The following is a 69,809-nucleotide window of genomic DNA, read 5'->3' as shown; positions in this document are numbered from 1 at the left end:
GTGCTCGGCTGCCCAGCATCCCAGGCAGTACAGCACGAACGGTTGGCCTCTGCTCCCACAGCCGAAGAGCCAGGGCAAAACACTTGAGCTGTGCCTCTTCTGCAGAAAGTCAGCTTTGCAACGGTGCCATCCGCATTGCTGTCGCTCCTCCATTTCGCAACTCAAAGTCCATTACAATGGAACCTCTTTGGCACCCGTGCTCGGCTGCCCAGCATCCCGGGGAGTAGAGCACGAACGGTTGGCCTCTGCTCCCACAGCCAAAGAGCCAGGGCAAAAAACTTGAGCTGTGCCTCTTCTGTGGAAAGTCAGCTTTGCAACGGTGCCATCCGCATTGCTGTCGCTCCTCGATTTCCCAACTCAAAGTCCATTACAATGGAACCTCTTTGGCACCCGTGCTCGGCTACCCAGCATCCCAGGCAGTACAGCACGAACGGTTGGTCTCTGCTCCCACAGCCAAAGAGCCAGGGCAAAAAACTTGAGCTGTGCCTCTTCTGCAGAAAGTCAGCTTTGCAACGGTGCCATCCGCATTGCTGTCGCTCCTCCATTTCGCAGCTCAAAGTCCATTACAATGGAACCTCTTTGGCAACCGTGCTCGGCTGCCCAGCATCCCGGGGAGTAGAGCACGAACGGTTGGCCTCTGCTCCCACAGCCGAAGAGCCAGGGCAAAAAACTTGAGCTGTGCCTCTTCTGCAGAAAGTCAGCTTTGCAACGGTGCCATCCGCATTGCTGTCGCTCCTCCATTTCCCAACTCAAAGTCCATTACAATGGAACCTCTTTGGCACCCGTGCTCGGCTGCCCACCATCCCAGGCAGTACAGCACGAACGGTTGGCCTCTGCTCCCACAGCCGAAGAGCCAGGGCAAAAAACTTGAGCTGTGCCTCTTCTGCAGAAAGTCAGCTTTGCAACGGTGCCATCCGCATTGCAGTCGCTCCTCGATTTCCCAACTCAAAGTCCATTAAAATGGAACCTCTTTGGCACCCGTGCTCGGCTGCCCAGCATCCCAGGCAGTACAGCACGAACGGTTGGTCTCTGCTCCCACAGCCAAAGAGCCAGGGCAAAAAACTTGAGCTGTGCCTCTTCTGCAGAAAGTCAGCTCTGCAACGGTGCCATCCGCATTGCTGTCGCTCCTCCATTTCCCAACTCAAAGTCCATTACAATGGAACCTCTTTGGCACCCGTGCTCGGCTGCCCAGCATCCCAGGCAGTACAGCACGAACGGTTGGCCTCTGCTCCCACAGCAGAAGAGCCAGGGCAAAAAACTTGAGCTGTGCCTCTTCTGCAGAAAGTCAGCTTTGCAACGGTGCCATCCGCATTGCTGTCGATCCTCCATTTCCCAACTCAAAGTCCATTACAATGGAACCTCTTTGGCACCCGTGCTCGGCTGCCCATCATCCCGGGGAGTAGAGCACGAACGGTTGGCCTCTGCTCCCACAGCTGAAGAGTCAGGGCAAAAATCTTTAGCTGTGCCTCTTCTGCAGAAAGTCAGCTTTGCAACGGTGCCATCCGCATTGCTGTCGCTCCTCCATTTCCCAACTCAAAGTCCATTACAATGGATCTTCTTTGGCACCCGTGCTCGGCTGCCCAGCATCCCAGGGAGTAGAGCACGAACGGTTGGCATCTGATCCCACAGCCAAAGAGCCAGGGCAAAAAGCTTGAGCTGTGCCTCTTCTGCAGAAAGTCAGCTTTGCAACGGTGCCATCCGCATTGCTGTCACTCCTCCATTTCCCAACTCAAAGTCCATTACAATGGAACCTCTTTGGCACCCGTGCTCGGCTGCCCAGCATCCCGGGGAGTAGAGCACGAACGCTTGGCCTCTGCTCCCACAGCCGAAGAGCCAGGGCAAAAAACTTGAGCTGTGCCTCTTCTGCAGAAAGTCAGCTTTGCAACGGTGACATCCGCATTGCTGTCGCTCCTCCATTTCCCAACTCAAAGTCCATTACAATGGAACCTCTTTGGCACCCGTGCTCGGCTGCCCAGCATCCCAGGCAGTACAGCACGAACGGTTGGCCTCTGCTCCCACAGCTGAAGAGCCAGGGCAAAACACTTGAGCTGTGCCTTTTCTGCAGAAAGTCAGCTTTGCAACGGTGCCATCCGCATTGCAGTCGCTCCTCGATTTCGCAGCTCAAAGTCCACTACAATGGAACCTCTTTGGCACCCGTGCTCGGCTGCCCAGCATCCCGGGGAGTAGAGCACGAACGGTTGGCCTCTGCTCCCACAGCCAAAGAGCCAGGGCAAAAAACTGGAGCTGTGCCTCTTCTGCAGAAAGTCAGCTCTGCAACGGTGCCATCCGCATTGCTGTCACTCCTCCATTTCCCAACTCAAAGTCCATTACAATGGAACCTCTTTGGCACCCGTGCTCGGCTGCCCACCATCCCAGGGAGTAGAGCACGAACGGTTGGCCTCTGCTCCCACAGCCAAAGAGCCAGGGCAAAAAACTGGAGCTGTGCCTCTTCTGCAGAAAGTCAGCTTTGCAACGGTGCCATCCGCATTGCTGTCACTCCTCCATTTCCCAACTCAAAGTCCATTACAATGGAACCTCTTTGGCACCCGTGCTCGGCTGCCCACCATCCCAGGGAGTAGAGCACGAACGGTTGGCCTCTGCTCCCACAGCCAAAGAGCCAGGGCAAAAAACTTGAGCTGTGCCTCTTCTGCAGAAAGTCAGCTTTGCAACGGTGCCATCCGCATTGCAGTCGCTCCTCGATTTCCCAACTCAAAGTCCATTACAATGGAACCTCTTTGGCACCCGTGCTCGGCTGCCCAGCATCCCAGGCAGTACAGCACGAACGGTTGGCCTCTGCTCCCACAGCAGAAGAGCCAGGGGAAAAAACTTGAGCTGTGCCTCTTCTGCAGAAAGTCAGCTTTGCAACGGTGCCATCCGCATTGCTGTCGATCCTCCATTTCCCAACTCAAAGTCCATTACAATGGAACCTCTTTGGCACCCGTGCTCGGCTGCCCATCATCCCGGGGAGTAGAGCACGAACGGTTGGCCTCTGCTCCCACAGCCAAAGAGTCAGGGCAAAAATCTTGAGCTGTGCCTCTTCTGCAGAAAGTCAGCTTTGCAACGGTGCCATCCGCATTGCTGTCGCTCCTCCATTTCCCAACTCAAAGTCCATTACAATGGATCTTCTTTGGCACCCGTGCTCGGCTGCCCAGCATCCCAGGGAGTAGAGCACGAACGGTTGGCATCTGATCCCACAGCCAAAGAGCCAGGGCAAAAAGCTTGAGCTGTGCCTCTTCTGCAGAAAGTCAGCTTTGCAACGGTGCCATCCGCATTGCTGTCGCTCCTCCATTTCCCAACTCAAAGTCCATTACAATGGAACCTCTTTGGCACCCGTGCTCGGCTGCCCAGCATCCCGGGGAGTAGAGCACGAACGGTTGGCCTCTGCTCCCACAGCCGAAGAGCCAGGGCAAAAAAATTGAGCTGTGCCTTTTCTGCAGAAAGTCAGCTTTGCAACGGTGCCATCCGCATTGCTGTCGCTCCTCGATTTCGCAGCTCAAAGTCCACTACAATGGAACCTCTTTGGCACCCGTGCTCGGCTGCCCAGCATCCCGGGGAGTAGAGCACGAACGGTTGGCCTCTGCTCCCACAGCCAAAGAGCCAGGGCAAAAAACTGGAGCTGTGCCTCTTCTGCAGAAAGTCAGCTTTGCAACGGTGCCATCCGCATTGCTGTCGCTCCTCCATTTCCCAACTCAAAGTCGATTACAATGGAATCTCTTTGGCAACCGTACTCGGCTGCCCAGCATCCCAGGGAGTAGAGCACGAATGTCTGCCCTCTGCTCTCACAGCCGAAGAGCCAGGGCAAAAAACTTGAGCTGTGCCTCTTCTGCAGAAAGTCAGCTTTGCAACGGTGCCATCCGCATTGCTGTCACTCCTCCATTTCCCAACTCAAAGTCCATTACAATGGAACCTCTTTGGCACCCGTACTCCGCTGCCCAGCATCCCAGGCAGTACAGCACGAACGGTTGGCCTCTGCTCCCACAGCCAAAGAGCCAGGGCAAAAAACTGGAGCTGTGCCTCTTCTGCAGAAAGTCAGCTTTGCAACAGTGCCATCCGCATTGCTGTCGCTCCTCCATTTCCCAACTCAAAGTCCATTACAATGGAACCTCTTTGGCACCCGTGCTCGGCTGCCCAGCATCCCAGGCAGTACAGCACGAACGGTTGGCCTCTGCTCAAACAGCCAAAGAGCCAGGGCAAAAAACTTGAGCTGTGCCTCTTCTGCAGAAAGTCAGCTTTGCAACGGTGCCATCCGCATTGCTGTCGCTCCTCCATTTCCCAACTCAAAGTCCATTACAATGGAACCTCTTTGGCACCCGTGCTCGGCTGCCCAGCATCCCAGGCCGTACAGCACGAACGGTTAGCCTCTGCTCCCACAGCCAAAGAGCCAGGGCAAAACACTTGAGCTGTGCCTCTTCTGCAGAAAGTCAGCTTTGCAACGGTGCCATCCGCATTGCTGTCGCTCCTCCATTTCCCAACTCAAAGTCCATTACAATGGAACCTCTTTGGCACCCGTGCTCGGCTGCCCAGCATCCCAGGCATACAGCACGAACGGTTGGCCTCTGCTCCCACAGCCGAAGAACCAGGGCAAAAAACTGGAGCTGTGCCTCTTCTGCAGAAAGTCAGCCTTGCAACGGTGCCATCCGCATTGCTGTCGCTCCTCCATTTCCCAACTCAAAGTCCATTATAATGGAACCTCTTTGGCACCTGTGCTCGGCTGCCCATCATCCCAGGGAGTAGAGCACGAACGGTTGGCCTCTGCTCCCACAGCCGAAGAGTCAGGGCAAAAATCTTGAGCTGTGCCTCTTCTGCAGAAAGTCAGCTTTGCAACGGTTCCATCCGCATTGCTGTCGCTCCTCCATTTCCCAACTCAAAGTCCATTACAATGGATCTTCTTTGGCACCCGTGCTCGGCTGCCCAGCATCCCAGGGAGTAGAGCACGAACGGTTGGCATCTGATCCCACAGCCAAAGAGCCAGGGCAAAAAGCTTGAGCTGTGCCTCTTCTGCAGAAAGTCAGCTTTGCAACGGTGACATCCGCATTGCTGTCACTCCTCCATTTCCCAACTCAAAGTCCATTACAATGGAACCTCTTTGGCACCCGTGCTCGGCTGCCCAGCATCCCGGGGAGTAGAGCACGAACGGTTGGCCTCTGCTCCCACAGCCAAAGAGCCAGGGCAAAAAACTGGAGCTGTGCCTCTTCTGCAGAAAGTCAGCTTTGCAACGGTGCCATCCGCATTGCTGTCGCTCCTCCATTTCCCAACTCAAAGTCCATTACAATGGAACCTCTTTGGCACCCGTGCTCGGCTGCCCAGCATCCCAGGCAGTACAGCACGAACGGTTGGCCTCTGCTCCCACAGCCGAAGAGCCAGGGCAAAACACTTGAGCTGTGCCTCTTCTGCAGAAAGTCAGCTTTGCAACGGTGCCATCCGCATTGCAGTCACTCCTCGATTTCGCAGCTCAAAGTCCACTACAATGGAACCTCTTTGGCACCCGTGCTCGGCTGCCCAGCATCCTGGGGAGTAGAGCACGAACGGTTGGCCTCTGCTCCCACAGCCAAAGAGCCAGGGCAAAAAACTGGAGCTGTGCCTCTTCTGCAGAAAGTCAGCTTTGCAACGGTGCCATCCGCATTGCTGTCGCTCCTCCATTTCCCAACTCAAAGTCCATTACAATGGAACCTCTTTGGCACCCGTGCTCGGCTGCCCAGCATCCCAGGCAGTACAGCACGAACGGTTGGTCTCTGCTCCCACAGCCGAAGAGCCAGGGCAAAAAACTTGAGCTGTGCCTCTTCTGCAAAAAGTCAGCTTTGCAACGGTGCCATCCGCATTGCTGTCGCTCCTCCATTTCCCAACTCAAAGTCCATTACAATGGAATCTCTTTGGCACCTGTGCTCGGCTGCCCAGCATCCCAGGGAGTAGAGCACGAATGTCTGCCCTCTGCTCCCACAGCCGAAGAGCCAGGGCAAAAAACTTGAGCTGTGCCTCTTCTGCAGAAAGTCAGCTTTGCAACGGTGCCATCCGCATTGCTGTCACTCCTCCATTTCCCAACTCAAAGTCCATTACAATGGAACCTCTTTGGCACCCGTACTCGGCTGCCCAGCATCCCAGGGAGTAGAGCACGAACGGTTGGTCTCTGCTCCCACAGCCAAAGAGCCAGGGCAAAAAACTGGAGCTGTGCCTCTTCTGCAGAAAGTCAGCTTTGCAACGGTGCCATCCGCATTGCAGTCGCTCCTCCATTTCCCAACTCAAAGTCCATTACAATGGAACCTCTTTGGCACCCGTGCTCGGCTGCCCAGCATCCCGGGGAGTAGAGCACGAACGGTTGGCCTCTGCTCCCACAGCCGAAGAGTCAGGGCAAAAAGCTTGAGCTGTGCCTCTTCTGCAGAAAGTCAGCTTTGCAACGGTGCCATCCGCATTGCTGTCGCTCCTCCATTTCCCAACTCAAAGTCCATTACAATGGATCTTCTTTGGCACCCGTGCTCGGCTGCCCACCATCCCAGGGAGTAGAGCACGAACGGTTGGCATCTGATCCCACAGCCAAAGAGCCAGGGCAAAAAGCTTGAGCTGTGCCTCTTCTGCAGAAAGTCAGCTTTGCAACGGTGACATCCGCATTGCTGTCGCTCCTCCATTTCCCAACTCAAAGTCCATTAAAATGGAACCTCTTTGGCACCCGTGCTCGGCTGCCCAGCATCCCGGGGAGTAGAGCACGAACGGTTGGCCTCTGCTCCCACAGCTGAAGAGCCAGGGCAAAAAACTTGAGCTGTGCCTCTTCTGCAGAAAGTCAGCTTTGCAACGGTGCCATCCGCATTGCTGTCGCTCCTCCATTTCCCAACTCAAAGTCCATTACAATGGAACCTCTTTGGCACCCGTGCTCGGCTGCCCATCATCCCGGGGAGTAGAGCACGAACGGTTGGCCTCTGCTCCCACAGCCAAAGAGTCAGGGCAAAAATCTTGAGCTGTGCCTCTTCTGCAGAAAGTCAGCTTTGCAACGGTGCCATCCGCATTGCTGTCGCTCCTCCATTTCCCAACTCAAAGTCCATTACAATGGATCTTCTTTGGCACCCGTGCTCGGCTGCCCAGCATCCCAGGGAGTAGAGCACGAACGGTTGGCATCTGATCCCACAGCCAAAGAGCCAGGGCAAAAAGCTTGAGCTGTGCCTCTTCTGCAGAAAGTCAGCTTTGCAACGGTGCCATCCGCATTGCTGTCGCTCCTCCATTTCCCAACTCAAAGTCCATTACAATGGAACCTCTTTGGCACCCGTGCTCGGCTGCCCAGCATCCCGGGGAGTAGAGCACGAACGGTTGGCCTCTGCTCCCACAGCCGAAGAGCCAGGGCAAAAAAATTGAGCTGTGCCTTTTCTGCAGAAAGTCAGCTTTGCAACGGTGCCATCCGCATTGCTGTCGCTCCTCGATTTCGCAGCTCAAAGTCCACTACAATGGAACCTCTTTGGCACCCGTGCTCGGCTGCCCAGCATCCCGGGGAGTAGAGCACGAACGGTTGGCCTCTGCTCCCACAGCCAAAGAGCCAGGGCAAAAAACTGGAGCTGTGCCTCTTCTGCAGAAAGTCAGCTTTGCAACGGTGCCATCCGCATTGCTGTCGCTCCTCCATTTCCCAACTCAAAGTCCATTACAATGGAATCTCTTTGGCAACCGTACTCGGCTGCCCAGCATCCCAGGGAGTAGAGCACGAATGTCTGCCCTCTGCTCTCACAGCCGAAGAGCCAGGGCAAAAAACTTGAGCTGTGCCTCTTCTGCAGAAAGTCAGCTTTGCAACGGTGCCATCCGCATTGCTGTCACTCCTCCATTTCCCAACTCAAAGTCCATTACAATGGAACCTCTTTGGCACCCGTACTCCGCTGCCCAGCATCCCAGGCAGTACAGCACGAACGGTTGGCCTCTGCTCCCACAGCCAAAGAGCCAGGGCAAAAAACTGGAGCTGTGCCTCTTCTGCAGAAAGTCAGCTTTGCAACAGTGCCATCCGCATTGCTGTCGCTCCTCCATTTCCCAACTCAAAGTCCATTACAATGGAACCTCTTTGGCACCCGTGCTCGGCTGCCCAGCATCCCAGGCAGTACAGCACGAACGGTTGGCCTCTGCTCAAACAGCCGAAGAGCCAGGGCAAAAAACTTGAGCTGTGCCTCTTCTGCAGAAAGTCAGCTTTGCAACGGTGCCATCCGCATTGCTGTCGCTCCTCCATTTCCCAACTCAAAGTCCATTACAATGGAACCTCTTTGGCACCCGTGCTCGGCTGCCCAGCATCCCAGGCCGTACAGCACGAACGGTTAGCCTCTGCTCCCACAGCCAAAGAGCCAGGGCAAAACACTTGAGCTGTGCCTCTTCTGCAGAAAGTCAGCTTTGCAACAGTGCCATCCGCATTGCTGTCGCTCCTCCATTTCCCAACTCAAAGTCCATTACAATGGAACCTCTTTGGCACCCGTGCTCGGCTGCCCAGCATCCCAGGCAGTACAGCACGAACGGTTGGCCTCTGCTCCCACAGCCGAAGAACCAGGGCAAAAAACTGGAGCTGTGCCTCTTCTGCAGAAAGTCAGCCTTGCAACGGTGCCATCCGCATTGCTGTCGCTCCTCCATTTCCCAACTCAAAGTCCATTATAATGGAACCTCTTTGGCACCTGTGCTCGGCTGCCCATCATCCCAGGGAGTAGAGCACGAACGGTTGGCCTCTGCTCCCACAGCCGAAGAGTCAGGGCAAAAATCTTGAGCTGTGCCTCTTCTGCAGAAAGTCAGCTTTGCAACGGTTCCATCCGCATTGCTGTCGCTCCTCCATTTCCCAACTCAAAGTCCATTACAATGGATCTTCTTTGGCACCCGTGCTCGGCTGCCCAGCATCCCAGGGAGTAGAGCACGAACGGTTGGCATCTGATCCCACAGCCAAAGAGCCAGGGCAAAAAGCTTGAGCTGTGCCTCTTCTGCAGAAAGTCAGCTTTGCAACGGTGCCATCCGCATTGCTGTCGCTCCTCCATTTCCCAACTCAAAGTCCATTACAATGGAACCTCTTTGGCACCCGTGCTCGGCTGCCCAGCATCCCGGGGAGTAGAGCACGAACGGTTGGCCTCTGCTCCCACAGCCAAAGAGCCAGGGCAAAAAACTGGAGCTGTGCCTCTTCTGCAGAAAGTCAGCTTTGCAACGGTGCCATCCGCATTGCTGTCGCTCCTCCATTTCCCAACTCAAAGTCCATTACAATGGAACCTCTTTGGCACCCGTGCTCGCCTGCCCAGCATCCCAGGCAGTACAGCACGAACGGTTGGCCTCTGCTCCCACAGCCGAAGAGCCAGGGCAAAACACTTGAGCTGTGCCTCTTCTGCAGAAAGTCAGCTTTGCAACGGTGCCATCCGCATTGCAGTCACTCCTCGATTTCGCAGCTCAAAGTCCACTACAATGGAACCTCTTTGGCACCCGTGCTCGGCTGCCCAGCATCCTGGGGAGTAGAGCACGAACGGTTGGCCTCTGCTCCCACAGCCAAAGAGCCAGGGCAAAAAACTGGAGCTGTGCCTCTTCTGCAGAAAGTCAGCTTTGCAACGGTGCCATCCGCATTGCTGTCGCTCCTCCATTTCCCAACTCAAAGTCCATTACAATGGAACCTCTTTGGCACCCGTGCTCGGCTGCCCAGCATCCCAGGCAGTACAGCACGAACGGTTGGTCTCTGCTCCCACAGCCGAAGAGCCAGGGCAAAAAACTTGAGCTGTGCCTCTTCTGCAAAAAGTCAGCTTTGCAACGGTGCCATCCGCATTGCTGTCGCTCCTCCATTTCCCAACTCAAAGTCCATTACAATGGAATCTCTTTGGCACCTGTGCTCGGCTGCCCAGCATCCCAGGGAGTAGAGCACGAATGTCTGCCCTCTGCTCCCACAGCCGAAGAGCCAGGGCAAAAAACTTGAGCTGTGCCTCTTCTGCAGAAAGTCAGCTTTGCAACGGTGCCATCCGCATTGCTGTCACTCCTCCATTTCCCAACTCAAAGTCCATTACAATGGAACCTCTTTGGCACCCGTACTCGGCTGCCCAGCATCCCAGGGAGTAGAGCACGAACGGTTGGTCTCTGCTCCCACAGCCAAAGAGCCAGGGCAAAAAACTGGAGCTGTGCCTCTTCTGCAGAAAGTCAGCTTTGCAACGGTGCCATCCGCATTGCAGTCGCTCCTCCATTTCCCAACTCAAAGTCCATTACAATGGAACCTCTTTGGCACCCGTGCTCGGCTGCCCAGCATCCCGGGGAGTAGAGCACGAACGGTTGGCCTCTGCTCCCACAGCCGAAGAGTCAGGGCAAAAAGCTTGAGCTGTGCCTCTTCTGCAGAAAGTCAGCTTTGCAACGGTGCCATCCGCATTGCTGTCGCTCCTCCATTTCCCAACTCAAAGTCCATTACAATGGATCTTCTTTGGCACCCGTGCTCGGCTGCCCACCATCCCAGGGAGTAGAGCACGAACGGTTGGCATCTGATCCCACAGCCAAAGAGCCAGGGCAAAAAGCTTGAGCTGTGCCTCTTCTGCAGAAAGTCAGCTTTGCAACGGTGACATCCGCATTGCTGTCGCTCCTCCATTTCCCAACTCAAAGTCCATTAAAATGGAACCTCTTTGGCACCCGTGCTCGGCTGCCCAGCATCCCGGGGAGTAGAGCACGAACGGTTGGCCTCTGCTCCCACAGCTGAAGAGCCAGGGCAAAAAACTTGAGCTGTGCCTCTTCTGCAGAAAGTCAGCTTTGCAACGGTGCCATCCGCATTGCTGTCGCTCCTCCATTTCCCAACTCAAAGTCCATTACAATGGAACCTCTTTGGCACCCGTGCTCGGCTGCCCAGCATCCCAGGCAGTACAGCACGAACGGTTGGCCTCTGCTCCCACAGCTGAAGAGCCAGGGCAAAACACTTGAGCTGTGCCTTTTCTGCAGAAAGTCAGCTTTGCAACGGTGCCATCCGCATTGCAGTCGCTCCTCGATTTCGCAGCTCAAAGTCCATTACAATGGAACCTCTTTGGCACCCGTGCTCGGCTGCCCAGCATCCCGGGGAGTAGAGCACGAACGGTTGGCCTCTGCTCCCACAGCCAAAGAGCCAGGGCAAAAAACTGGAGCTGTGCCTCTTCTGCAGAAAGTCAGCTTTGCAACGGTGCCATCCGCATTGCTGTCGCTCCTCCATTTCCCAACTCAAAGTCCATTACAATGGAACCTCTTTGGCACCCGTGCTCGGCTGCCCAGCATCCCAGGCAGTACAGCACGAACGGTTGGTCTCTGCTCCCACAGCCGAAGAGTCAGGGCAAAAAACTTGAGCTGTGCCTCTTCTGCAGAAAGTCAGCTTTGCAACGGTGCCATCCGCATTGCTGTCGCTCCTCCATTTCCCAACTCAAAGTCCATTACAATGGAACTTCTTTGGCACCCGTGCTGGGCTGCCCAGCATCCCAGGGAGTACAGCACGAACGGATGACTTCTGCTGCCACAGCCGAAGAGCCAGGGCAAAAAACTTGAGCTGTGCCTCTTCTGCAGAAAGTCAGCTTTGCAACGGTGCCATCCGCATTGCTGTCGCTCCTCCATTTCCCAACTCAAAGTCCATTACAATGGAACCTCTTTGGCACCCGTGCTCGGCTGTCCAGCATCCCAGGCAGTACAGCACGAACGGTTGGCCTCTGCTCCCACAGCCAAAGAGCCAGGGCAAAAAACTTGAGCTGTGCCTCTTCTGCAGAAAGTCAGCTTTGCAACGGTGACATCCGCATTGCTGTCGCTCCTCCATTTCCCAACTCAAAGTCCATTACAATGGAACCTCTTTGGCACCCGTGCTCGGCTGCCCAGCATCCCAGGCAGTACAGCACGAACGGTTGGTCTCTGCTCCCACAGCCGAAGAGTCAGGGCAAAACACTTGAGCTGTGCCTCTTCTGCAGAAAGTCAGCTTTGCAACGGTGCCATCCGCATTGCTGTCGCTCCTCCATTTCCCAACTCAAAGTCCATTACAATGGAACCTCTTTGGCACCCGTGCTCGGCTGTCCAGCATCCCGGGGAGTAGAGCACGAACGGTTGGCCTCTGCTCCCACAGCCAAAGAGCCAGGGCAAAAAACTTGAGCTGTGCCTCTTCTGCAGAAAGTCAGCTTTGCAACGGTGCCATCCGCATTGCAGTCGCTCCTCGATTTCGCAGCTCAAAGTCCATTACAATGGAACCTCTTTGGCACCCGTGCTCGGCTGCCCAGCATCCCGGGGAGTAGAGCACGAACGGTTGGCCTCTGCTCCCACAGCCAAAGAGCCAGGGCAAAAAACTGGAGCTGTGCCTCTTCTGCAGAAAGTCAGCTTTGCAACGGTGCCATCCGCATTGCTGTCGCTCCTCCATTTCCCAACTCAAAGTCCATTACAATGGAACCTCTTTGGCACCCGTGCTCGGCTGCCCAGCATCCCAGGCAGTACAGCACGAACGGTTGGTCTCTGCTCCCACAGCCGAAGAGCCAGGGCAAAACACTTGAGCTGTGCCTCTTCTGCAGAAAGTCAGCTTTGCAACGGTGCCATCCGCATTGCTGTCGCTCCTCCATTTCCCAACTCAAAGTCCATTACAATGGAACTTCTTTGGCACCCGTGCTGGGCTGCCCAGCATCCCAGGGAGTACAGCACGAACGGATGACTTCTGCTGCCACAGCCGAAGAGCCAGGGCAAAAAACTTGAGCTGTGCCTCTTCTGCAGAAAGTCAGCTTTGCAACGGTGCCATCCGCATTGCTGTCGCTCCTCCATTTCCCAACTCAAAGTCCATTACAATGGAACCTCTTTGGCACCCGTGCTCGGCTGCCCAGCATCCCGGGGAGTAGAGCACGAACGGTTGGCCTCTGCTCCCACAGCCAAAGAGCCAGGGCAAAAAACTTGAGCTGTGCCTCTTCTGCAGAAAGTCAGCTTTGCAACGGTGACATCCGCATTGCTGTCGCTCCTCCATTTCCCAACTCAAAGTCCATTACAATGGAACCTCTTTGGCACCCGTGCTCGGCTGCCCACCATCCCAGGCAGTACAGCACGAACGGTTGGTCTCTGCTCCCACAGCCGAAGAGTCAGGGCAAAACACTTGAGCTGTGCCTCTTCTGCAGAAAGTCAGCTTTGCAACGGTGCCATCCGCATTGCTGTCGCTCCTCCATTTCCCAACTCAAAGTCCATTACAATGGAACCTCTTTGGCACCCGTGCTCGGCTGCCCAGCATCCCAGGCAGTACAGCACGAACGGTTGGCCTCTGCTCCCACAGCCGAAGAGCCAGGGCAAAAAACTTGAGCTGTGCCTCTTCTGCAGAAAGTCAGCTTTGCAACGGTGCCATCCGCATTGCTGTCGCTCCTCCATTTCCCAACTCAAAGTCCATTACAATGGAACCTCTTTGGCACCCGTGCTCGGCTGCCCAGCATCCCAGGGAGTAGAGCACAAACGGTTGGCCTCTGCTCCCACAGCCAAAGAGCCAGGGCAAAAAACTGGAGCTGTGCCTCTTCTGCAGAAAGTCAGCTTTGCAACGGTGCCATCCGCATTGCTGTCGCTCCTCCATTTCCCAACTCAAAGTCCATTACAATGGAACCTCTTTGGCACCTGTGCTCGGCTGCCCAGCATCCCAGGCAGTACAGCACGAACGGTTGGCCTCTGCTCCCACAGCCAAAGAGCCAGGGCAAAAAACTTGAGCTGTGCCTCTTCTGCAGAAAGTCAGCTTTGCAACGGTGCCATCCGCATTGCTGTCGCTCCTCCATTTCCCAACTCAAAGTCCATTACAATGGAACCTCTTTGGCACCCGTGCTGGGCTGCCCAGAATCCCAGGGAGTAGAGCACGAATGTCTGCCCTCTGCTCCCACAGCCAAGGAGCCAGGGCAAAAAACTTGAGCTGTGCCTCTTCTGCAGAAAGTCATCTTTGCAACGGTGCCATCCGCATTGCTGTCGCTCCTCCATTTCCCAACTCAAAGTCCATTACAATGGAACCTCTTTGGCACCCGTGCTCGGCTGCCCAGCATCCCAGGCAGTACAGCACGAACGGTTGGCCTCTGCTCCCACAGCCGAAGAGCCAGGGCAAAAAACTGGAGCTGTGCCTCTTCTGCAGAAAGTCAGCTTTGCAACGATGCCATCCGCATTGCTGTCGCTCCTCGATTTCCCAACTCAAAGTCCATTACAATGGAATCTCTTTGGCACCCGTGCTCGGCTGCCCAGCATCCCAGGCAGTACAGCACGAACGGTTGGCCTCTGCTCCCAGAGCCGAAGAGCCAGGGCAAAAAACTTGAGCTGTGCCTCTTCTGCAGAAAGTCAGCTTTGCAACGGTGCCATCCGCATTGCTGTCGCTCCTCCATTTCCCAACTCAAAGTCCATTACAATGGAACCTCTTTGGCACCCGTGCTCGGCTGCCCACCATCCCAGGGAGTAGAGCACGAACGGTTGGCCTCTGCTCCCACAGCCGAAGAGCCGGGGCAAAAAACTTGAGCTGTGCCTCTTCTGCAGAAAGTCAGCTTTGCAACGGTGCCATCCGCATTGCTGTCGCTCCTCCATTTCCCAACTCAAAGTCCATTACAATGGAACCTCTTTGGCACCCGTGCTCGGCTGCCCAGCATCCCAGGCAGTACAGCACGAACGGTTGGCCTCTGCTCCCACAGCCGAAGAGACAGGGCAAAAAACTTGAGCTGTGCCTCTTCTGCAGAAAGTCACCTTTGCAACGGTGCCATCCACATTGCTGTCGCTCCTCGATTTCCCAACTCAAAGTCCATTACAATGGAACCTCTTTGGCACCCGTGCTCGGCTGCCCAGCATCCCAGGCAGTACAGCACGAACGGTTGGCCTCTGCTCCCACAGCCAAAGAGCCAGGGCAAAAAACTGGAGCTGTGCCTCTTCTGCAGAAAGTCAGCTTTGCAACGGTACCATCCGCATTGCTGTCGCTCCTCCATTTCCCAACTCAAAGTCCATTACAATGGAACCTCTTTGGCACCCGTGCTCGGCTGCCCAGCATCCCAGGCAGTACAGCACGAACGGTTGGCCTCTGCTCCCACAGCCGAAGAGGCAGGGCAAAAAACTGGAGCTGTGCCTCTTCTGCAGAAAGTCAGCTTTGCAACGGTGCCATCCGCATTGCTTTCGCTCCTCGATTTCCCAACTCAAAGTCCATTACAATGGAATCTCTTTGGCACCCGTGCTCTGCTGCCCAGCATCCCAGGCAGTAGAGCACGAACGGTTGGCCTCTGCTCCCACAGCCGAAGAGCCAGGGCAAAAAACTTGAGCTGTGCCTCTTCTGCAGAAAGTCAGCTTTGCAATGGTGCCATCCGCATTGCTGTCGCTCCTCCATTTCCCAACTCAAAGTCCATTACAATGGAACCTCTTTGGCACCCGTGCTCGGCTGCCCAGTGTGGAGACATGGTTAGCAAGCAAAGGTCATTTTCCCATGTCTGAGCTTAATTAAGCACAGATTCTGTGAAAGTGAGAAAAAACACCAGTTGTGTACAGTTGCCGACAGTGGAAAAACCCTGGAAGTTAACCAATAGAGATAGAAGACCAGCTGGCCTACCTTGTAGCTAAAAATTGTCTGTGAACTAGGAGCAGAGACCTTGAGAGGAGGATGTGTATATGAGCAGGGGAAATCACCGAAATGCACCTGGAATGTACTCAATGCTGTATATGCCAACCAATCACTACGGGAAGCTGTGTGTACGTGGCAGTTTGACACTATATATACCCATTATTTGAGCACAATAAACGGATCACTTTTATCAATCATATTGATTGTGCTGGTGTTCCCTCCGTGCGCGACGACATATTGGCGCCCGAACAGGGACCAACAGAGGAACCCAGGTACCCGTAGTGGCTGGGAGAATTGCGCACGGAGCGGGAAAGCACCGGAGAAGCAGCATCCGGAGGGCTGAAAGAAGAAAAAATGCTCGGTTTTGCTGGTCGAAGATGCCGGGCAGAGAACGGGCAGTGAAAGAAGAAAAAAGAGGCTAATCCTGAAAGAGAAGAGGAGCCTAAAAAAAAAAAAAGGCCAATCCTGAAAGAGAAGACGAGCCTATGATAAAAAAAAAAAAAAAAAAAAAAAAAAAAAGAAGAATCGGACTACTAAGTAGTCCTAAGGTAAAGCCCGGAGAAGAGACAGAGGTCAATCCTGAAAGAGAATAGGAGCCTCTGAGCCTGGAGGACGAAGAGGAGCCTCCGCCGCCCGCTAAGTTAGCCTGCTTGCTGGTGAGCTGCATTGGTACCAAAACTTAAAAAAAAAAAAAAAAAGAGAGAGAGTAGTGAAAAATGAAAAGACAAGCGGCCTTTGATTTATTTAAGTGCTTCTTAGAGAAGCGGGATGTAGGAAAAGGGCTTACTGCCCTCTTTGATTATGGAAGGAGACGTGGGGTGCTATCGAGAAAGTTGTCTCCAGGAGAGGAGTGGCTGCGGGACACCGAGGCGCTGCGAGTGGAGGAGCCGCGGGTGCAGACCTTTGCATGGGAGCTGTGGAGGAAGGTGCCCCGGGAGGCGCGACCGGAGTCCCCGGGCCGCGCGGCCGAGAGGGCAGCCCTGGAGCTGCAGCGAGACTGTCAGAAACTGCGGCAACGGCAACAGCAACGGCAACAGCAACAACGGCAGCTGCAGGAAAACGCGAAGTGGAGTCCTGGTAACACTCCCCTTTGTGCGACAGGGCGAGGGACAGGGGGGTTCCCCACAACGAGTGACAGCAACCCTCAAAGCCTACCCTGGGGGAATCCTCCCTGCTGACGACAAATTGGCCCCTACAGAAAAAAAAAAAAAAAAAAAAAAAAAAAAAAAAAGTACCCTTATAGCCTTTTGAATATGTTATATGAGTAATGTGGCAGGCTGGGGACTTGAAACCCCATATACAACTCATTTGATAGTCTCTTTGTTATCCACATGTATTAGAAGTTGGGAAATATATATCCATGTATATTTGTGTTTCTATTAGCCCTTGGAGACTTTTTAAGGATATTGCTGACCACTTCTTCCCATGTAGGCTGGCCACCTGCATCGGAATGAGTGTGCATTTTGGTCAGTGTAAAAGCCCAAGGCTCATGCGATGTGGGGAGGCAGAGCCTCTGCGGGGACACCCGCTAAAGTTGAGCCTGCAACCTCACACTGCGATGATGCTGCTTGGAGCTGATTTTTGATTATCTTCACAGGGTCCTTACGCCACGTTCCGTATGAGGGACTGTGTAGTGGAAATAATGATTGGGCTTTGTGTTTTGAATATTGTATGGAGTGTGCTTGTGGGATCCCATGTGTCTGTGTGTGCGTGTGTGTGTGCTGAAGGTGGACAGTGCTCTATGTATTTTTTGTTGTTGGGTTTGTGTAAAAGTTTTAATGGGTAGCAGATTAACATTTTGGACAAGAAAGGGTTAATGCAAAAGTGTGGTTGCTAGCAGGTATTTATGGCTGCTGCTAAACAGGCAGGCAGCTGTAGCTTCACATTCCTTTCCCATCAGAGTGTCTTTGAATCACTCTAACCCAGCTCCTTCTCGGGAGCTGAGAGGGGGTATGTTTGTATCCTCCTACCTACAGATCCATGGTGGCTACCTGCAAAGTTTGTTAACCCTTACCATAAGCTGGACAGACAAGTGGAGAAACCTGATACCTCAGCTATAGGAGCTGACAGTGAATACCCCGAGCAGAATGAGATAGAGGAAGAGAAAAATAAATGATTGCAGGAAATCACTTGGGGTAACTGAAAAGTAACAACTTGAATATGTGTGCTTGTAACGTAGCTATTATTAGAGGCTGTGATTTTGTGTGTAAAACCACCTGTATTTACTAGCCAGTTACTAACGAGAAACTATACCTTGTGTTGTGTGGATTTGTTACTTGTAAGAGATGTTAGAGCATGCAAATTTGCAGCAGCTACTAGAAAATGCTAAGACAAAAACTAGAAAGATTGTAATACAATGGTAGTGTTATAAAGCAGGTAATGGAACAAATTAAGAGGGTGAAAAAAAAAAAAAAAAAAAAAAAAAAAAAGCCGTCTTCAACATGCAGCACAAGAAGCTGCACCAGTAGACCTGGACGAGAGCCTGAACATTTGGACTCTTATCAACCACAAACCTTGAAAGAAGTGAAAGGGACAAGTTGGGAAGAACCGGAGAAAGAACATCGGGTGGAACCGAAGAGAGAACAGCAAGATAATTTCTGAGGACTGTAAATTTAAACACAGGAGGATGCTTAAGACATGATAAAGAATGTGTAATCGAGGGGAAGTGAAAGTTTCGATATAATGAGTAGTGATGGCAAAGAACTATGTTTAGAAATAATTGGTCAAGCAAAAGTGCGTGGACAGTAATGTGATTAGCTGAGAAAGTGCGTGATCAATAAGATTGTTTTGTGACCAAAGGAGCTAATCTACTACTAACCGCTAGGCAGAATACTATAAAAGCCTGTAAGCTCACTCAATAAGGGATTTTGTTTGTAGCTAGAAACGGAGTCAGTGCCTTAGTTGCCACAGGATCGGGCCTGGCAGGGGGTGCCGTCCCATATAAAGTCCCATATAATTGCCCATGTACAGTAGATATCTTAGGCATGTTTATCCCTAATAGCACTATGGTAATATACAAAAGAGGATTGCGTTCTTGAAGGTCAAAGCATGTTTTTTATTTGAGCTGTGATGACAAAGTAAATTTTTGGAACCTGGGTGAAATAATAGCTGCCTCATTTTTAGCTCCCAAAGTAGCTAGAGCTCAAGCTTTAGCAACATTAAATAAACTAGGTTGTTGGCTTGCAAGACAGACAAATGCTACTTCACTTGCTATGAGCGGACCTTTAACTGATGTCGATAGTATTCGTCATGCCACCTTACAGAATAGAGCAGCAATAGATTTTTTGTTGTTGGCACAAGGACATGGTTGCGCAGAGTTTGAAGGAATGTGCTGTATGAATTTGTTAGATCATTCGGAATCAATCTATAAAAGTATAAAACAATTGAAAGAAGGGGTCAAGCGACTAATGAAAGATGACGGTTTGGATTGGTTGACAAAACTCTTTAAAGGATGGGGAATTTCTGGATGACTTAAAGATTTGCTTATACAAGGTGTAACGATATTATGTGCAGTAGTCTTATTTGTGTTAATAGCAAGTTGTATACTGCGATGTGTGATATCAATGCTTAAGAAAAGTGTAGCGTCCATCTAACTTGCTCAAAAAGAAAAAGGGGGAATTGTGGAGACATGGTTAGCAAGCAAAGGTCATGTTCCCATGTCTGAGCTTAATTAAGCACAGATTCTGTGAAAGTGAGAAAAAACACCAGTTGTGTACAGTTGCCGACAGTGGAAAAACCCTGGAAGTTAACCAATAGAGATAGAAGACCAGCTGGCCTACCTTGTAGCTAAAAATTGTCTGTGAACTAGGAGCAGAGACCTTGAGAGGAGGATGTGTATATGAGCAGGGGAAATCACCGAAATGCACCTGGAATGTACTCAATGCTGTATATGCCAACCAATCACTACGGGAAGCTGTGTGTACGTGGCAGTTTGACACTATATATACCCATTATTTGAGCACAATAAACGGATCACTTTTATCAATCATATTGATTGTGCTGGTGTTCCCTCCGTGCGCGACGACAGCCCAGCATCCCGGGGAGTAGAGCACAAACGGTTGGCCTCTGCTCCCACAGCCAAAGAGCCAGGGCAAAAAACTGGAGCTGTGCCTCTTCTGCAGAAAGTCAGCTTTGCAACAGTGCCATCCGCATTGCTGTCGATCCTCCATTTCCCAACTCAAAGTCCATTACAATGGAACCTCTTTGGCACCCGTGCTCGGCTGCCCAGCATCCCAGGGAGTAGAGCACGAACGGTTGGCCTCTGCTCCCACAGCCGAAGAGCCACGGCAAAAAACTGGAGCTGTGCCTCTTCTGCAGAAAGTCAGCTTTGCAACGGTGCCATTCGCATTGCTGTCGCTCCTCCACTTCCCAACTCAAAGTCCATTACAATGGAACCTCTTTGGCACCCGTGCTCGGCTGCCCAGCATCCCTGGGAGTAGAGCACGAACGGTTGGCCTCTGCTCCCACAGCTGAAGAGTCAGGGCAAAAAACTTGAGCTGTGCCTCTTCTGCAGAAAGTCACCTTTGCAACGGTGCCATCCACATTGCTGTCGCTCCTCCATTTCCCAACTCAAAGTCCATTACAATGGAACCTCTTTGGCACCCGTGCTCGGCTGCCCAGCATCCCAGGGAGTAGAGCATGAACGGTTGGCCTCTGCTCCCACAGCTGAAGAGCCAGGGCAAAAAACTTGACCTGTGCCTCTTCTGCAGAAAGTCAGCTTTGCAACGGTGCCATCCGCATTGCTGTCGCTCCTCCATTTCCCAACTCAAAGTCCATTACAATGGAACCTCTTTGGCACCCGTGCTCGGCTGCCCAGCATCCCAGGCAGTACAGCACGAACGGTTGGCCTCTGCTCCCACAGCCGAAGAGCCAGGGCAAAAAACTGGAGCTGTGCCTCTTCTGCAGAAAGTCAGCTTTGCAACGGTGCCATCCGCATTGCTGTCGCTCCTCCATTTCCCAACTCAATGTCCATTACAATGGAACCTCTTTGGCACCCGTGCTCGGCTGCCCAGCATCCCAGGCAGTACAGCACGAACGGTTGGCCTCTGCTCAAACAGCCGAAGAGCCAGGGCAAAAAGCTTGAGCTGTGCCTCTTCTGCAGAAAGTCACCTTTGCAACGGTGCCATCCGCATTGCTGTCGCTCCTCCATTTCCCAACTCAAAGTCCATTACAATGGAACCTCTTTGGCACCCGTGCTCGGCTGCCCAGCATCCCAGGCAGTACAGCACGAATGTTTGGCCTCTGCCCCCACAGCCGAAGAGCCAGGGCAAAAAGCTTGAGCTGTGCCTCTTCTGCAGAAAGTCAGCTTTGCAACGGTGCCATCCGCATTGCAGTCGCTCCTCCATTTCCCAACTCAAAGTCCATTACAATGGAACCTCTGTGGCACCCGTTCTCAGCTGCCCAGCATCCCAGGCAGTAGAGCACGAACGGTTGGCCTCTGCTCCCACAGCTGAAGAGCCAGGGCAAAAAACTTGAGCTGTGCCTCTTCTGCAGAAAGTCAGCTTTGCAACGGTGCCATCTGCATTGCTGTCGCTCCTCCATTTCCCAACTCAAAGTCCATTACAATGGAACCTCTTTGGCACCCGTGCTCGGCTGCCCAGCATCCCAGGGAATAGAGCACGAACGTTTGGCCTCTGCTCTCGCAGCTGAAGAGCCAGTACAAAAAAATTGAGCTGTGCCTCTTCTGCACAAAGTCAGCTTTGCAACGGTGCCATCCGCATTGCTGTCGCTCCTCAATTTCCCAACTCAAAGTCCTCTAGAATGGAACATGTCTGGGGCCTGCTCTCGGCTGACCAGCATCCCAGGGAGTAGAGCACAAATGTTTGGCCTCTGCTCCCACAGCCGAAAAGCCACGACAAAAAACTTGTGCTGTGCCTCTTCTGCCTCATTTTTCCCACTTCTAGTCCATTTTAAGCCATTTTTGCCCACTTCTAGCCCAATTTAATCCGTTTTGCTCCATTTCTAACCCATTTTTGAAATTTTAACACATTTTAAGCCATCTTAGTACATTTCTAACCCAATTTTGCACACTTCTAACCCATTTTAAGCCATTTTGGCCATTTCTAACCCATTTTGCACATTTCTGTCACATTTTCAACCATCTTAGGACATATCTAACTCAATTTGACCCACTTCTAACCCATTTTTTCCGATTTTGGCCATTTCAAAGACATTTTATGCCTTCCTTTCCCATTTCAAACCGGGTTTAAGCCCTTTTTGTCCATTTCTAACCCTGTTTTGGCCCTTTCTAACCTGTTTTAACCCAATTTGGCCTTTTCTAAACCATTTTTGGCCATTTCTACCCCATTTTCCTATTTCTAACACATTTTAAGCCACCTTAGGACATTTCTAACCCAATTTTGCCCACTTCTAGGCCCTTTTAACCCAATTTTGCCCATTTCTAGCCCATTCTAAGCCATTTTGGCTATTTCTAACCCATTTAAGACATTTTGGCCCATTTCTAAACTGTTTATGGCCATTTCTAACCCATTTTCCCCAATTCTAACACATTTTAAGCCATCTTAAGACATTTCTAATCCAGTTTTGCCTACTTCTAGCCCATTTTAACCCAATTTTTCTGACTTCTAACACATTTTAAGCCATCTTAGGACATTTCTATCCTGATCTTCCCCACTTCTAACTCATTTTAAGACATTTTTTGCTTATTTCTAACAGATTTTATGCCTTCTTTTCCCAATCCTAACCCATTTTAAGTCATTTTTGTCCATTTCTCACCCTTTTTTGGCCTTTTCTAACCTGTTTTAACCCATTTTGCCGTTTCTAAACCATTTTTGACTATTTCTAACCTAGTTTTTCCACTTCTAACACATTTTAAGCCATTTTTGCCCACTTCTAACTCGTTTTTAGCCATTTTGGCCCATTCCTAACCATTTTTCCCATTTCTAACCCGTATTTCCCATTTCTAAAACATTTTCAGCCATCTTAGGACTTTTTAACCCAATTTTGCCCACTTCTGACCTATTTTAAACTATTTTTCCCATTTCTAGCCAAATTTAATCCATTTTGCTCCATTTCTAACCCATTTTTTCCATTTTAACATATTTTAAGCCATCTTTGGACATTTCTAACTCAATTTTGCACACTTCTAACCCATTTTACGCCACTTTGACCATTTCTAACTCAGTTTTCACATTTCTAACACATTTTCAACCATCTTAGGATATTTTTAACCCAATTTTGCCCACTTTTGACCTATTTTAAACCATTTTTGCACATTTCTAGCCAAATTTAATCCATTTTGCTCCATTTTTAACCCATTTTTCCCATTTCTAACACATTTTAATCCGTCTTAGGACATTTCTGACTCAATTTTGCCCACTTCTGTCCCATTTTAAGCCATTTTGGCTTATTTCTAATGCATTTTGTGCCTTGTTTTCCCATTTCTAACTCATTTTAAGCCTTTTTTGGCCATTCCTAACCCATTTTTTCCATTTCTAAATCCTTTTTGCCAATTTCTAACCTTTCTAAGCCATTTTTCGGCTGTTTCTAACCTTTTGTTACCCATTTCTAACCCATTTTAAGGCATTTATGGCCATTTCTAACCCAGTTTCGCCCATTTCTGTTGGATTTGAAGCTGTTTTGGTCTATCAGGCAAGATTCATCATTAGTCAGTAGTAAAGTCACTTCTGAGTGATTGACACAAAACCGCACAGCTGTATTTGGCTGCAGAGACTGCCTAGAAGGGTTGAATGATTTTAACTGCACGAGACCTTTTCTAAATAAAGTTTTCCTTACAGATGTGCTAGAAGGACATGAGGTGTGAACTGTGACAGCGGCGACTGCACCGCCTCACTCCCCACACGGCTGCTGACTGGAGCAGAGGAGGACCTGGCCAATGGGTTTTTTCCTGCTCTTAAATAAAAAGTGTTGGTGTTTTTTTTCCCCAGCAGACTGGAAGCTCTGCAGATTCACCGAGCAATGCTGAAGGCAATTCCATACCATTTCTTACACACATCTTAGCAGATTTAAAGCCTTAGCAGACTGGCAGAATAGGGCTATCAGGTCTACCGTGGCTGGCTTATCAGGTCTACTTCATCTAGGTTACCCCCCATTGCCCCCCATTACTGCCTATTAACCCCCATTCCCCCACCATTGCCCCCCATTACCCTCTAGTAACTCCCTATTAACCCCCCATTGCCTCCCATTACCCCCGGTCCCCCCAAGGCCACCCCATCGCCCCCAGTGCCCTCCCAGGGCAGAAGCCGCTGTGGGGCAGTGGCTCCGAGCACTCCCAATGGCGACGGCAGGGAAAGTAGTGGCAGTGACAGCAGCCACCCATGGGTGAATGTCCCATAGACGCCCATAGGGACCCATAGGTACTTCATAGCGACCCCTAGACACCCCATAGAGACCTCAGAAGGACCCGTAGAGACCCATAGGGACCCACAGGGATCTGTAGAGACCCATACGGACCCACAGAGACCCACACAGCCCCATAGGAACCCACAGAGCACCACGGGGAACCCACAAGGAACCGTATGAACCCATACAGACCTATAGACACTCGTAGCGCCCCATAGCCCCCATAAGCCCACCATCGAGACACACAGAGCCCCCATTTCCATCCCTATAATACTCCTATTGTTACAGGAGGGTGAAAATTTCTGAAACCATTCTAGCAGTGATTATATTTGAAAAGCTTGCAGTTTGCAAAGAAAGCCTTTGTACATATGTTAAAATTTTGTAACTTTGCTGTTCTGTATTTTAGATACTGTTCCAGTAGGTGATTGTGTTTAGAAATCATAAATCAATAGAGAAGCTTCATACACTGAATGCTGCAATTGTGTTGGTTTGTATCTTAGCTACTTTATAGCTAAATGCTACAATGGTGACTTTAGGAATAGAAACAAATATAACCTTGTATAATAAAAGGAGTGTAGAAAAGAATATACTGTGAAACTCCAACTTAGCAGAACCAAAGATTAAGTAAGCCTGAACCACATACCAAGGGAAGATAAAAGAATGCTGTATCCACATAATGGTTGGGATTTGTCCAAAGAACAGAAAGGTAAAAAGAGGACAGAGTGAGGAAGACTCCTTACTTCATCAGGACGACCACCAGAGGGGGCTGCGCAAGCGCAGAAGAGGCTGATGGCGTAAAGGACTGATGAAGTAATCCCTGATACCTATTGCAAAACTTCTAAAGTATAAATTGCGAACGCGATGTAACGGGGTTAGAACCAGATTTGGGAGCGTACCCCTGGTTCTCGGCGCCTTAATAAAGCTCCTCATATAACCATTCCAATGGTTATGTGTTTGTCCTGACGCTAACATTATCACCCCATAACCTCCATAGATGCCATATAGCCACCCATAACTTTCCCATAGACACCCCATATACCCCCATGACACCCCATAGCCTCCAATAGCCCCCCATAGAGCGCCATATCTTCCATTGACACCCTATAGACACACCAATTCCATGCCTATAACCCCATAGCCCCCCATAGATACCTCATTGAGCCCCCCATAGACCAGAGGGGAGGTGCAGTTGGCTGACCCTGCGGCACTATACTGCCTCCTGCTGGACACACAGCAACCCACTGCCACTACCCCCAATTTTGCTCATTTCTAACCCCTTTCAAGCCATTTTTGGCCTGTTTTAACACATTTTCCCTATTTCTAACACATTTAAACCATTTTTTTTTTTTAATTTTTAACCCAGTTTTGCCCACTTCTAACCAATTTTAAGACATTTTTGCCGGTTCCTAGCCATTTTTGCCTATTTCTATCATCTTTGCAGCCATTTTGGACTTTTCTAAACAATTTTTCCCCATTTCTAAAATAACACTAATCCCTAAACCTAACCCTAATAGATGTAGAGGAGCAACAGGGGTTACTAGATGTAATAGATGTCATGGAGCCCTAACCTTAACCCTAACCATAATAGTTGGATTGGAGCAACAGAAGTTAATAGATGTCATAGATGTAATGGAGCCCTAACCCTAACCCTAATAGTTGTAAAGGGGCAACAGGTGTTAATACACATCAGAGATGTAATGGAGCCCTAACGCTAATCCCTAACCCTAACAGATGTAATGGAGCCCTAACCTTAACCCTATCCTCCCTAACACTAACCCTAACCACAAGCATACCCGGCGGGACTCTAACCAGTGGCCTTACCTTTACTGGCATAGTGCTCTATCTATGTGAACTATACGGCCAGCACTGCTCCATGGAAGTCTTTCGGTAATCTTGAATCTAACCTCTGCCTTTCCGAATTTGGGTGGGATTTGCAGCTAAACCATGCCCCCGAGCACGGACCCCGCCCCCTCATGGTAACACCACCCCCCAGCCCTAACTCCACCCCCTAGTCCTGGCCCCGCCCCCAACTCTAACCCCACCCAGTAGCCTAACTCCCAGCCTTAACCCTAGCCATGGCCCCAACCCTGACCACGCCCACACCAGGGTTACTCACGCCCCCTAGCTTGACTCCACCCCATCGGACTGGCCACGCCCCCGAGCCTGACTCCACCACACCCCCCCCCGAGGGTTAGTCACACCCCCTGGCTTCACTCCAACCCCTAGGGTTAGCCAGGCCCCCGAGACTGACTCCACCCCTCCCAGGGTTGGACACGCCCCCAAGCTTGACTGATCCCCCTAGGGTTGGACACACCCTAGGGTTGGACATGCCCCTAGGTTTGTCTCCACACCGTAGAGTCCCTCAACACCAACTCTGCCCATTAATCCCAAACATGCCCCCTGAAATTATCTGCACTCCCAACCCTTACCCTATCCCCAAACCTCAATCCCAATCCCAGTCGTAATCCTAATCTCAATTCCTAGCCTAGTCCCAATCTCAATCCTAGTCCCAATCTCAATCCTAGTCCCAAAACTGACACAATCATTCTACAATCGATCCAATTCACATTGACCTTGCATTTAGTTTAGAAATTACTCACATTCTACCCTTCAGTTACACATAATTACATACATAAATGACATTTTGCACAATGGACAATTCATCTTTATGAATCCCACAACTCTTTATGGCTCACACAAAACACCGTACACCTACTGTGTTTGGTCACGTATGAATCGTCACACGTCCCTTTTCCAGCATCAAAACCCTGGCTGGGTTTTCTTTTTTTCTTTTTTGTCTAAAAATCTGAAAAGGAAAAAATGTTTTAGTCAACAACACATAACTCACTAAGCTTACACACATTCACACACGCATCCCAAAAGCATCCTCTTGCTGTCTACAGTGCAGGCTAAATTTAATGCAGGTTCATCTGTGCCTATAGCAAGCCGTCGCTCACTCTGAGAAACTCCTTGGGAACAACAGTCCCAGGAGAGCTGAAAATGCCCTGCCTGAGAAAAACACCGTCGCTGCGCCGGCCTGCACCCGAACATAGGTGATGAACGCCGCCTCGCAGACCAGACAGGACCAGGGGAAAAAAAACCAGCGGAGAAAGAAACAATTTTGCACTCACCCCAATGAGAGCTGAACCCCAAAGGAGCTCCCTGAGGAAAGGCTGGGCCTCATATACCACAGGCCCCACCCACAACCCCTCCCTCGATGGGCTGGGGCAGGGGAGGGGCAAAACACCGGCTGGGATAAAAGCACCCTGGTAAGGTACAGCTGGGACTTTGTATTACCTGGTTCTGGCTCTATGCCTGCTTGCTGGCTGCTCGGTGAGTGCCTTGGCTGTTCCATATCTGCTTGCTGTTTGCTCTGTGGGTGCTCCATGGATTTAATATTCCGCTTCGCTTTCTCTGGCTCAGATGGGTGAGAGTCTGAGATTCAGACTTTTGGACTCAGACTGCAGCTCTGGCTCAGACTCCATGTCTTAAGGCTCCAGGGCTCACACTCCGAACTGAAGCTGTGGCTGATACTCTGCAGCTGAGACTCAATGGCTAAGATCTGGGATTCAGACTTTGGGGCTGAGACTCTGTGGCCCACACTCTGGGTCTCAGACTTTGTATCTCGGACTTGGAGATCAAGACTGCAATAAAGAATACCTGCTTGTCAACTGGAAACCTTTGCTGGCCAGTTTGTTCCTGGAGTTTTCTCTGAGTCACCAGAGACCCCTGGATCTCCCCTAATCCCCCTATAGACCCCCCACAGACCCCATTATGGGTCTCCAGACCCCCAAAGCCCCCTATAAGCCCCCCATATCCCCCTGTAAACACCTGATATCCCCCCCGTAGACCTCATAGAATCCCATTTAGGGACTCCAGACATCCATATCCCCACATAGACACCCTATCTACCCCCATATCCCCTCATAGAATGCCATGTAGGCATGCTGGTCCCCCATATCCCCCCCATATCCTCCCATATTTCCCCCTAGAGCCCTGTGTCATGGACTCCAGACCCCCATATCCCCCCATACACCCCCATAAAGGGTCCCCACACAAACACATGGAGAGACTCCAGACCCTCAAATGCCCCCATGTTCCCCCATAGAGCCCCCTAATGGCGCTCCAGACCCCCAAATCCCCCCATATCCTCCTGTATTCCCCCACAGACCCACATAATGGGACTCCAGACCTCCAAATCCCCCCATATGCCCCCTATATCCTCCCGTATTCCCCAATGGAACCCCATGAACGGTCTCCAGACCACTACAGACCCCCATGTAGGGACTCCAGATGCCCATGTCCCCCTTAATCCCCCCACAGGCACCCCATAGACCCCCATAAAGGGTCTCCAGACCACCACAGAACCCCATGTATGGGACTCCAGACCCCCATATGCACCCTAATCCCACCCATAGACCCCCATGTACGGGACTCCAGACCCCCATATGCCCCCTAATCCCACCCATAGACCCCCATGTATGGGACTCCAGACCCCCATATGCCCCCTAATCCCCCCCATAGACCCCGATGTAGGGACTCCAGAGCCCCATATTTTCCCTAATCCTCCCCATAGACCCCCATAATGGGACTCCAGACCCCCAAATCCCCCCACAGAATCCTACGTAGGGCAATGGGAGTGGGCCTTAAGAGGTGACCGGGGGTAATGGGGGATAATAGGGAGTTAATAGAGGGTAATGGGGGGCAATGGTGGGGGAATGGGGGGGTGACGGGGGTTAATAGGGGGGAATGGGGGGGTAATGGGAGGCATCGGCTACTCTCGGACCCCGTGGGATCCCCTCCGGTCCCTTCGGGCGGCTCCGCCCTCTTGGGGTGGCTTCGGCTGCGCTCGGCTCCCTTGGGCTGCGCTCGGGTTTCGTCGTTTGGCTCCGCCCCCGTCGGGAGGCTCGGGCTGCGCTCGGCTGCCTTCGGTCGGCTCCGTCCCCTTTGGGCGGCTTCGGCTGCGCTCGGCTCCCTTCGGGGAAAAGCCGGTGTTCCCTCGCTTTCGCCTTAGTACTGGGGAAGAGGGAATTCCGTCACGTTTACCTCACGGAGCAATGGAGAAGAGGGACTTGTATCACTTTGACCTCATAAAGCAATAGAAAAGAGGGAATTACGTCACTTTTACCGCATAAAGCGATGCAAAGCGGGGACACACGACACGAGGGCGGCGCCATCTTGTGCTCTTCCTCCTCCCGTCCTCTCGCCCCGCAGGTCTGGCGCTTCCAGCCTCGCACCTCCCGCCGCCATAGGGCGGCCATGGAGGAGGCGAAGAGGCAGGTGCGGGTGAAGGAGATGTGAGGGGAGGCGGCGGGAGGCGTCTTGGTGGGAGTACTTCGTGGCCCGCGCCACCTGGATTGCGGCTCTGCGCCGCCATGTTGAGAGTGGGAGAAAGGGGGCGGCCATATTGGTGGGGTGCCTTTGGTGCCACTGGATAGGCGCCATCTCGTGTACGGCACCTGCGGGCGGCCATATTGGTGGGGCGCCATCTTGAGTACGGCACCTGGCGGCGGCCAAATTAGTTTGGCGCCATCTTGTGTACGGCACCTGGGGGCGGCCATATTGGTGGGGCGCCATCTTGTGTACGGAACCTGCGGGCGGCCATATTGGTAAGGCGCCATCTTGAGTACGGCACCCGGCGGCGGCCAAATTAGTTGGGCGCCATCTTGTGTACGGCAACTGGGGGCGGCCATATTGGCGAGGCACCATCATGTGTACAGCAATTGGGGGCGGCCATATTGGTGAGGCGCCATCTTGAGTACGGCACCCGGCGGCGGCCAAATTAGTTGGGCGCCATCTTGTGTCCGGCAACTGGGGGCGGCCATATTGGCGAGGCGCCATCTTGTGTACGGAACCTGCGGGCGGCCATATTGGTAAGGCGCCATCTTGAGTACGGCACCCGGCGGCGGCCAAATTAGTTTGGCGCCATCTTGTGTACGGCAACTGGGGGCGGCCATATTGATGAGGCGCCATCTTGTGTACGGCACCTGCGGCCGGCCATATTGGTGAGGCGCCATCTTGTGTACGGCACCTGCGGCCGGCCATATTGGTGAGGCGCCATCTTGTGTACGGCACCTGCGGGCGGCCATATTGGTGAGGTGCCATCGGCGCCGTTGTGGACCCGGCGTTCCACCGTACGGAGACCAGCCCCTCCCTCTGTCGGCCGCGTTGCCGTGGTAACGGCCGCACCACGCCTGCGCCGCCGCCATTTTTCGTTCCAAGATGGCGCTGGCGAGTGAGGTGTTGGTGGAGGCTCCGTTCCCGTGCTGTTCCGTCCTCCCGGGGATCGCAGCGCCCCGGAACCCGGCCGGGCCCCCCCCATCTCCCTCCGGCATCGCCGTCCCCCTCCTCCGGGAGCTCCCGCCGCTACTGCCCGGGACCGGCATCCACCTCCTGCACGGCACCACCACCCTGGCCTTCGAGGTACGGACCCTGGGGGGAAGGAGACCCTGGACGTGCTGGGACCCATAGAAACCCCATAGAAACTCCATAGGGACGCACGGCGGGGGGGGGAGTTATGCACGTAGAGGCACATAGGGATCCATACAGAGACGCTGGGGGTGCTGGGACCTATAGAGACCCCATAGAAATTCCATAGGGACACACTGCGGGGGGGGCATTATGCACGTAAAGGCACATATGGTCCCATAGAGAGATGCTGGGGGTGCTGGGGCCCATAGAGACCCCATAGAAACTCCATAGTGAGGCAAGGGGGCACAAAATCACAAAATGAAATCTATAAACCTCTCGAATCAGTTTTCGATAACGTTAAGTTTGAAGCCTTTGTAAGAGTAGCAACGGAAAATCACTGAGGTGCACGATTCACAGAGAAAAAGAATAGAATACAGCTGGAGAACGTCCCGAGAGTCGTCGTATGAGACAAGCCGTTGTAGCTGACGTAGTTTTGGGCCCTTATGACCTTAGTACAAACTGAGCGTAAGAAAGAGAGGCTGGAAAAACAGGACATAAGGATAAGGAGTATCTGGGAATAGCAGGTGTCTGGGATGGGCTGCAGTTAAACTGACTGATAAGTAGAAGGACAGGATGATTGTTGCGTCTGTGGTGTTACCGAGCCGATGAAGCTGGTCTAAGCGTCTACTGCGCCTGCTTCAAAGGCTGCCAGAAGCGCTGAAGATGGTCGGAAGAAGTAAAGGACCCTCGGAGAGCAGCACCACGTTTTTGTGCGCCTGTGGGGAAACTTCTGAGAAGAATGATGTAAGTAGCCTGACGAATACGCGTGTCTGTACGTAAGGAATATGTATGCTTAGTGACTATATAAGGATGGCTCGTTTAGCAGTTCGGAGACACACGTTAAGAGGAGCTGTCCCCAGTGTCTGCCAGCGCCGCAATAAAGAATACCTGCTTGTCAACTGGAAACCTTTGCTGGCCAGTTTGTTCCTGGAGTTTTCTCCAAGTCACCAGAGACCCCCGGATCTCCCCTAATCCCCCCCACAGACCCCATTATGGGTCTCCAGACCCCCAAATCCCCCTATAAGCCCCCCATATCCCCCTGTAAACACCCGATATCCCCCCCATAGACCTCATAGAATCCCATTTAGGGACTCCAGACATCCATATCCCCACACAGACACCCTATCTGCCCCCATATCCCCTCATAGAATGCCATGTAGGCACACCGGTCCCCCATATCCCCCCCATATCCTCCCATATTTCCCCCTAGAGCCCCATGTCATGGACTCCAGACGCCCATATTCCCCCATACACCCCATAAAGGGTCCCCACACAACTGCATGGAGAGACTCCAGACCCCCAAATGCCCCCATATTCCCCCATAGAGCCCCCCAATGGGACTCCAGACCCCCAAATTCCCCCCATATCCTCCCATAGACACCCCTAATGGTGCTCCAGACCCCCAAATCCCCCCATATCCTCCTGTATTCCCCCATGGAACCCCATGAACGTTCTCCAGACCACTACAGACCCCCATGTAGGGACTCCAGATGCCCATGTCCCCCTTAATCCCCCCACAGGCATCCCATAGACCTCCATAAAGGGTCTCCAGACCACCACAGAACCCCATGTAGGGACTCCAGACCCCCATATGCCCCCTCATCTCACCCATAGACCCCCATGTAGGGACTCCAGACCACCATTTGCCCCCTAATCCCACCCATAGACCCCCATGTATGGGACTCCAGACCCCCATATGCCCCCTAATCCCCCCCATAGACCCCGATGTAGGGACTCCAGAGCCCCATATTTTCCCTAATCCTCCCCATAGACCCCCATAATGGGACTCCAGACCCCCAAATCCCCCCACAGAATCCTACGTAGGGCAATGGGAGTGGGCCTTAAGAGGTGACCGGGGGTAATGGGGGATAATAGGGAGTTAATAGAGGGTAATGGGGGGCAATGGTGGGGGAATGGGGGGGTGACGGGGGTTAATGGGGGGAATGGGGGGGTAATGGGAGGCATCGGCTACTCTCGGACCCCGTGGGATCCCCTCCGGTCCCTTCGGGCGGCTCCGCCCTCTTGGGGTGGCTTCGGCTGCGCTCGGCTCCCTTGGGCTGCGCTCGGGTTTCGTCGTTTGGCTCCGCCCCCGTCGGGAGGCTCGGGCTGCGCTCGGCTGCCTTCGGTCGGCTCCGTCCCCTTTGGGCGGCTTCGGCTGCGCTCGGCTCCCTTCGGGGAAAAGCCGGTGTTCCCTCGCTTTCGCCTTAGTACTGGGGAAGAGGGAATTCCGTCACGTTTACCTCACAGAGCAATGGAAAAGAGGGACTTGTATCACTTTGACCTCATAAAGCAATAGAAAAGAGGGAATTACGTCACTTTTACCGCATAAAGCGATGCAAAGCGGGGACACACGACACGAGGGCGGCGCCATCTTGTGCTCTTCCTCCTCCCGTCCTCTCGCCCCGCAGGTCTGGCGCTTCCAGCCTCGCACCTCCCGCCGCCATAGGGCGGCCATGGAGGAGGCGAAGAGGCAGGTGTGGGTGAAGGAGATGTGAGGGGAGGCGGCGGGAGGCGTCTTGGTGGGAGTACTTCGTGGCCCGCGCCACCTGGATTGCGGCTCTGCGCCGCCATGTTGAGAGTGGGAGAAAGGGGGCGGCCATATTGGTGGGGTGCCTTTGGTGCCACTGGATAGGCGCCATCTCGTGTACGGCACCTGGGGGCGGCCATATTGGTGGGGCGAAATCGGAAAAATGCGTTAGAAATGGCCAAAAACTGGTTTAGAAATGGCCAAAATGTCTTCAAATGGGTTGGGAAGGGGAAAAAATTGTTAGGAACGGGCAAAAATGGCGTAAAACGGGTTAGAAGTGGGCAAAAAAGGGTTAGAAATGGAAAAAGAATGGATTTAAAAATGTTAGAAATTGGGAAAATGGTTTAGAAATGGCCAAAATAGCTTAAAACAGGTTAGAAATGGGCAAAAATGGGGGTACACGCAGCAGGTTGCTCTGCATCCAGGAGGGGGCGGTATAGTGCTGCAGGGAGCAGGGTGAAGGTAACATTCCAAGTATTTGTGCTCTACTCACTCTGATGCTGAACAGCCGAGTGCCCGTGCCGCAGAAGTTCAACTTAAATAGACTTTTAAGTAGGAAAGCGAGGAGTGACAGCATTATGGGTGGCACCGTTGCAAAGCTGACTGTCTGCAGAAGAGACCCAGCTCCAGTTTTCTGTCGTGGCTCTTTGGCTTTGGGAGCAGAGGCCAAACATTCGTGCTCTAATCGCTCTGATACTGTTCAGCCGAGAGTGGTTTCCACAGAGGTTCAACTCAAATGGAATTTTCATTGGGAAAATGAGGAGCGACAGCAATGCAGGTGGCACCGTTGTAAAGCTGACTGTCTGCAGAAGAGGCTCAGCTCCAGTTTTCTGTCCTGGCTCTTCGGCTGTAGGAGCAGAGACCAAACATTTGTGTTCTGCTCACTCCGCTGCTGCACAGCCGAGACCGAGCACTGCAGATTTTTGGATTCAAATGGACTTTTCGTTGGGAAATCGAGGAGCGACAGCAATGCGGATGGCACCGTTGCAAAGCTGAATGTCTGTAGAAGAAGCACAGCTCCAGTTTTCTATCTTGGCTCTTTGGCTGTGGGAGCAGAGGCCAAACATTCATGCTCTGCTCACTGCTGCTGCACAGCCGAGATGAGGCGCCACAGAGGTTCAACTCAAATGGACTTTTAGGTGGGAAAGCGAGGAGCGACAGCAATGCGGGTGGCACCGCTGCGGAGCTCACCGTCTGCAGAAGACTCCCAGGGACAGTTTTCTCTCCTGGATCTTCAGCTGTCAGAGCAGAGGCCAAACATTCGTGCTCTGCTCACTGTGCTGCAGGACGGCCACGAGAGGGCACCAGAGATGTTTCAAGCAATTGGAATTTCAGGTGGGAAAGCAGCAAGGAGTGAGATCAATACTGGTGGCATAGTTGCAGACCTCACAGTCTGCAGAAGAGGCCCAGCACCAGCTTTCTGTCCTGGCTCTTCATCTGTGGGATCAGAGGCCAAACATTCGTGCTCTACTCACTCTGCTGCAGGACAGCCGAGAGTGGTCTACCCTGCTAAAGATTATAAGGTCTACCTGCACTAGGGCTAAGGTCTACCCATACTACGTCTGTTTACCCGCACTAGGGCTTTCCAGGTTTACCCCAGCAAAGGCTATCAGCAGGCACTCTTTATGCCCTCGAGGCTCTGCAGGAAGCAAACCAGAAGCTACTGTTTGGTAACAGCTCTTTGCTTTTTCTTTCTTTTCCCATTTAGTTTTCTAATGGGGAAAAAAGGTGAGGAAACCTCTATCCGAAGCTCATTCAGAAGCAAAGGGACAGGAGATGGGGAATGGAGCTTATGGGGTCAATGGGACAAGTGCTTCTCCACTTCATGAATCCTGACTTCTGAGTGGATGTTTCCATCAAACCCCAGTCCTTGCCTGATTTCTCATGTAAATCTGGTTTATAATGGCTGTTCCTCAAGTGCTGAGAATTTAATTCCTGGGGAGATTCATCATTAGTCAGTAGTAAAGTCACTTCTGAGAGATTTACACAAAACCATGGAGCTGTATTTGACTGAAGAGACTGCACAGAAGGGTTGAACAATTTTAGCTGAACGAGACCTTTCCTAAACAAAGCTTTCCTTACAAATGTGATAGAAGGACATGAGGTGTGTACTGTGAAAGCAGTGACTGCAATCCCTCGCTTAGGACACAGCTGCTGAGGGGAGCGGAGGAGGACCTGGCAAATGTTTTTTTTTCCTGCTGTTAAAAAAAAAAAAAAAAAAAGGTTGGTTTGTTGGGTTTTTTTTCCCCACAGTCTGGAAGCCCAGCAGATCCACCAGAATGTGTAAGAGCCGACAGAGATACAGGCGGTGCTCGATGTGCCAGGTAAGGGGAAACACTCTGGAAATATTTGAGAAGTATTTGGAGAATTTGAGAAGTACTCACCTAGAAAATCACGAGTGCATTGTGTCCCTTCCCAAATGCTGCAGTAAACAATACTGAAGGCAATGCCTTACCATTTGTTACACACATCTTAGCAGATTGCAAGCTGTAGCAGATTGAAAGCCTCAGGCTATCAGGTCTATCCCAACTGGAGCTATCAGATGTACCTGCACTAGGGCTATCAGGTCTGATTTCAATCGGGTCGAATACCACCTCTCCGGCACTTCCCTGCTGGGTCCTAGAGCCCGAGTGTAGGACATAGAATCCCGGAATGAGTTGGGCTGGAAGGGACCATAAAGCTCATCAGTTCCAACCCTCTGCCATGGCCAGTATGCAGATGGAGTTTTTGGTGACAAAATGAGGGTAGATTGCCATGTTGGTGGCACCACTGCGGAGCTCACCATGTGTAGGTGATGTCCGGCAGCATCTTTCTGTCCTGGAGCAGGGGCTGAGGGGCTGGACGTTCACACTTTGTGAGCTGTGCTCCGGTATACCTAAAAGCCCTCACCAGAAAGGCAGTCCTGGAGAAGGGCATAGTGAAGCACCCTCCTGCCTTGCTGCTCCCCAGGGAAGCACACTTCTGATGCCACCAAGCCAGGCACTGAGAGGTTAAATACATTTTACAAAATTTACTTATAAATAAAAACATAAAATTACCAGTAATACACCTTGGTTGCCAGAAAGAACATCAAAAAAAACTGGAGAAAAATAATCATATGTACAGGCAATGGGAGCGACAGACCTGCAATGCAGGTCACACAGAACGTTGTGCAAAGGCAGCACTGCAAGGCCTTGGGTGGTCACACCATAGAGCAGGGGCTGGGGAAGGACACAGGGATGGGGAGGAGACAGGGACGGGGTGATGGGGACCTGGGATAGTGGCACAGAGGACAGCGGGAGCAGGAACCAGGATGGGGCAGGTAGCTGTGGGCATTGCTGGGATAGGGCAGGCAGGGAGGGTTCCACTCTCCTTGGCACTCCATGTGTTTGGCACTGGAAAGCTCCTGGTCCTTTCTTGTGAAGCCCTCAGTGCAGGACTATGGCTTGGATAATGCAGAAAATCCCTTCTGGCCTCTCGAGCCAGAGTGGAGCTGGGTGCCACTCTTTAACCACCATCGTCCAGCTCTCCAAAACATCCTTCAGCAGGTCTGGGAGAAGGCTGGCTGACCCAGTGTGGTCCCGACCTACAGCCAGAGGGCTGGAACTGGGATTTGAAACTGGCTTTTCTCCATGGGACCATGGCTAAGGATTTGTTCTGTGCCGGTCAGGATGCCCCAGGGCAGCGCAAATAGGGGGTGCTTAGGGGAATTCATGGAAGGCACAGACTGGTTTCTGTGTTGACGTTACAGGTGGCTGGAACGGTGTGAGGGATGCTGAATTTTTCTGCTTGTGCACAGCTTAGAGCCCTTGGCTGAATCTATGCCACGGGATTGTGCAAGATTCCCCTTGGCAACCCTGGGATGGAGCTTCTCAGGCTGGTGCCCAGCTCACTAGTGGGTTAAAAACCATATTGTAGGAAAAAAAATATTGCACTAGCACAAAAGTGGTCCTGGCTGAAGACCTCCATCCAGGCAAGCTGGATGCTGGCTGATTCCTACTGAGCTGTGGTGGGACAGGAGAGTCACTACTGGTGACATGCAGCGGAGCCTTGTTATCTGCTTGCTGGCAGCAGGAGATTTTAAGAGAGAGGACAGAAAACAAAATAGAAGTGGTTGGCTTGGGGTTTTTCAACCAGGTCCAGAGGATGGGATCCTGTGGTTTTAAGGGCACAGGAGGAGATAAGGCAGCTGGCGTTCCTGGGAGGGACGCTTGCAGCGAGCATGTGAAAGCACATGGGGCAAACACAACTGATTTCCCCTTCAATTCCTTGGGTTGGACTGTGGCTTGCAAATTCCTGTTAATTCTTGAATCCAGTTGCCCATCTGGCAGCTGGAGAAAAGGGACACAGAGTCCTTGTCCATCAGATTGGGGAGCACTGGGCTCACCATGGCTGTGCAGGTACAGGGAGGAGGGATGTGCCAGTGTAGCTGTGGCTAGGGGATGGGATGGGTGGGCTGTGCTTGTTGGTGAAAGTGATTTTTGGTAGGGGGCTGTTGGTTGTAATAAGGTGGGGTGTGCGTGTGTGTGTGTAGGGTCTTTCCTGAGGCACTACAGAGGCCAAAGAATGGGAGAAGTGGATGTGCGCCCTGTGTCGGTGGCAGGAAGTGGCTCATCGGTCCCACAGGATCCCTGGGAATTGGCACCAACCAGAAGAAGGGTAAGGAGGTGTAAGAGCAGCACAATGCTTCCTCCAGGCTACAGCTGGAAATGTGCCAGGTCTGATTCCCCTTGAAGACCATGGGAAGGGCTGTGGTGTCCCAGGATCCCTCCAAGCCTGGAGCAGAATGTCCCCTGGGAGTTTTGCATCATCTTGATACCTGACAGGAGATTATTTGCTAAAGTCCTGTTCCCTGACTACCTCCCTTGCCAGCTTCTCAGCCCAACAAGGGGGCAGAAGAGACATTGCTGAGGTGGGAGCAAGGAGGAACTGCTGGCATGTCACCATTGGCACGAGTTGCTTGTTCACCTCTAACACGACAGGCTGTGGTGCAACACAGGGAAGGCTGTGAGCTGGCCAGGCCACCAGCTCTGCTAATAAATACATGGCTCATCTGAACTGTACAAGGTGTGGGGCAGTGCTTCTTGCCTGAGAGAGACGCCCACCCCAAGCTGCATGGAGGAGAAGGCAGACCTGGCTCAGATCTCGGTGGCGATGATATCCTCATAGGGGACATCTGTGCCAGGTATGTCCAGCTCAATAGTTTCCCTGCCATCTTCCCCTGTGGCAAGCTGCTGCAGCATCTTCTCCATATTCTGGTTCCTCTTGTACATGTGCAGGTAGCTCTGCTGCAGCTGCTTCTGGTAGTGAATCACTTTCTCCTTCTCCTCCTTCCATGTCTGCCGCTCATGCTGGAAGCTGGAAGTCATCTGCTCATTGTTGTCCTGCTCAGCCTTCAGCTCTGCCCTCAGCCTCTCCACCTCTTCCTGCAGGGCTTGAGCATTGTCCATCATGGGGCAGGGCCTGGCTACCTCCCGGGCTTCACTCAGCTGCTCCTTGAGGATGGCTAACTCCGTCTGCAGGTCCACAATCTCCTGCTCCAGCAAGTTCACCTTCTCCCTCAGCAGCTCGGATTCGTTCTTCTTGCGCTGGAGCTCGTTCTCACACACCTCCAGCTCCATGGCCTTGGTGTGCAGGGAGCCCTCCAGGTCCTGGGTCTTCATCTCCAGCACTTCCATCTTCACCCTTATCTCCTTCAGCTGAGCCTTTAAGCTGAGGATCTCAGTGGTCTTGCTGTTGAGCTCTGTCTGGGATTCCTTCAGCTGCTGCTTCAGGAGGGAGATCTCCCCTGACTTCTGGCACACCTAATGGGAGGAATGCAGCACCCAAGTTAGGGCTGCATGTCGGAGAAAGCCCACAGCACCCATGGTACCCCATGCCACCCATGCTGGGCACAGCTGGCACAGCATGTGGAGACCCTGGCCGTGAAATCCCACCCAGTGAGATGCCCCAGCACATGGAGCAATGCCCTGGGCTCTTGGGGAGCTGGAGGGGACCCCATGCTCTCCATACATCAACACCCCAGCTGACACAGAGGGCTGCTGTTGAGGATTTAAGGAGCTGACACCCTCAGTTGAGGTGTGGAGATGGAGGGCATTGAGGAAATGCTCAAGTCTCCATATCCTGTCCAACATGTTTACTGAAACCCCTGCTCACATGGTCAGTTAAACTAGGTGAGCTTGTTTCACAAGCAGACACTCAATGGCATCCCTCAAAAACTGCAGCTGGGAGCAAAGCACATAAATCCCAACAGAGCCTAAAGCATGGCTGGTCACAGGTGCTCCTGGGGATAGCTTTTGGGGGCTTGGTGGGACACTGCAGCTCCAATTTAGGGAGGATCTGAGAACAGCCTGGAAAGGTGTCTTGAAATGCAAATAAACTAGAAATATTGAAAGTGATAAGAGAAATCCTTGCATGTGAGAGGGTGAAGCTGAGCACCATGCTTTTTGAAGCATGCTAGGCAACAGCTACAGTAAACTATAGTGAAAACAGCTGTAGTGAAATGACATTGGTGTGTGTTGTTCAGGCTCACATCTGAATTTTTAGCAGTTTAATGGTCTTTGTTCAGTGATGCCAAATCAGTGGGAAAAATAAGCTTAAGCAGAGAGTGGAAGGCTTTACTGCTCTCTAATAAATGGCCCTGCAAGTCCAAGTAGATCTTATTTACAGGTGGGAAGGCAGCTTTACTACTCCTTTGGGGCAGACAGCCAAAGCTGTTTTAATGACTGGGGTTTTTTATGCAGCAGTTGTTTCGTTATAGGATGTGAAGTGCTGAGGAGTTCAGAGGGGCACTGAGTCACTCAATTACCGTTTACAGAGCCTCCAACGTGACAGGTGAGGGCTTTCCTTGGATTTAATATCTCCTACAGCCTGGGCTTAGTGAGTGCACCATCTGCTCCACTCAGGCCCTCTGTGATCTGAGCTGGGTGCAGGTATGGACATGTTGAAGAGCTGTGTGGTTTATTGCTGGTGCTGGAGCTATCTCCTTCCGGGCACATGCTTTGCTTTGGGCATTGGAAGCCCAAGATGCCACTTGGTGCCACTCACCTCCCACTGGGTCTCCTCCAGTGCCGGAGCAAAGCTGGTCTTCTCCTTCTCATAGGATCTCAGCTTGGTCTCCAGCAGGTTTTGCTCTTTCATGAGGTTCTCCAGCTCCTCCCGGAGCTGCTGCTTTTCCTGCTGCAGCTGAAACACCTGGAGGTGAAAGACCTGCTGTGTCCGCTGGGTTTTCTGCAAGGTTTGCTTGAGCTTGCTATTGCATTTCTGCTTGAGGCCCTCCATCTCTTCCTTGCAGTGCCGCTGCTTCTCTTCATAAGCCTGGCAGGAGCTGAATTCCTTCTCCTCGAAGCTTGACTGAAGCTCGTGCAGCTCCCCTTCCCTCTCTAGCAGCTTCTGCTCCAGCTCCTGGATGGTGGACTCATCCATGGAGATGGGTGAACGGATACAAGTGGTCTTCTCAGCAGCGTGGTTGGGGGGAGCTTTCCCAGGGTTAAGGATCTTGTTGCCTCCATCTGAGAAGGACATGGCCTTGAGGCTCATCATGTTGCTGTCCTGGATGATGGCGCATTGCAAGATATTGTGGGCCGAGCCCCCGAAGCGGCTGATGGGTCCCATGGGTGTGACGAGGGGATCGAGCTGGTAGCTGCTGCTGGTGCTGTGGGTGGGGAGGCTGGACATGGAGTTCCTGCCAGAGTCAGACAGACCCCCTGAGCACAGCACTGGCTTCAGCTCCTGCTCCTTGGCTTTGTCAGGGGGCTGCAGCTGCTGGGAGAGGTGACCCGCATTCTCTGTAGATGAGTGGAGGATGGTGCCGGACCGGGGCAGCACCGGCTTGAAGGCGGTTGGTCTTGCAATTGACTTCTCTGCACCCTGGGGAGAAGAGAAAAGCGGAGACATCAGCATGGACCAACACCACATCAACACCACCACCACCTCCCCATCCCTCTGTCCTCAAGAATAAGACCCCCATGGCTGGGATGGCTCAGGTCTCCATCAGGGGCCAAAAGCTCAAGAGGATGCTGATGGCTAAAATAGCCTCTGTTGGGAGGCAAATGGCACATTTGGAAATTAAAGGATACAGATCATATTGTTGATCTGAATTCCTGAAAGCAGAAGGTGCCAGAGTGCCTCCAGCACCTCTCTGCTGCCCCTCTCATCCCGCTTCTTCAGCACAAATTTCTCTGAGCCTTCTTCTGGACCAGAACAGCCCTGCAGTGGGACCTGCACCCGCTTGGAGGGCAGATGTGGTCCAGTGGGATACCCCCTGATTCTGGGCTTCCATCTCCCCTACTAACCACTTCCAGCTGACTAGGAAAGGGCATCAGCTTCTGCGGTGTGGGTGTCCCAAAGTCCATAGCACTGGTCCTGGCTTGGCTGGCCAACTCCACGCCAGCAAGCGAGGTATAGTCTGCTCGGTGGGAGCCGTGAGATTTCTGGCTGACCTTGATGTAAAAGAAGTCCTCATTCTTGCTGCTTTTGGAGCTGGATTTGTGGCTGGAATCTTGGGAGAAGCCAAAGCGGAGCAGCCCATCTGAGTACCTGTTGAGCTTCTTCAGGTGGGATGACTTGCGGAGCTTGTACTGGGAGGCTCGGCAGTGCTTGCTGTGGAAGCTGTGGCCAGAGATGAGGCTACTGACGCTGCCCATGCTGCTCCCAGGCAGGGGGCATGTGGCAGGGGGAGCAGAGCCCAGAAGAATCGTGGCACGAGGGCTCTGGGCAGCGAGTACAGACAGCAGCTGCTGCAATCATAGCAAAGACCTCACTGTGCTAGGGAGCTGCAAGCCTGGGGAGGCAAACAGAGGAGCAGGGTGAGGAAAAGGGGCCTGGGAGGTGGGAATGATGCTGTTCCTGTGGTCTGGGCATCAGTGACTTCTGATGGTAGTACCCCACTGCCAGCCCAGGGCAGCTCTTCCCCATCCCTCTGCAGAAGCCCTGTGTAAAGGAGGATGGCAGACAGGGAAGAACAGGGCTTTCCTCTGTGCCTGTGGATGGCTCCAGGAGCCTCCCACAGTCTGTGTCCCCCAGGCTAGCTGGCACCTGCCACTGCACGGTTCCCAGTTGGATGGGTACATCCTGCCTGGTGCCCGAGTTCATCAGGAGCTACTGGGTACAGTGCACCCGGATGAGGCCAGGAGGGTTGGGACACACAGGAGCCCCTGAAAATAAGGAGAGGAGGAAAAAGGGATTTGTAGTGATTTTTAGGTGCCTGATAGGCACTAATTTCAATGAGCACCCATGCTTCCTGCTTATTCCATGCCAAATGTATCCCATCTCCTGACAGCCACGCTCGGGACTGTAAGCTGCAGTCACAACCTCTCCTGCATCAGCCTGTGGCTCCCTAATTTCTCTCCAATTTTCAGTGCTCCTCTTAATCTACCTGAAAAGGGCTGCTGTGAGGCTTAATTACACTTAATGTCTGTGCAGCACTTAAGAAGATGAGAGGCGTTATGTGCGTGCTGAGTATTGTGAACACAGTTCAGAGGTATGCAGAGCTGTGCATTCATTCCCTTTGCTATGGGAAAAAAAAAACCATAAAGCCCCAGCTCCTGGTGGCCTTTGGATGCTTGGCTCCCTGTGTCAGAGCTATAATGGAGATGCACCTTCCATCTAGATAATTAAAGGATCAGGAGACCAGAAAAATGCTGCTCGTAGGCAGAAGTTAGAGCATAATCAAAATGAGCTAAATCCTGTTTGCACAGGATGATGACAGAGGAAATGTTTCTGCATGGAAAAGAGCTCAAGGCTCCTGCTTTCAGTGGTGACAGTAATGCAAGGTCCAGCTCTTCTCCAGAGCTGCCCATGGTGGGTTCCCATCAGCCAAACAGGCATCCAGGGGGTAAAATGTCCCCTAGCAATTGGGAGAGGGTTGGGTGGTAGAAGAGGTGCAGGCACAATGTGCCAGGGCACCCTCACTACCTCATCCTCATGGTCTAGAGTTGCTCCTATGTTTTTCCCATTCTTCATGTCCTGCCTTATGCTCTGGTGCAAGCTGCTCTGCATCCCCAACAGGGTAACACAAACTGTGCTTATCCCTCAGCTTTATTTTTTTCCTTTTTGTCTGTGCTCTGAGGATCTAGGTTGATTAAGTGTCAAAGGAAAGTCCCAGAAACACAGAATATCCTCTTTAATCCCTAACTCCATTTTTGGGGGATTAAGAGAAGTAAGTAAGAACTGAGGTGTGAATTGCTGCCTGGATGCTGATATGCTAAAAATTATCAATGACTGGCTTCATTCATTTTTACTGTGTAAGAGGCATAATGGAGGAATAATGGAAGGGGAAGGAATTGCTGCAGGGAACAGGATAATTGGCACAGCAGGTGGCTCTGCCAGCACATGTTCCGACACCATGCTGGTGTGTGTGAGCCTGCACAAGAGGAAAGGCAGTTGCACAGTACCAAAGCTGCCAGCTATAGTGACAGCATCCCAGAGACAGCATTCAACATGTGCAAGTAGAGGGCAAAACTGCTGCTGTATTTATGTGTACCTATGGCAGAGGTGTCAGGGAGGTTTGATGCCTTAAAGCACAGCATTTTGCAGAGTGCATAGCCCTAGTGCTCTAGAGATGTCGAGCTCACTGTCCCCATGGCTGGAGCATCAGTTCCTTTGGATAGATGCACCCTTGGGTTTTGCTTTCCTGCAGAAGATAGAAGAAACATGGGGAGAGAAAGGTAGGACTTTCCAGCCTTTTGGCAGTAGGTGTTTCAATCAATCCCAGCCCTCCTACACATGCCTGAGAGGGTTGGGCATGTCTTTTTCTTCTCCTTCCCTCTTTTGATTTAAAAATGAGTACTTGGAAAGCCATGAAGGAGTTGGTATCCATGCACAACATTAGCAGAAAGAGAAAAGCTCTGGAGACAGCACAGCTTGGAGCGCATCAAGCGAGCAGAGGGCACAGGCTTCTGCTCCAGCTTCAGGGCACCTCCAAAAGGTCTTGTCTCTCTTCCTTGTTCAGCCTCTTGGGCACATGCTTGTGTCTTCCCCTGTGTCAAATCTACTGACTGTGACTGTACAGGGGACCAGATTGGTTTGCTGAGACACACAAAAACTAGTCGTTATGTATATACATATATATTTAGATGTTTGTATGCATTTTAAGGGGTTCTGCATGCTTGGCAACAGCCACAGTTCAGTTACGTTGAACATACTGCAAAGTATGAAGTGGGATGGAAAAAAAATATAAATATGTAAGTGATACTGAGAGGGCAGGGTCTGAAAATGCCCCAGGAATGGTGTGTTGGGGATGGAACTGTGCATGTCCTTGGAGTCTGCATGTGGCTGATGGTGTGTGATGATGATGCCACTGTAGCAGCCTGTCTCTGTGGCTGAACCCAGATGCTACACTCCCACACATTTAGCCCTGTGCTCAGTGTGATTACTTTGAATGCAATTTGCCTTGTCACTCACCAGTTAATGAGGACAGAAAGCCAGAAAAGGCATGAGCTCTTCCCTCTCGACCCTGCTGTCTCCAGCAAGTGAGCCCTTTAAAACTCTTTTTGGCACTGTGGTGGGGAGGGGGCTCTAGGGACAGCACTAGCCTCTCAGTTGGACTCCTGGGCTGATGCTGTGCCGAGAGGCACTGCCTGTGCTCCATGAACCTTTGTGGGACTGCTAACAAAAGCCATTGAGATGGAGTGGTTAGTGGGGATCTGGCAGCGGTCACACATGGGACAGACCCCAAATAAACACCCAGGCAGTGTGGGCTAAACCTGTGAGATCAGGGGTGAACACATGGATGCACCCACTCTTGCTTTTGCAGAAACAGACGGGAAAAAATGAACAGCATCTCACAGTCATTGCAGTCATGCCTACCCTGGGATCGCACACAGGAGAGCGACTCTCCCCATCACCTCCTTTCTGAATGGGCTGCAGAAATTTAATCTTATCTCCTCTGCTGCACTGTTTCTTTGAAGCCTTTCCCTCCTCCCTGCAGAGTTTTCACAGCCAGTAACTTTCTCTCTGCCTTCCCCAGACAGGTCACCTTATAAAAGCCTTCTTTTCCTTCCTGGCTTCGCATTATTACTCCCTCCCTGCTGATCCTGTTCTTCTCTCCTCTGTATGTGAAAGCTTCCTTCTTCCCTGCACTCTCTCACCTACTCTTTTTTCCCTCTTGAATCATTATTCATAATTTCTGTGCAGATGCACCCACATATTTTGGTGTTTGTTGGGAGAGGTACAGATAATACAGAAGCAGGAGCAGCTGCCAAGAGCCTGGATCCAGGAGCAGCCTCCTTCCTCTTTCCCTCAATCGATGCTAGGTAATGTGCCCTTTTCCTTGGAAATTTGGGTCTTTGAGACACCAAGAATGTGGCCCCAGGTTAAAATATGGGCATTTCCACGGTAAAAAAGCCATCCACCTGCTACTTGAAGCATCTGACATGTTTTAATGAAGAGAATGGCTTAATCCAAAACTTGTGAGTGCAGCAATCCCAGTAAACTGGATTTGGGATCTGCAGCCAAAGCTGGGTTCTGATTTCAGGACCCTCAAATGCTACCAAACACCAGGCTGATGAGACTGACCCACCTTGGGCTGCATGAGCATCTGCCTGTCCCTGCTCAGACTTAGTCTCCCCATGCCCAGCTGGAGCCAGGCTCCCTGAAACCTACTCATTTCTGTCTCCAATGAACTGGCATCAATAGGGCTTGGAAAGCCTCATCAGCAGAGCCGACCTTGCCCCCACCCTGTAATCTTCCCCCTAATGGTGCTAATGGGTATGAATTAAAACACCCGCCCAGGCAGATGCCGTCCTTGTGGTGTTCAATTGTGGCTTGGTGTCGGCAAAGGGCCCTGTTACAAGCCTTTCATTCACTCTAATTCATTGTCCCCCACTCATTCACTGACATTCATTGGGATCATTTTGATTGGAGGCAGGGAGTGAATTGAGTACAGGATTCACAAAGCACACCATGTGTTCTGCCCTGATTTGTCATTAGTGGAAGGCGACACTCCAGATGAAGAATAACCAGCCTCAGTTACATGTTACATCTACTCTAATAGTCCAGGAGTCCATCACACTTAATGTTATTTCAATGAACACTAAGAGAATTTGCACCCACTGCCTAGTGCTTGTTAGAGGAGCCAGCAGGCTCTCTGCCTGGCTTTGGCAGGCATTTGGGTGGGCTTCATGCCAACGCAGCAGTAGGAAACTGTGCCATGTCTCTGCCAGTGTCCCTTGGCAGCCAGGCTCTTGTGCTATGACTGGTCATCCTGCTGCAGGCCCTGGAGGTGAAGGTGCAATGGCTCTACAGGGAAAAAAGCAACCAAAAGCAATCTAGCAGCTGTTTGGAAGTCCATCAGCAGCACAGAGTGCTGCCTCTTTGCATCCAGTTCCTGCATGGCTCAGGTCAAAATCACTTATCATAGAATCCTAGAATGGTTTGGTTTGGAAAGGACCTTAAAGCTCATCCAGTTCCAAACCCCTGCCACAGGCAGGGACATCTTCCACTAAAACCAGGTTGCTCCAAACTCCGTCCAGCCTTCCTCCTGCCAGCCATACTGAGAAATCTAAAAATCAACACTGAATTAAGCATTAGCTTTGGAAAGAGCTCTGAAGGAGCTGTGTACATCTCTCCTCCATCCATCAAGCAAACAAGGCACCAATCGTGACCAGGCATGAGTCAGTGAATGGCTTTAATAGGAGAGCAGGGCAAAATCATCTGTATGATGATCTAAGCGGCATTGAAGTGACTTGGCTTGAGCTATGTTTGGGGAAGCCAGTACTAGAATAAGAGGAATTTCTCAAATTAACAATGAATCATATTGTCAGAGTGAGCTTTAGAGGATATCAGCTCAACACCTGCTGTGTGGTGCCTGACTCCATGCTGTCTGGTCCCTTTGTGGAGAGACAGCAGTGTTTTCCTGTGCCAGAGCCCCGGCTGAGCACAGAGAGGCTCCTGTCCCTGCCCAGGGGCAATTGCTCAACCACAGCAAACTGATGTAAGTCAGTAAAGTCCCATGACTTCCAATGTCTGTGTTTCTAAAGAGCCTCGTGCTTTCTCTCCTGCAAATGCTTACTGGACAGTTAGCCGGAGCACAAACTAATACCACCAGCAAATGTGTGGGCTAGAAAAAGTGATGCATTATTCTTCCTGTCTCCCGAGCCTGAGAGGAAATTAGAAGTGGAATGAACCTTATTGCTGGGGGCTGAAAAGCTGCAGCCTCAGCAACAGCAGTTTACTCCCAGGAAAAGCTGATGCTTGCCCCGGCAGCCCACAGGAAAGTCAGGAGATGAGCAAAGGGACCTGTTGGGAGAGCACTGGGGGCAGCATAATTGATCCTTGGGCTCAGAAGGTCACTAGATGATCCAGTGATGGGATGCTGAAAAGCCCCAGCTTGCCCCTGCACAGCTGTAGTTTGTATCACTTAGCTTCATATGAAAGCAAATCCTAACAGCATTAGCAAGAGTTGGGCTTGAGACAGTCCCAACATACCTCCCACTGTTGCTGTACCTCAGGCAGAGCTATTCCCAGGAGGAGCTGGCCCCATACAATGTCCTGCCCTTGCCAGATGCAAGCACAGCAGCAGCAGGGCATTGTGGGAATATCCCAGCACTGCTCCAGGAGTCTGATCCTCCATTTATTACCACCTTAGTTTGGTCTACAACTCTTCTTTATGGTCCTGATGCCATGTATTTCTGCAAGTAACCCTTGGTCCTATCCATGACATCCCCAGTTCTCTGCTCATTCCAGAGCCCAAACGCTTTCTCACTCTGTTCTAGGTTAAATGCAACTCCAGAAGTCTCCAGTTCTGAAGCTTCACTGCAAAGAAACCCCACCTGTTCCACCCAGAGCTCCTCATAGCTTCACCCCAACAGCTTCATCTCCAGCAGCCTCATTTCACACAGATTTTGGAGCTCAGTGGTGATTCAGCAACCAAGCACAGCACCTGCACAAGTCACATCAGTCATGCTCCTGGTACAGAGGTGATGCTTGTGTGAGACATAGCTAAATTTTCCTGGGGTGGAGAAACAGATCTTTTCAGTTTACATAATTCCTAACAGCATCTGTCTTTTCCCGCTAATGAGGAACTAATACTGCAATTAAAGCCCTGCTAACTGGAAACTCAGAAGTGCTCTACTCACTGCTTTTGTCTTTTGCAGGTCTGTGGAGTCCTGGGGCTGTGGCAGGCACACCTGAATGGTGATGCCAGCACCAGGGAATGGGCACCACCTCCAAACTGGTGAAGAGAAGGCTCGGGGAGACCTTATAGTAATATCTACCAGGGGCCACAAGAAATCTGGAGAGGGGTTTTGGACAAGGGCCTGTAGCAACTGGACAAGGGGGAATGGCTTTAACCAGCCAGAGGGGAGACTGAGATGAGCTCTTAGGCAAAAGTTCTTCCCCATGAGGGTGCTGAGGCGCTGGCAGAGGTTGCCCAGAGAAGCTGTGGCTGCTCCATCCCTGGCAGTGTTCAAGGCCAGGTTGGACAGACCTTGGAGCAACCTGCTCTAGTGGAAGGTGTCCTTGCCCATGGCAGGGGGTTGGAAGTGGATGAGCTTTAAGGTCCCTTCCAATCCAAACCAGTCTGGGATTCTGTGATTTCACACCCTTCCCATGACAGATACCATTGCTCCATGAGGAACAGCCAGGGCAACCCTGCTGTATCACAGCACCCAGGTCACCAGCAGCCCGTGGTCTCCCTTAGCTGCTCACAGGACCCCTCCGTTAACAAGGCAAGTTTTGGGGAGAGGGTTTTGTGTCCTGGAGATGCTGTTGGGGAGAGGGGACTCCTATTCCCACTGAAAACATTGCAGAAGGTACTATCCATACTGTTCCATCCCTGTGAGGCTGGCAGGTGAAAAACAACCATTCCTTCCCTCAGAGGAGTGTGATGGGGCCCTCACATCCCCACCACGGGTTAGTTATTTTGGGAATTGTCTGGAGCTTGCAGCTGGTGCCGGGGTGGGTGACAGCTGAGCATGGCTTTCACTTGTGATCTGTGAGGCCCCTTCTCGCGCATCTATTTCCAACCCCATAAAACACGATCTGCCAGGGTTTGGGGTGGGGTGGGCATCCAAAAAAGCTAGTTGCAAGGTACTGGCTTGGATTAGGCAGCTCAGGAGCTCTGTACATCTTTCAGGTGCTTCTGAGCGTGGTTGGGAAGGCGTTGCCCTTCTATCCCTGCCTGTGCAGCACTGATGCAGCAAAGTCTAATTGTCATAGCTGTAGCCCCTGTTACCAGCCAGACTGGTAGGGTTTGGTGTCCTATATGTCCCTCATGTGCTTTCTCTGGGTTCTAATTGATGGAAAGGGTTTGCCTGTCCACCTAAAAATAGCTTCATGTAACTTGAGATGAGCCCAAAACACCTTTTCTCCCAGCTTTCCGCTTCCGCAGGCTTTGCATGTGTGTTCTTCTGTCTCCCTAATTATGAATAAAACAGCAACAAGTGACAGTAAGCCCATTTCCTCCCAGATTATGACAAGATGGAAGCATCAAGGGTTTCTTCTACAAGCCAGTCCCTCACCAACCTCCAGGAAATACCTGGACTAAAGCTCTTTCTTTAGGCTAAAGCTTCAAAACCCCCACAACAGCACATGGGAGAAGCATCCTTTTCACGTACAGGGAAAATTTAGAAGTGGAGCTGCAGGCTGCCATAGAGACAAGGCTCTATTTGCAATCTTCTTGCCTTCTATTTTCTCTCCTCCTCTCCCAAGTGGTTGGGAAGCAGCCAGGAGCACAGCACCATTCTCTTCCATGCTCCTGCTGGCCATGGCTGCCTATAAAGTGCTTAAGAGGCTTTGCTGGGTCCTTCACCTCCTCTAGCCTTTTGGCACCTCCTTGTTATACCTGGGGATCATAAAACAAATCTGTCCTGCTTCTCTCTCAGCCATGATGGGTTCATATGCAACATCCACACTGCCACGGTGCATGGACCCACCGTTTGCTCTCCCTTGCTCTTGGTGCTGGCCAGGCAGCTGAGGACATGAGCAGCCAAAGGTCGAGCTAGGGCTGGTTCTCTTGAGATATACTCCTGAAGTCATAGGCCTGCTGCAGTGGGAAGATTTGGCTGCTTCCCTAAGAAAAATGAGAGGAAATAACTGACCCTGGCAGCAGCTGAAAACCGTCAATCTCAGCCCTTAGCAGTAAGGCTGCAAGTATCAGAGAAATAATTTCTCTGAGGTAGGACCTGAAGATCTTCCAGTAAACTCAACTTCTCCATGTCAAGTCTATGCTTGGCTTCATAGCATCTGAGCTCCACAAGTAAGATGTGCATTATTTATGTGCTGCCTTTCATTGTTTGTGATATCAGTTATGCTGTGGTTTGTCTAAATGCTGGGTATTTTTGTACCCTGCATGATGTTCAGCCAAGTGGGAGCTGAGAAAAGGCAACTTCTGCATGCTGATCAGAAGCCAATCTCAGCCCTTGCTGTGAAAAGCATCTGCTGTGCTGCTGCTGTCTTCTCATCCTTCAACTCCCTCTCTTGCTTTCCAGCATGTTACATGTCCCTGTCCCTGCTCTGCTCAATCAGGTTCAGTGCAGCAGCCACAGAAGAAAAAAACCAAAAGGCAAATTCAGTTTTTGCTTCCTATTTTCCTCCTCCTCTTTTTTTCCTTTTCAAACCTGGCCCATTGTGAAAACCACCCCTTTAATGCCTGGCTGCCAAATAGAGCAGTTCTCTCCAAAAAGAAATGTACATCAAAGTTGCAAGGAATATTCAATTAACCTTTAAAGGAGAACATCCATAACTGGCTCACAGAGATGTCATTTAATTGTGTTTTAAAAAATAAATAAAGACCGGCACTTGCATTTCAAAGGAGCATGTCTGTTAAGACAGTCCTGGCTGATGTCTTGCTCCAAAGCAATTAAATACCTAAACATTCCTTCCAACTTGCAATCTGAGACAGAATCTATCTGAGATTTTATCTGAAATTCTCTCTGAGGTTATCTTTGCTTAGGCAATAGGACAAGTGACCAGATTCATCCCTTCTGCATCTAGGAAACCTCAATAAACTTCATAGAATCATGTAATGGTTTGAGTTGGAAGGGAGCTTAAAGCTCATCCAGTTCCAACTCCCTGCCACGGGCAGGGACACCTTTCACTAGAGCAGCTTGCTCCAAGCCCCTGTGTCCAACCTGGCCTTGAACACTGCCAGGGATGGGGCAGCCACAGCTTCCCTGGGCAACCTGTGCCAGTGTCTTACCACAATCATAGTGAAGAATTTGTTCCTAATATCTAAAACGCCACTCGTGGCAAACAGCTCTGTCTCACTGCACAACGTCAAGTTAAGAGAGACCTTTGGGAGGCTTTTACTCTTCCAGCAAGAGGGAGGTAAGTGCTGAGCTGCAGCTTCTCTGGCTCTAGGACCTGTGCACTGCCAGTGTCCCATGGGAAGAGATGCTCAGTGCTCCACAAATCAGAGGCTCAGGAGATGAGGCTCTTTAAACAATGAATAAAACTCCTCTTCATTGCTACCCTCTGCTGGAAGGAGCCAGCTTTCACAGAGGCCTGATGCTGCTGAGGAGATAAATGGAGATCTTTTAGCTCAGGAGAAAAACTTCTGTGTGTGACGAGGAGGAAGGTCTGAACCAGAATGCTGCTCTTGAAAGGACCTGGTTGCAAAGCAATTCAAGGTTGGCATTTGCTCCTGCAGCTCTGGAGTGATCCTAGCTCTGCTCGTGCAACAGGATGTCCCTTTCCCCCAGATTCTGCTCTCCAAACCAGGTACTGGCCCTGTGAGCACATTCAGGACTTCCTAGAAATAATTTCTCAAGCTTTCCTGCTCATTTGGGAGCTTTTAATTAAGTGAGCAAGCACGAAACCCCAATGGTAGCAAACAATCTGTGTAGGAAAGACTTTGTGACCCATGGGATATAGCCCTAGAGGGCAGGGGGACCCAAGACTGTTGGCTGATATTCAAGGATCACCTGCTACAAGCTCAGGAGTATTGCGTCCTAACTAGAAGGAAATGTGGCAGGAGAGCCAGGAGACCTCCATGGACGGATAAGGAGCTGCGGAGGAAACTTAGAGGGAAAGAAGAGGCTTATAAAAGGTGGAAGCAGGGACAGGCGGCCTGGGAAGAATACAGGGATGTTGTCTGGGAAACTAGGGACCAGGTTAGGAAAGCTAAGGCCCAGTTAGAATTAAACTTGGCTAGGTATGTGAAAGATAACAAGAAGGAATTCTATAGGTACGTAACAAATAAAAGACAGACGAGGGACAACGTAGGCCCCCTCCAGAAGCTATCAGAACTGGCTACCCTGGATTTGGAGAACGCTGAGGTTCTTAATGACTTCTTTGCCTCAGTTTTCACTGGCAAATGCTGAGACCACACCACCCAAGTCTTGGAAGGCAGATGCAGGGACTGTGAGAATGAAGACCTTAGGCTCACTGTAGGAGAGGATCTGGTTTGAGACCATCTTAAGAATCTGAACGTGCACAAGTCCATGGGACCTGATGAAATCCATCCGCAGGTCCTGAAGGAGCTGGCGAATGAAGTTGCTAAGCCACTGTCCATCATATTTGAAAAATCAAGCCAACCGTATCCTGGGCTGCATCAAGAGGAGCGTGACCAGCAGGTCGAAGGAGGTGATCCTGACCCTCTACTCTGCTCTCGTGAGACCTCACTTGGAGCATTGTTTGCAGTTCTGGTGTCCTCAACATGAAAAGGACATGGAACTGTTGGAACAAGTCCAGAGGAGGGCCACGAGGATGATCAGGGGCTGGAGCACCTCCTGTATGAAGACAGGCTGAGAAAGTTGGGGCTGTTCAGCCTGGAGAAGAGAAGGCTGTGTGGAGACCTCATAGCAGCCTTCCAGTATCTGAAGGGGGCCTATAAAGTTGCTGGGGAAGGACTCTGCATTAGGGACTGTAGTGATAGGACAAGGGCTAATGGGTTAAAACTTAAACAGGGAAAGTTTAGATTGGACATAAGGAGGAAGTTCTTTACTGTGAGTGTGGTGAGGAACTGGAATGGGCTGCCCAAGGAAGCTGTGAATGCTCCATCCCTGGTGGTGTTCAAGGCTGGGCTGGACAGAGCCTTGGGTGCCATGGTTTAGTGTAAGGTGTCTGCCCATGGCAGGGGGGTTGAAACTGGATGACCTTAAGGTCCTTTCCAACCCTAACTATTCTATGATTCTACGATTCTATGTGCCAAATCTTTGTACATTTCCTGCTATTTTTAACTAATCTCTAATGGCAACAATCCACTTAGGTCCTGCAGCACACCTTCACCACTGCTCTCCATGAGTGCTCCATGCCTCTTCCCTGTATCTTGCCCCTTCCACAGGGAAGCTTTCTGTGCAGGTCTGGAAAACCCACGACAGCAAACCCAAGGGCAACTGGTAAACACATAACATCAAATAAACTGGAGGGGGAGAGGGGAGGGATTTTTAAGACATCTCAAGAGAAATATTTATAACCACCCATGCAAGTCAGTGGTTAGAGGGACTAGGGGAAAAAAACCCTCCAGGTTTCCTATCAGTGCTAAGCTTTTTCTAAGTACTGGAGGATTAAGAACCTGTTCCTCATGGTGCAGGGCATGGGCAGGTTGTGCGGCTCCATTCTCAAGCAGTACAGGGACATGGTTCTGTCTCTGCCAGCCTGTGTTGTTTGAGAAGCAATTATAGCACCAGTTTCCTGTAATGGCTGCAGTGATACTATCTTTTCGCACTTGTCCACGCAGCACCTTGCACTGCAGGCTCTGAGCTCTGCTGGGATGTCTGTGGGTGACTGAGAGTCCCAGTGACTGAGGCTGGAGCTCACTGATGTTGGAGATGGGGATAAGATTTTGAATGGTCTCAAGGAAAGCAGGTATGTGATCCAGCCCCCACGTGGATCACACCAAGAGTGGCTGCTCTGCGGCTGCCCACCTCTTCATGCCACAGATGCCTCACCTAAGCTTGTGCTGAGCATGACTGTACCTGCCCGCAGCAAAACAGAGGCTTTCAAAGAGGGAGAAAAATTGTGATTTAGGGCAAGGGATATCATCAGAGCCAGAGCTGCAAGAGGCACAGAATGGGAGAGCAGCAGCTCGCTGGGAGTGCATCCCTGTCTCTGCCTGGTCCTGCTCTGCAGTGGAGCATCTACAAGAGCTTGACTTCCCCCCTTCTCCAGTGCCATGGTCCCTCTGCCCAAGCCTGGGGTGAGAGTCTGCTCCATGCACCCTCAGTCAGGAAACCTGCCCTGGAAGTCCCAATGCCTGTCTCGGTGGCTTACAGCAGAGCTGGCTTTTTCTGAAATCTCATTTTCCTGCCTGAATTTCTCATTCATTTGCCTCCCACCATTCCACAGCGCTGCCTGGAAGGGAAGAAGTGACTAAGGGGTGGGTGGAAAACTATGACTCAAAACCAATTTAGCACCCTGTGGTGCCAAGAGGAGGGGGTCAGCAGGAAGCAGGAAGGACACCAGAGCAGCCAAGGGCTCTGAGGGTGAGGGAGCTGCCCCTCAAGCATGTGTGAGCTACAGGGCTGTGGCTGGAGGCCTAGCAGGGAGCCAAGAGAATCCCCTGTAGCAAGCGACTGTGCTCCTGAGTGCGCTTTTGCAGCTGCCATTAATTGCCCCCACAGCTGATTTTGTACTTACAGTTTTTTGTCCCACTGATTAATGGCCCTTTTGATTAATTGTACAGGTGATGCTGCAGAATGGCTAACGGAGGGGGACGGAGGGATGGTGTCCACAGACCCTTAGAAAAGCCTGGCTGAGGGTGTAGGTGTGAGCTGAGTAGGTTGATGTGATGCAGAAGGTCTCTGGAGATGGTGTGTGACAGTGCATGGCTGGTGTGGGAGGCTGGGGCCAAGCAATGATTTCAAAGGGAAGTTCATCAGTGTCTGGAGTGATGGTATCAGGAAGACAGAAAGTGGAGACTAACAAGGACATTTTTCCTCCCTGATCATGTTCCACATATCTCCAGTGAGGAAAACAAGCTCTCAGGAGGAATTTGGACAACCACAGTCATCACTGTGGAAACGCAAGCCTGCTTGGGAAAACAGGTCAGGTGTTGGTCCCTCTGTGGTGAGCACAGAGTCACATGTGTAATGAGGTCACAGGCCTCAGCTCACTTGTGAATACGGAAGAGAAAGGGAGAAACCCCTCCTCAGTGCAGCTCTGCTGGGGTAGCCATGGCTGAGGGGTGCCTGGGGCCTGGCACTGCTGGAAGCGGCCAGGGGGGTGTTAGCAAAAGGGGAAAACCAAATGCAAACTCCCTGAGGAGAAAGGGGTTTGTGGCAGAGATGCTGCAGTACCACTGCTGCAGCTGAGTTTGAAGTATGTGGGCACAGTGGTGCTGGAAGGTCTAAATGGGAGCTGTCAGGGCTCTCCCGCAATCCTGAGTCAACCTCTGCATGTGGAACCCTCCTGCCACACCACTGGGAAACCTGAACCTGTGGCTCAGCTGGCTGAGCACAGAAGGGAGCATCGGGCAGTGAGCGTGGACCCTGGCTCCATGCTCATTCCCACTGGAACTGGCAGCTGCCAGGCTGTGTGGATCTGGCACCGAGTGTCAGCAGAGTGAGAAGTAACAGCCCAGAGGTGGGTACTGCCCCAGCCACTCTCTAGCACTGCTTCTAAAGGCAGAGGTTAATCCCTGGCTTTCCAGGACCAGAGTACCCAAGAGTGTTCCTCTGGTCAGCAGTGACCTCCGGGCCATGCACACTCCAAGGAAAGCCTTGACAGACTTGCCTGGCCATGACTGCAGGCACCCAAAGGATGGCTAAACTTCTTCCAGCCATACCTGGCTGTGCACTAACACGCACCAAAACCCGCATCCAGATACAACCAGTATTTGCACCCAGAAGTACCTGATGCCCACGCAACCCCCAGCCTCTGCGCTTGCAAACTCTCTTCCACCCCCCATTGTCCCTTCTACCCCACGCACACAGGAGCTACCAGCAAATAACAGTTTCCACGGTGGGCATGCAGTCCCTTCTCCTGAGGGTGGCTCAATCTGAAGACAACAAACCAAAGGCATCTGCTTGCTCTCTCTTCCCAGAGAGTCTGGGGGCTGTGTAACCACAGCAGCCTGAACCAAGCTGCCGAACAGGCAAAATTTTCTCCTTGTCTTGGAAAGTTGTTTTCCAGACTTCCGAGGGAAGTGAAGAGCCAGAGCTGAGCCCCGTGAGAGCCGCAGGAGGCTCCGACCTGGCAGGGGGATGCGCTCCGTTTAACCCGCTGTTCCGGCCAGCTGTGATATAGTTTGTTATGCCCAGTCCCCGCACTCGGCCACCACGGCGTCGGGCAGGTGCCGTACTGGGCATCCCAACCCGGGATTTGGGGTTAAACCGGAGCGCGTTTAACCCCAAACCGACGCGCTCCCGTTGCAGGCTGGGGATCCCGGCCGCGCAGCGCAGTCCCGTCCCCTCTCTCTGCCCCGAGGACGGACTCCCGGGGCTGATCCCCCCCATTTCCCGCATCCCCTCCGTCCGCAGCCGCGGGGCTTCTCCCACCTCGGGTGTCTGCTGCTTCCTCCTCCTCCTCCTCCTCTCCGCGGCGGCGCGCCGCTCCGCGTGGTTCCTGATGCCCGCCCGGCAGCAGCATCCCCGGCGCGGCGGTGGAGGAGGAGCCTGGAGCCCCACGCCCGCCCTGCCGCAGCCCCCGGCCTTTGTGTCCCGACCCGCGGGATGTCCTTGGCTCCGCCCGTATCCCTCGGGATGGCTGTCAGCCCCGCCGGGGATCGGTGGGATGGTGCAGGGCTGGGGACGGAGCGAAGGGGCCCGAAGCGTATGGCGCACCGGTACGGCCGCTCCTACCCGTCGCTGGGATTGTGCCAGCGCCTTGGAAAGCACTTTGGGAAAAGAGGAGAGAGCCAGAGGAAAGCAGCCATCAGCCAGGAAGCTCACCCGGCCGGAAAAGGCCTGGGTTGAAGTTCCTGTTTGGCTTGATTTAGAGCAGGGACATGAATCTGAGTCTCCAATATCATAGAACCTTGGAATCATAGATTAGCTTAGGTTGGAAGGGACCTTAAAGCTCATCCAGCTCCAACCCCTGCCACGGGCAGGGACCCCTTCCACTGGAGCAGGGTGCTCCAAGCCCCTGTGTCCAGCCTGGCCTTGAACACTGCCAGGGATGGGGCAGCCACAGCTTCTCTGGGCACCCTGTGCCAGTGCCTCAGCACCCTCACAGGGAAGAGCTTCTGCCTCAGAGCTCATCTCAGTCTCCCCTCTGGCAGGTTAAAGCCATTCCCCTCCGCCTGTCCCTGGAGGCCCTTTGTTAGAAGTCCCTCTCCTCAGTTTGGGATGGGCCCGGGTGTGTCTAGCTAATGCCACAACTAGGCCTCCCAGCAGGAGCAAGGACATGTTACCCAGGCCTCTGACCACAGGGAACCAAATCGCTGAGGCCATGGCCAGAGCCATCCTAAGTGCAGATGGGGAAACTGAGGTACAGTACCTGCAGAGCTGCTTCAGCTACTTGGGGTGCAGAGGCAACGGAGCTATCAAGTATCAGCAGAGGCAGATAAATGCAGGACAAGGAATAGCTGAGCCCAGAAGCCTATGTACAAGTGGCTGCTTCCATCCTGGCTCCAGCAGTGTCAAACCCAGCAGGAGTTTGCTCTTTGAGCAGCCCTTCCTTCAGGTAGAGAGCAGTAGGGCCAGGTCAGAGTGGGCTAAGGAGCACCCATGGGGCTTGGAATTGCTGTGCCAAGGTGCAGACAAGAGTGGGACCAGTCTGTGACCTCTCATGGCCTTGCTTTTAGTGCTGAATATGGGGAAGGATGTTGTAAAGAAAAAACCCTGAGCATTTCTGCTAAATCCCCTTTCCGATGCAATACAGGCCAGGGCCCTGGGACTAATTTCTGTAGCCTGTGCAGGCTGGGCTTGTCCACAGGTAAGGCCCATTGTGCTGGTGCAGATGATAAGCAGGTATCCACACACACTGGGACTTCTGAAGCACCAAGCAGCATTCAGTGTGTCCCACTAGTCACTGGTAGGGTGGAACAGGCTTGGAGGTGCAGTTATGTTCCTACATCCTTTCTCTCCCTGTAAGTCTGCCCCTGGAGAAGTCTGTTTGCCTCCTTCTTCCTTACCTAGTCGTTAATCTGCTCCTACACAGAGGCAGGTTTCCTGCCTGTGTGCTTTGAGCAGGCCTGTTTGCCATCGACGGCTGACAGTGCTCAAGAATTCAGTGGGCAGCTAGCAGCACACCTGGACTTGCCCCATGCATTGTGCAGTGTGGCTGCATCCCTGTCAGGTGTGCAGTGAAGAGGTTCCCCGCGCTTCACCACACACCTCTGCATGCTGGGGAGCAGCCAGATCCCATCCCCAATCCCCACATCAGCTTCTGCCCCTCTCAGCACTGAGATGGAGAAGGGTTGGGGAAGATGGGAGCCTCAGCATGAGCTGGAACATCACAGCATGCGTCTAGCTATGCATCAGGAGAGATGTGTTGTTCCCTTCCCAAAGCCAGCGTGGGAAACCATCCTGGGCACTGCATTAACGTGCACACAAGAGCCCCAGCAGTGGCACAGGGAGAGGCAGCTACATTCAGCAGGACCTCCAGGAACAAGAGGGGACTAAACCAGTCTCTAACTGGTTTGTGCATCCAGCAGGTCCCCACTGGATTGTGCTCCTGTCCCACGGATGGTCACACCATGATTGCCAGCCTTTGGCACAACTCAAGAAGGGTGGCTGGGGCTCGGTGCCCAGGTTTGCTTTGCTCTTGTGAACTGGAGCAGCCAGGTCTGCTGCCTTCCTCCCAAATCCTAGCACAAATCCCAGCCCTCAGCTCCCACTATCAGGGCATTTGACACCAAGCGAAATAGTTTTGCCAGGGTGGAGCACAGGAGAGTGCAGTTTTAGCTCTGCACAAACTGCAAGGCTTTGATTTATGGCAGACGAGATCCACCCCCCTGCTTTTCTTAATATTGTTTCCTGGCAGCTTAGTTGGCTTCTCTGCTGATTTGAGCAATGCTCCCACAATCTTGCAAGTGCCTTGCTGCCTTGAAAGCAGTCAGCTGGAATTTGCTATTTTAGGATGTAAAAATTGAAGAGAGGAAGAAGAGGGAGGAGAAGAAGAAGGAGGAGGAGAAGGAGGAGAAGAACAAAGTGTGTATTCATGTGAGGAATGGTTTAGCAGGATTTCACTCAAAGGGAAAAAGCACAAAAAAAAAAAAAAAAAACAAAAAAAGAGGTTAATTTTCAGCCACACAGAACTTCCTGTTTCTGTAGTAAGTCATAACAAAACAAGGCAGCAAAACCAAGAAGTTATTTATACCAGATGGGCCGGTGGCTCTATCTGCAGCTTTTCAAGAATCGTCCTGCCTTGGGCAGATTTTGCAGCCAGAAGCTCAGGAGTTCAGCCATCATCGGGGAATAGGGTGGCCCTTCTGTGTCCCTTGGCTGTCCTTGCCTGGCTGCAGGGGGGCTGCTGTCCCCTAATCTGTGCCTCCCTGTCAGCTCCTCCTGTTCTGAAGCTTGTCCTCTCCGACTCATTCATCCCGTTCATGTCAGCACTTGCCCCATCTGGCCTGTCTTCACCCATGCAAACGAGTCTGACTATGTGGTATTGCCTCATTTGGAAGAAGCTTTCCCAGGGCAAGGGAGCCCTGGAGAGTAATAGCAAAGGGCTGTCATGGAAAATTGAGTTATTGAGGAGCACAGCATGAATTCCCAGCCCTTGCCTGCCCATGGAAGGCTGTCCTGCAGTGTGGCATGTAGCTGAGATCTCCCAATGTTGGGAGCTGAGCCCTGCTGAAAGATCCTGCTGCAAACATGCCCCTGTCTCCCACCTTCATTAGTTGTGAGATTAAAAACTCTCCCAACAAAATCCAACTGAAAATGATTCAAAATAATTCACTCTTTGCACCTTCACTGCAAACAGGTGATGAAGCACCAGCGACTTATTTCCTGCAGGAAAAACTGGGCAGAGAGTGTATGGAACCTTCACCCATCTCCCTGGAGTCTGGCACCTCCAGGTGCTGCTGACAGTGCAGGGACAAGCAGGATCCCTTCCACTATACTCATCTTCCTTAATCACTTAGCATAGTCATCCTGTACACAGCCCTAAGTGGATTTGCATAGATAGATTGAATAAGAGCCCCTTTTCCCTAATATTTTGGGATAAAGGATGAGCAGAAATGACAAAGACAGGATTTTTTTCCTCTTCTTTCTATTTTACTATCAGATTATTTACAAATCCATTGAAATTGGATGTAATTTAGTTCATACTGATTTAAGGCTCTGTAAGGGAATTACAAGATAATAAGATCAGTGATAAAAGCAAGAAGTAGGTGAATTTAATGACTTTTTCCCCTACAGAGCTATGAAGCAGTATTGGAAGAGTGAGGCAAGTGTGGGAAAAGGAAATGAACCCACAAAATGTTTCAGAGGCTTGGAGGTCTCAGATGGCACCCAGAGAAACAGGATGAGGATTCCAGTGTAAGAAATAGTACCTTTATTTTTGCACATGAATTTTAAATAGCAAAATGTGCACCAGATGTGGAGCCAAGCTGAGAAGTGCTGGTGGTGTGGGGAAGGGACATCCCTGGTCTGCCTCCACTTGCCCTGCTTTGCTTCCCAAAGCTGTATGGCCGGGTATTTCAATTCCAAGTGGTGTGGAAGTGGCAGCAGGGAAAGCTGGAACGTGGGAACACTGCTGTGGGGCTGCACAATGTCTTAGCCTTTCTGTAGGTGACAGAATGGGAACTCGGGGTGTCAGGGCTGGGGTATCCCCTTGGGATTGTTGAGTGCTGGAGAGCATCATCCCATATCCCTCTCAAAAAACGGCTCCTGAGCAAACCATAGTACATCCCCACTGTGTTCACCCTCCCTGGAAGCTCACACTGTGGGAAGTCCTGTGCTTAGTGCTGCCTGGGGATTTGGAAATGAAATGCAGCAGAGAAGAATGAGAGTTTGGTGTTTGATCATTTTTGGTAGGCAGGTGGACTGCAAATGACAATAAGCCTGCTTGGCACCATTGTGGTGGAGCTGCAGAGAAATATGTGTGTTCACATGGGATGCTGCAGGATCTAAAAGAAGCCACTTAGCCATCCTGTCAATGGTAAATATTACAGTAGTGATCTGCAAGATACTGAGAGAGGAGCTTATGTATGAGGCCAAGAAGGATCTTGGCTGATGCTTGTGGTGGCTATTGGTGTCTCCTGTGAGCTTTACTTTAAGCTCTGCAAGGCTGTTGTGCAGGGGGTGATGCATATCCAGCAGCTGAGCCCTGCTATGGCCACACCACCAGCTGATATCTCTGATGTGCCTGTGATATTGTCCTCATTGTGCTGCAGAAAGCGATTTGCAGTCAGGGCTGGGGATTTTTCATGTTTTGGTTGAGGTGGAGGAGAGAAGCCATCCAGCTAATTCCTTCCTGACGGGGTTCAAGGAGCAAGCAAAGTGACGTGGCACCAACGTGACACTTGTCTCTGTGCTCTCTCCTTTCACGCTCTGTAATTTTAGGTAAAATAAAGCCAGACAAAGCTGTAATGTAAAATAAACTCTACATGGCTTTCCTAGCAGGAGAATTTCACCTGGTGAGTTCAAGCCTACTTAGACTGGACTTTGCTCTCAGCTCCCTTTCTTGGAGCCCTGAGAAGAGGCCAGAAAATCCTGGTTTTAATCCCAGCCAGTTCAGCAGCAAAAAAAGCCCCAAAAAGTCACGGGAAAAGTGTATCACATCTGGACTTACATAAGCAGACTGAAATTTCCTCTTCCACTTCTGAGATTCATCCACTCCTTTCCCATTAAAATTAATTACAAGAGCACATCTCAGCTCCTGGGTAGTTCTTCGGCCTCTTCCTTTGCTCAATGGCAAAATAGAAACAAGCCCAGGCTATGTCCCCAGAGCTTCAGAGCAAAGTTTGCTTTCATAGTTTAAACAAAGCAGCTTCCTCTGCCTGGTGGAGTTGCAAAACAGGGATAAGTCGCTGTGTAGTTCTTGGTATTGATCAGTGATGCTAATTTGGGTGTCTGTTAGCTGGACATCCCTGTCACACCACAAAGTCTTGCTTGTCTGATCCAGATCTCATACAATCAGAGATTCTTCTAAAGCATTGTTTCTGATAGTAAATGCAGTTTCTAGTCCTCAGGGCCAGAAAGAGAAGCTGGAAAATTTGGCTCCTTTGGGCATTGAAGACAAAAGGCAAAAACCATGCACAGACCCTCAGATAAATTATCTTTCAGAGCATTGTGTGCTCCAAACCCTGCTGTGATTTGCAGAAGGAGCTGATGGATGATATCTCATGGGTGAAGGTGGGGAGAGTGAGCAGGTGATCCCAAACTGCTGGAGCTGGGCCAGAAACATCCTGGGTCAGAAACAGAAATCAGCTGCAAAGCCAAAATATCCCAAGCCCCTGTGCCGTCCTGACCCTGGAGCTCAAGTGGGATTCTCATCCCATAGAGAGGAGCAGAGGTTTTCCCTCTTGCAGCCTTTTCCTCCTGCTCTTCCCCTCTCAGCATTACTCAGCCTTATGCAATGATTATCTTCCAGCCCTGCAAACACATCAGTAACCAGTTGGGCAGCAAAAATATCCTGCTGAAAAAAGCAGTTTGTCTGACTCTGCCTGCCTGGCCCCCAGGACTCTGTCCCAGTACCATCCAGACTGCTTTTCTACTGATTCCCAGCAAGAAAAGAAGAGGAAAAAGGGCCTGGCTCTCTCTTGGGACTATTGAATGTGCTGCTCAGTTCAGTTTGCTTCTGCCTCATCGGCCTACAAAAGCAAGTCTTCCTAAATAATTCAGCAGAGCTGCTGCACTACAGGCCTAAATAATTCATTCTGGATCTTTAAGGAGGGAAATATGGTTACATCACCTTTCAGAGCAAAGCTTTTGGGGCTCTTCCACTCCCTTTCGGAGCAAAGTTTCCCTCTGATCAGGCCAAGATGCTGTCAGGGCTGTTGGGGAAAAGCTGCTGTGCAATGGGATTTGAAAGGAGCTGGATCCCATGGAGCCACCAAGGGCTGCGGTCCCCTCATATCTCCCTTTGCCATGGGAGATGGAGGTGTTTAGGACTTCCCAGAAGAGGGGAGCAAAAAGGCAGCATGAGGGGCTGATAATGAGAGGCTGCACCCATGGGGAGGACAGCGGATACTCATGCTTGGTCTCTTCTCCCTTTGGAAGTTAGGGATCCTGCTGTGCAGGGAGGAAGGTGGATGAGGCGGCCTGGTCCTCAGGCTGTGCGAGGGGAGGGAATCGAAGAGAAGGGAAAAGGTGCCTTTAGGAGGGGGTCATAAACACTCATGTTGTGTGTTCAAATCTCTTTCACCAGAGATGAATCTCCCATGGGGAATAACTGAGCAGCTCACATCTGCAGAGAGCTGATTTCTCCATTGGCAGATATATGTGCCTACTTCTCCAAGGAGCTGCTTAAACTAAGAATTCACTGTTGGTGGCCAGGGCAAAGCAGTGATCATTAACCCAGCTGGGGACAGCCTGGTTGCAGAGGGATGTGGCACCCACACAGTTATCCCTATGTATTTCAGTGTTGGTGTAAGTAGCACACACTGTACACATACCATGAAAGCATTTTGTTTAAATATTGATGAAATCTTTCCAGGCCTGAAATACAGCCAGTTCTGGAGGTGTGCAGAGCTCTGCTGCCAGCTCAGGGAGCTTTTGGGGTGATGCTGTGCTATGCCAGGCAACAGAGAGCTGGATGTTTCTGTCACTTAGAAGAAAGAAGCAGGATGCTGACAGATGCTTTTCCCTGCCCTGCCAATGCAGTCCCAGCCTGGATCCCAAACCCATACTGATTTGCACCCTGGATCCCAAATGTGCCCTGGCTTGGGGAGGAAGGAGAAATGCAGCATGAGGTTCAGACCAGGCTGAGGGTAAGAGCAATTCTCCTGGAGGAAATCGGGGTGAAAGAGCTTGAGTAAAGGCAGGGAAAAAACTGATTATTCTTTGCCACTGGTCAAGTCCTCTTTGTTTTCCCGACCAGCAATGCCCCACTCTGCAGGCTGCAAAAAGATCACCTTAATCTCGATCTGGTTTCCTTATATTTCCCATCACTTTCCCCTCTGCATCCCTGCGATAAAAAGCTGTTTTCCCCCCATACCATTCCTCCCCCTGAGTGGGGCTGGGCCTTGGCCTTATCTCTGCACAGAGTAATTTCACCACCGTGGAAGCATTAGCAATTAGCACAATAAAAGAGGAGATTTGCAGCCAAGGGGGTGAGCCTCCATCACTCTCCTCTGTAGCTCCCGGTTTCTTCACCCTCCTGGGCATGTGTGAACCACGCAGCACCGAGTAAGCCTCCCCAAAAAAGACAGGAAAGAATCTCTCCTGCTCCTTCACTCTGCACATGGGACACGCGGATTATGGCTGAGCTGGAGCTGCAGAAGGGGGGTGCTGCTGCCAGGGGGTCTTTTTCCCAGGCTCTGGCGTGAGGTCTGCAGCAGCAGAGGCAAAGGGCCTGGGCAAGATCCCTAGTTTTAGGTTCACATGGCATTGTTTGCTCTGCATCCCAATGGGAATGCAATGATCTTTGTGCTGCTGCCTGGTCTAGCTGCTCTTTCCCAGGCGCAATGCCACTCATGTTTATGGCTTCTGTAAAAGCCTAAGCACTTTGCAGTTCAGCTTCTTATATTATAAACCATAATCCAAACCCCATAAAGGAGTAAGTCCTTTGCATAATGATCACATACGTTTCTTTATGTGCTTTTATAGTGTGCCAGGGCCGTGGTTACAGCATCTCTCCACTGCTCATATGTGTAATTAAAGCAGCGGGAAAAGCCAGTCCAGGCTTGGTGGACCCATCCCCTGCAGAGATGTTGTTTCCTGGGTGGGAGGACTGATAGAGCTGGGGGCACCCAGCAGCCTGGAGGGGTCTGTCCTGGGAGCAATGTAGCTGCCACAGGGACCCCTTCTGAAAAATGATGCTCTCATGCAGCTCAGGCTGGGTTTTGGGTGTGGACTGGAGGATGTAGGGTTATTTTGCCATGTGCTGGAGGGAATCATGGTGTGTTTGTGATGGGCAGGAGGCCATGACAGAATCACAGGAAGTATTTTTAGGGACCTACTGTGGTGGTTTTTTTAATCATGACTCAGCCCTTGCCTTTGCTCCAGTATAGTCATGGTTGAGGAGTCCTCAGACCTGAGGCAATAGCAGTCATCATTCAAGGGCAACTGGTGATCTGCTAATTTGGTGCATGCCAAACCCCCATTGTGCTCACCCTTTCTTGCACTCGTAGCTGGACCTCGTGTCCTGCTTTGTGCTGAGGCTTCTGTGGAGCTCACAGCACTATTTGGGCAACCCCAGCTCTGTGCAGGAGGAAGTATTTGTCGTGTATCAACTGAAGCTAGACAGGAAGCATCACTATGGAACAGGGAGAATCTATTGCAGAGCTGCAAGGAGAGCTTTCATAATGAGCATTTTATCCCAGCTCAAACACAGGATGTTTAAACTGGGTTAAAAGGCCCCACGGGTACAGTTTGGGGGATGAAGTGCTGGTCTGTGGGAGAGCACCCACATTTCCTTTGGAGAGGAGCTGGAGTCCATGCCTGTGAAATCCATTGTGGGGAAGCCTGAGAGCTCTACTCCAGGATCCATTTGCGTGTTTTGCTCCAGTGTGAAGTACTGATATGATACACTGTTGCAAATTCCAACCCTTAAACCAAATTAAATCACTTAAAAACGCAAACAGTGACCTAGGGATTTGTTGAACCTGGGGCTGCACAAACGCAGGTGTAAACTGGTTTCACTAAATCAAAGCAAAACCTGAAGCAGATATTTTTCTGTGATTTTTCTCCAGAGTAGTTTAAACTGGTTTCAAGTTGATGTAAGCTAAGCCTGGCTTGGGAAGGTGAGAGACTGAACACTTTCCCCATCCTCACCCTGGCAGACAGGAGAGCGAACACTTAAGTCTGCTACCACAGCTTTCCAATACCTAAAGATGCTACAAGAAAGCTGGAGAGGGGCTTTGGAGAAGGGCCTGTAGGGACAGGACAAGGGGAATGGCTTTAACCTGCCAGAGGGGAGACTGAGATGAGCTCTGAGGCAGAAGCTCTTCCCTGTGAGGGTGCTGAGGCGCTGGCACAGGGTGCCCAGAGAAGCTGTGGCTGCCCCATCCCTGGCAGTGTTCAAGGCCAGGTTGGACACAGGGGCTTGGAGCAACCTGCTCCAGTGGAAGGGGTCCCTGCCTGTGGCAGGGGTTGGAACTGGATGAGCTTTAAGGTCCCTTCAACCCAAACCAGTCTGGGATTCTGTGATTCCATCAAACTGCTTTTCAGACTCCTGTCTCAGCACACACCTCCTGGCTTTGCACAACTATTGAAGATAACCTAGCCCAGGTACCAGTGTGGAGGCCTCAAAGCAAGGAAATGCCATTTTTTCCCCACCCTGGCAGTCACAGCAGCAATGGGCCTCTCAACCCTAGGTAGGAGACTCAGGTGTATAAGAGCTGCTTTTTGACAGAAAAGCAGAGCCATGAGTGTTCATGAAGCCACAGCAGAACTGAAAGGGCTAATTTAGAGCAGAGGCCAATTAGGGAATTCATAGCACATGGGGAGCACCCAACTGTGGTGCAAGCAGGTGGGATGAAGCCTATAAAAGGGCTTCTGGGGAGGCACTAATAGTTTGGCTGCATGTGGAGAAACTGGAAGCTAAGGAGCTGTGGCGGAGGTAGGTGTGCCTGTGTCCAGGTGGTCTGTGCTGTTGCTCTGGTTGTTACCAGTTAGTGCAGGTATGGATAGGATTATGTACTTTGCAGTTGTTCCTTCTGTGGCAGGACAGAGGGGTCTGCAGGCACAGAACCACCTGAGCATGTGGGTGGTGTTCTCTGGTTAGGAATTAAGAGCCTAGAGGGAAAAATAAAGCAGAAGCAGAGATGCAAACCCTTTTCCTGGCTGCTTTCCAGAGTAAATGGAAGGGAGATGTGGAACAATTGTGTTGGAGTCTGGTCTCTAGCCTGGTATTCCCCACCTTTTGGATGGTTGGGATTGTTTGCAATGCACAATGCCCTGGGAAAAAGGGTCTGTTTTTCTGTCTGCTTTAGGGGTTGTTTGTTACTGAGAAGGATGAGGCACTGTGGTCTTTCTCCAGTAACAGGAGTGGTTTTCCCTTGCTTTTTTGCATTTGACATCAGGCAGCTAGCTGGCTAATGGGGAGGAGAGCCTAGAGGGGGCCGAACTGAGAGTTTTTGCTAGAAACCCAGCAAAAGGCTGATATCTTGTGTAAGAAGGGGGTCATGAGGGGACTGGTATGGTGCTAGTGCTGCTCTGGGCAGGTTGCAGCCTGCCCTGGGAGAGCAGCTCTGTGATGGGTGTCATATCAGCTCTATTCCCCTCAAGCCTTTCCCTAAAACCTCTAGTTGTTGCTCACCCCACAGTAAAGGTTTATATCCTCTTGGGAATTTCCATCTTACTTAAAAAGTGTGTTAGGAAGCTGAAAAGATGATTATGTGAGGTTGTAGAGGTGGGGACAGACAGGATTTCACTGGGGAGGGAGTGGGATTTAACAACTTTGTGCTGCTTGTGAGCTGAGAGGATTATGCTGCTGGCTTTGGCTCAGTTCTTGGATTTGAATGGTCTTGGGCAAAATATTTTCTCCTTGTCTAATTAGTCCTTAATGTACTTGTGGGCTATCTTCTACATCTATGCTTGTGTTTAAGTGGAGGCAGGCTAAAGACAGTGTTCTAAGTAAATCCCAGGTTACCCTGAAGCAAGTTGAGTGGCATCTGACAGTTTGAGTGGTCTTTGTTGTATACTGCAAAATAAAATCATCATGAGTGGGAGCCACTGGAGTAGGAAAAAGGGTTGTTGACAAGATAGGGGCTGGCTTATCTACGCAGAGTGTGACTTAAAGTCAGCACTCAGCCTAGACAGTGCAGTAGGTAAAGAAAGGTGATTTAATCACTCATTCACAAGGTGATGTCAGGTGAAGCACTTCTAGTGTAATGTAATTCCTTAATTCTGTTAGATCTCAGTGCTGAGCAGAAGCATGATGTAGCCGAGGGTGGTGAGTTTGGTCTTAAATGGTTTATTCTGATACATGATATGATTTGAGGCAAGATTCCAGAGGTAAGCATGGACTGCTTGCCTCCTATATGTGGGTAAGCATTTTCCTCCTCTTGATGGAGGGAGAGCTGAGGGCTTAATTGTGCTGCCTTTCCCTACCCAAGAGGTACCCTTTTTTCCCTAATCAAGTGCTTCCCTGTTCCTTGTTTCCTTGCCAAGCAACTCCACTTGACCAAGCCCCTGCAGCCCATGACCCGAGGTTGGGTGCTTGGAGCTGTAGCACTCGCCTTGCCCACAAGAGGCTGCTGGTGCCGTTTCCAACATCCCTGATGCTGCCTTCCCTCTTTTAATTCTCACTCTAGGAGAACACCAACAATAAGCTAAGGTTAGAACAAGGAAGGCGTTATTTCCCCTCGAAATGTGCCTGGGACCTGGCACTTGCCAAATATGCTGGGGTGACCACGGGGAAGGGTGCTGGGATGAGGCAGGGCAGCCAAGGGGGAATGTCTTGGGCTGTGGGAACAGGGGGTGTGAAGAAGGAAGTGGTGGGTAAGCAGGAGCAGGGCTGGTGCTGAACTCCTGTATTACTGGGCCTTTCTATTTTGCTCAGCGACTTTTGTTAGGGTTTTGAGGATCTGGGACCTGTGTTCTCATGGGAATATCCTGCTGTAGGGGAGGGAAGAACATGCCCATTTTAAACCACTCTGTAGTTGAGTGAATCATGTCATAGAATGATAGAATCATAGAATACCAGGTTGGAAGGAACCTCAAGGGTCATCTGTTCAACCTTTCTAGACAAGGCATGACCTGGACTAGATGTCCCAAGACCCTGTCCAGCTGAATCTTAAGTGTCTGGTGCTGGGGAATCCACCACTTCCTTTGGGAGATTATTCCAGTAGCTGATCATTGTCACTGTGAAAAATTTTCCTCTTTTGTCCAGATGGAATCTCCTGGAGAGTGACTTGTGCCCATCACCCCTTGTCTTCCATGTGACTCCTTGTAAAAAGGGAGTCTGTCTTCTTTGTAGCCACCCTTTAAATACTGGAACATAGTGAAAAAATATCCCCTGAGGCTTTTTATACAATCGGAACAAACCCAGCTCTCTCAGCTTTTCCTTGCACAGCTTCCTAGTTCTTGACTCATATTTGTGGCCCTTCTCTGGACACTTTCCAGACTGTCCACATCTTTTTTGTGTAGTGGGGACCAGAAATGAACTCAGTATTCCAGGTAGGGCCTGACAAGCACTGAGTGGGAAGTGAAGCTGGGGGAAGGGGATTGGTTTGATGTCCACAGTCTCTCAAGTGGGAGCAGATGCCTGAGAAGAGGCAGAGATCAGTGATTAAGTATTTGCTGGCTGGGGCAACAAAGGAAAGCCTGGCCAGCCATCTCCTGTCCTTGCCTCATTTTTGAGTGGTTTTGGTCCTACTCCTCATGCATACTAAAATGTGTTTACGGTGTGTGTTATTTCCCATCAGCAAACCTTGTTTGTGCCAGGGGGCCTGCTGAGAGCCACCTGAGAATGGCATTGCTAATAGACGGAGCTCATGCCTTTTGCATGTGAATAGTTTGGATTGGATGATTATAAAGCAGCAACACTCTGTGCTGGGCTTTGCTGGCTGGTTTTCTCCTGCCTGTTGGTAGCAAGCAGCTCCTTGGATCTTGTCCTCCACATTAGCTAAGAAGTGACAGCACAGAAAGGGAGAGCATCAATCCTAAAACCAGAATGTAATTAGAAGTACTTCATCTCTTTACTTCTGTATTCTGCTCTGGGCCCTGGTCTTTGCATTCTGCCAGTGCTGGGTCAGGAATTGTTGGTTCTAAAACATGGGTACTCCTGTAATCAGTAGTTAGGCTGCCCCTCAGTGCCTTTTCTGTCCTGCTTTGTCTCATTTCACCCATGAAACTTGGCATGGTGGGTCTGTGAAGTCCCTGTGGATGTTCGTCTTTGAAAGTGTTGCAGATGTGTCTGTGCATTCAAGCAAAGAGGGAATGTAGACAAACAGAATAATCCGTTAAGGTTTGCCCTACCTTTTATGGGGTTATAAAGGAAGCATAAAGGCAATGCTGCAGATTAGTAATCCTTGGATGGTTTTAGAAAAGGTTAGCTCCTATTCAGAGGCTTTTCTGACAAAGCTTAGGTGGTCCTTCAGTTAAAAGGAACTTAATTGAACTGCCCCAGAGCAGGTCACTCCCTGTTGTGAAGACCAGA

General features: G+C 51.4%; 3 protein-coding genes and 1 long non-coding RNA gene across 18 annotated transcripts; 1 reads left to right on the top strand and 3 right to left on the bottom strand.

Annotated features, from left to right (window-relative positions):
- Window positions 1-23,296: 23,296 nt before the first annotated feature.
- Window positions 23,297-29,902, bottom strand: LOC308229960 (uncharacterized protein; the record flags this gene model as incomplete). 4 transcript variants are annotated; one of them, XM_080634363.1, is made up of 5 exons in its annotated part: window positions 23,297-23,347; window positions 26,514-26,603; window positions 27,095-27,441; window positions 28,584-28,813; window positions 28,926-29,902. In XM_080634363.1, the coding sequence occupies 3 exons, from the start codon at window positions 29,900-29,902 to the stop codon at window positions 27,353-27,355; spliced, it is 1,296 nt and encodes a 431-aa protein (XP_080490489.1). In that variant the 3' UTR covers window positions 23,297-23,347; window positions 26,514-26,603; window positions 27,095-27,352. The 4 variants fall into 4 exon arrangements, with proteins under 4 accessions (XP_080490489.1, XP_080490488.1, XP_080490491.1 ...); XM_080634362.1 differs by lacking the exon at window positions 23,297-23,347 and having other exon boundaries at window positions 26,394-26,603; XM_080634365.1 differs by lacking the exon at window positions 23,297-23,347 and having other exon boundaries at window positions 26,394-26,603; window positions 28,920-29,490.
- LOC308229962 lies at window positions 29,732-37,761 on the top strand. Of its 12 annotated transcripts, none has more exons than XR_013958494.1 (4): window positions 29,732-30,220; window positions 30,626-31,012; window positions 35,049-35,119; window positions 37,647-37,761. It is a non-coding gene; the product is annotated as an uncharacterized lncRNA (long non-coding RNA). The 12 variants fall into 12 exon arrangements; XR_013958495.1 differs by having other exon boundaries at window positions 29,774-30,220; window positions 30,913-31,012; XR_013958496.1 differs by lacking the exons at window positions 35,049-35,119; window positions 37,647-37,761 and adding an exon at window positions 34,504-34,998.
- On the bottom strand, window positions 32,098-35,711 carry LOC308230060 (uncharacterized protein; the record flags this gene model as incomplete). Its single annotated transcript, XM_080634512.1, has 3 exons — window positions 32,098-32,478; window positions 32,591-32,921; window positions 35,685-35,711. 3 exons carry the CDS (start codon window positions 35,709-35,711, stop codon window positions 32,237-32,239), a joined length of 600 nt encoding a protein of 199 aa, XP_080490638.1. The 3' UTR covers window positions 32,098-32,236.
- Window positions 37,762-37,912: 151 nt separating the features above from the next.
- On the bottom strand, window positions 37,913-41,419 carry LZTS1 (leucine zipper tumor suppressor 1; the record flags this gene model as incomplete). Its single annotated transcript, XM_080634669.1, has 3 exons — window positions 37,913-38,578; window positions 39,822-40,643; window positions 41,069-41,419. The coding sequence occupies 3 exons, from the start codon at window positions 41,417-41,419 to the stop codon at window positions 37,913-37,915; spliced, it is 1,839 nt and encodes a 612-aa protein (XP_080490795.1).
- Between the last annotated feature and the right edge of the window lie 28,390 nt (window positions 41,420-69,809).

The sequence above is a fragment of the Psittacula echo genome (assembly GCF_963264785.1).
Source record: "Psittacula echo genome assembly, chromosome: 25".
NCBI classification, from domain to species: Eukaryota; Metazoa; Chordata; class Aves; order Psittaciformes; family Psittacidae; genus Psittacula; species Psittacula echo.
This window is presented reverse-complemented; position numbering and strand designations above follow the sequence as displayed.